At 39.8% G+C, this 72,089-nt stretch overlaps 1 protein-coding gene across 14 annotated transcripts; it reads right to left on the bottom strand.

Moving 5' to 3' along the window:
• Positions 1-35,695: 35,695 nt before the first annotated feature.
• Positions 35,696-71,230, bottom strand: NDUFAF6 (NADH:ubiquinone oxidoreductase complex assembly factor 6). 14 transcript variants are annotated; one of them, XM_070481361.1, is made up of 10 exons: positions 70,879-71,142; positions 64,975-65,078; positions 63,209-63,340; positions 52,316-52,438; positions 48,397-48,453; positions 44,633-44,735; positions 43,207-43,340; positions 42,221-42,322; positions 40,105-40,161; positions 35,696-35,839 (listed from the first exon to the last, which is right to left on the bottom strand). In XM_070481361.1, the coding sequence occupies exons 4-10, from the start codon at positions 52,400-52,402 to the stop codon at positions 35,711-35,713; spliced, it is 669 nt and encodes a 222-aa protein (XP_070337462.1). In that variant the 5' UTR covers positions 52,403-52,438; positions 63,209-63,340; positions 64,975-65,078; positions 70,879-71,142; the 3' UTR covers positions 35,696-35,710. The 14 variants fall into 14 exon arrangements, with proteins under 14 accessions (XP_070337462.1, XP_070337466.1, XP_070337464.1 ...); XM_070481365.1 differs by lacking the exon at positions 63,209-63,340 and adding an exon at positions 51,899-52,128 and having other exon boundaries at positions 64,979-65,078; positions 70,879-71,085; XM_070481363.1 differs by lacking the exon at positions 63,209-63,340 and adding an exon at positions 51,555-52,128 and having other exon boundaries at positions 64,979-65,078; positions 70,879-71,083.
• Between the last annotated feature and the right edge of the window lie 859 nt (positions 71,231-72,089).

Below are 72,089 nucleotides of genomic sequence, written 5' to 3'. Positions count from 1 at the left end.
TTTGTTTCTGACAAGCGTAGCTTCTCTACCAAAATAGAAAAATAAGAAATCATGTGACAGAATTTATCATGTTTTGTCAAACAGTTTTCAATGGCTGTTAATTTTATGGAGTCACTTAAAACACTCTACAGAATGTCCCTTACTCACAAAACTTTATGTATAAGTATGCATACGGACAATTTTAAAGTCAAAAGAGAAAAAAGGAAGAGACATTCATATAGTATAATATATTGCAAAAGGATGCTGGTAAGAATGTTTAATGATATAAGGGATATAACATTAATTAAAAAGAGCAGGACACAAAACTCTATATACAGTAAAATATCAATTTTAAATAAAAATTATATTTTCAATTAAAATCATAGAGACAGAGAGCAGAATGTTGGCTGCCAGGGGCTGAAGGAAGGGAGAATGAGGAGTCAGTGTTTAATGGGTGCAGAGTTCCATTTTGAAAGATGACAAGAGTCCTGGAGATGGATGGTGGTGATATCTGTTCAACAATGTGAATGTACTTGATGCCACTGAACTGTGCACTTAAAAAGGTTCAAATGATAAATTTTATATTATGTATATTTTACTACAATTTTTAAAAATTATATATTCAATTTTAAAAGACTAGAATACAACAAAATATCAAGATGTTACTTCAAAGTGGTGGGATTACAGATAGTTTATTTTCTTTATACTTTTTTATGTATTCAAAATTTTCTACAATAAACATTTCTTTTTTTTTTTTAAGATTTTATTTTTCCTTTTTTTCCCCAAAGCTGCCTGGTACATAGTTCTATATTCTTAGTTGTGGGTCCATCTAGTTGTGGCATGTGGGACGCCGCATCAGCATGGCTTGATGAGCTGTGTCACGTCCGCGCCCAGGATTTGAACCAGCGAAACCCTGGGCCGCCGAAGTGGAGCGCGCGAACTTAACCACTCAACCGTGGGGTCCCCTACATTTCTTAATAATAATTTTTTTTAAATTTTAAACATCTCTCTTCAAATTCCAGTTTTCTTGTATTTCTCAGATCATCGGTCTACTTTTCAACTTCCTCAAGATTTCCTAAGCACAGCTACTGGATTTTCTTCTTCTTGGGGCAAAATCTGTCTAATTTCCCATTAAGATTTCATAGAATTAGGAAACCATATATCCCAAATATTCCAAGAGAGTCCAGTTTCACTCTCATACTATAACACCAATATTTAGTTCAGAAAGTGTGGTTACTGTACCTATAAGGTTTTTCAGCTTCCCCACAGCAATTGCCCACCTAATTTTATCTGCATTTTCTTCCATCTCCTCCCTTGGTGGTGTAAGAAGCTGTGGTAACACAGTAGGTGAGGTTTTGCACCATTCACCATGATTGCGGTCAATTCGTTATTTCATTGTCCACTGCTCTACACATCTCTTCCCAATTCTGAGCACTCAAGATATACCAATGGACACAACTTTTTTTAATCTCTTAAGAAAATTCACTTTTGGGATGCAGAAGAGACTGAAGATCAAAATATCACCACTAAAGCACGAGCTGCTCTCACCTGAACCCCTTTATACAAAAGGAGCTGCAGGAAATAAGCAACCTCTCACCTTTTAATGTTGCATAGCAACTGCAGACAAAGGGATTCAGAACCAACTAGGAATCTCCTCAAACACCTGCACACCACCCTCTACTCCAATCCAGCACTTGACCTCAAAAAATGAAGCAGGCCCTGATAATGGATGGAGGCCTAGAGATCCCTACCTAGCAACAGATGAGTCAGCACTGAGGAGGCATTTCCTGTCCTTTACCGCCATCAGATCCTAGGCTCCCCAGTCCGTGCCTTCAAATTTTAGAAGCTAGTTCTTTCAGGAGCACACCAACTTCTAAAAGCTCAATTTTCAGCTCAGGAGTCAATAACATAGAGAGAAGATAGATTCTACAATATTATTTAAATGACTGCAGAGTATTCTACATCTTCTTTTGTTGAACATTTGTTTCCAATTTTTCCTTTCACCAATTATATCATTATCAATAAGGGAAGTACTTTCAATTTTTCAAACTGAGATGTCTTAATTTAACATTTTGTTATGCATTCTTAGTTTCGTTTCATTTGTAATCAAGGCATGTGGTTTACGCAATTCTCCATTTGGAGATTTGTGGCCTAGTACATTATATATTTTGGTAATTTCTCATGGATGCATGAAAAGAAGGAACATTCTAAGTTCATAATGTGCTTTCAAAAGAGGCAACACACCCAACCAGAGATAAAAATGGACAAATGAGTTTGTTCATGGACCCAGGGCTCTAGGACCTGCCGAGCTACGTGTCTCCCCACCTCCCTGTCAGGCCTCATTACGTGGGATTCCATCAGCACAGCTACTGATGAGCGGCCAGGATCCCAACAGAGCCACCAGAGGCCCATGCACCTCCAAGTTTGCAGTCTCTCTGCTTCGACTGTGCTGACCGCAGTCACAGTTCAGTGATAGCAGAACCAGCTCCTTCCTGCAGTTTTTCTTCTAACAAATTCTCAAAATTATTCTTGCCTGTTTTTGCTCCATGAAGACTCAGATAATGAGCCTGAAATGGCAGTTTTGTAAAAAGTCAGTGTGGACCAGGGGCTGAAAGGAGATGGTAACGGTAAAAATTCACAATATGATCCAATTTGGATTACATAGTTTCAATACTTTTGCAAGACATTTATAAATAGTTTTTAACAAGACATATAAATTTTAAATATTTACAGAATGAATACAGTCTCCACTACATACTAACTATGTGAGTTTGAGATGTGGTTTCCACATCCAGAAAGTGGGAAGAATAATGCTGACCTCATAGGGTTATAAGAAGGCCTAATGAGCAACGTGTGCCCAATACTGTTAATTCTCTTTGATCAGCACTTGTTTCTTGGTCTCGTAATCAATCTTTTTCATCTCTATTCATTTCGATCACTCGATCATTCATAAACTCGCAGGTGGTTCAGATCTGCTCATGTGGAATCTCTGATCAGTGACTGGCGCCAGGCATTGAGGTGATGTTGCAGGTGGCTGAAAAACAGAATTCCTCTGCCTGGCCTCCTGCAAGCTACAGTCATTTCTTCTAAGGCCTGGCTGCAGTGCCCTTCCCATAGCATGCTCCACTCTCCTGACTCTCCCCTACCCCAAGGGTCTGTGCTTATTGCCCACAGATCCCAAAGATTCACCTTCTTCGAAATAAAGAGTACTTGCCTCCTGATTTGACTAATCGTTAGCAATTTAAATATTTGCAAATTGGGCTAAATATTAAAGACCCCTTAAAAGTGATTACTAAAATCTGCTATACTTATAACAACAATTTGTAAGCTAAACTTAAAAACTTAAGGAGTAGCTAGGTTTTATAAGTTGTTACTATAACAAACAGAAGGTCCATTTTAAATTTAAAGACAAAATGGGCTTTTTGCATTGCATTGCAGTTTTGCATTTTGCACCCTGACCCTGACTAAGCAGGTTAGAGGTGGGCACAGAGCACATAAAACTTGGAAGGAAAGTAGGGGGAACTGAGGAGCAGTCAGCCCCAGGGGATTTATCTGCCTGGGGCCAGAGCCTGGGATAATCTTGGTGCACCAACCTTTCTATGGCCCCAGCACTCCACCCTGGGGCTCAGGGCCCAGCATCTTTAGATTGTCACTTTGTTAAAAGAATGAGGCCACTGGACATGAGGAGTGGCCCGGTGTTACTGACCCTGATACCATTCCCCAAGAGGATGACCAGAGTCCCACCCAACCCTGATGTCTTTCTTTCTCTGGCAGCACAAAGGTGACAATATTCCTATCAGACTCCACCCTAAGTCTCTGGGTTTGTCAAAACACCTGACTTTCTCCTCATTCAACCCCTAAGGCATATTGTGCAAATTAAACATAGATGCGTGCATGCAAGAGGGAGAGCATCCACTACAATGGTGGAGTCCTCATATTTCTCTTTTTTCTTCTCCTCTGACTTTGTCTACCTGAATGATGGTTGCCACCTCTCTGGTGCAAACAAACTTAGGAGAGGATTCACAGAAAGATGTGGAAAAGTAGGGGCAGGGTGGCCAGAAGGAAGTGGAGAAAGAAAGGGGGAAAGGAGGTATTTCTTTAAGGTTAGAGAAGGACTTGAGGAAGGGAAAATGAAAGAAAATAATAGGCTAATTAGGCGAGGGAATAACACTGGGTGACTCTTTGAAGGGAAGATGTGTGGCCAGAATAACACTAGTTAACAATTATTGAACACCTACTATGTGTTAAGAATTGTTTTAAGGACATTGTATTACCAAACCAGGTTTGTTTTGCCCCACCACAGGATTATGCCAATCACTGAAACAATGAGTTTCCCAAGAGAGAGGATGTAATCACAAGGCAGGCAAGCAAGGAGGCAGGAGAACCAGTCTCAAATCCACATCCTCAAACGATGGGGATTAGGGACATTTATGGGATAAGGGGCAGCGTGGTCTGAAATGGGAATAAATGATTGAAGGTAAGGAGGAGTAAGGTAATTGATGATCTGCATAAGTGTAGTCAAGCTTCATGGCTCTTCCTAAGATGCATGTTCACAAAATGGCAGCATTACCATGATCTGAGGGAGTTTTCAGCTCCTTGACATCAAAGGATCACCTATCTGTCACCCTCGCAGCCCCGGTTGAGGAGTTGCTGGTCTCAACTGGCCCAAACTAGACAAAGAGTCAACTCTCAGTTCCTGAAAAACTTAAGCACCCATTACCATGGTGACCCAAGCAACAGAGATGTTATCTATAGGGTGGGCTTTAGTAATGCATTATCTAACTACTTTTGCAAACAGACAACTAAGGATAGCTAAAGCAAGTTGGCCTCCAGTTTCAATTACATATATTATCTCATTTAAGCCTCCCAACAACCCCAGAATATAGGTATTATTATCCCAATTTTGCCGATAAAGAAACTGAGGCATAGGAAACAGAGGCATGATGTTCCACATCCTGTAGCTAGTATAGGGCCAAAATGCAAGCCCGCCAAGGCTGACTACAAGCCCAGCAACATCTGCTCTCCACTCCTCAACAGGCATCCTTCCCATTTGGCTGTTCCAGGGATAAGGAAAGCTACCTGGTAAAAAGCATAGTGTGGGCACCATGGTTGTGAATTTAGTTAGAACAAACTCAGTGAACTCAACATATGTTTTCTATAATTCAGATTCTTACCAGTAAATGTTCTCGTGAAATTACAGATCAGCAGAGAAAACGGATTTATTTTGGATTCTATTTCTGCATGTAAGGATGGACATAGGAGACCGTTATTTACTTTAAAAGGCTTCATGAGGTATTAAATAACCCTAGTAAAAGATGCTGACCAGTTTGGAGTTTGGCCTGGAGATGATTAGTATGGAATCAAATTATGTCAAAGGGGGACTTGGTGTTAACCACATGCTAGATAATTTCATTTAGAGACAGTAGAAGACACACACACACAGTTGTGATTCAAAAATCTGGAGTGTAATGTGAATTTGGGAACACTCGTCCAGATGTAAATGGGAAAGGTGCAGATGCGAAAGGTGACCAACATCTCCTGTTTATAGTTCACACACCATTGGGCAAATTGCCCAGGAGTGTGACATAAGGCAGAGGTGGGCAGAGTTGGGCTTACTTTAAGGGCATTCAAAAGAAAAGAAGAGGAAAATGAGTTATTTTCATTGTCTGAATGAATGCAGGGAAGAACTTTTGGGGGAAGAAGGGAGTACACAAGAGAATGGGAGGTTTTCTGGAAGAGCTTCCAGGAGAAAATAAAGAATGTAGATTTCAGCTTGTGGTGAGTGTTTGGAGAATGCAACAGATAACTTTCATAATATTAAGCAATGAACAAGAGCGGCAGCAGGAAGTAGTGAGAGAAGATGGCTCTTAAGAGGAAATGAGAGGACTATGACAACTTTGTCTCAGCCTGCAGAGGAGGAAAAGAGGGAAGGGAGACCACCCAGAGGAATTTATAAGGGAAAGGTGAGGTAGAATAAGAGTGAGGGGTTCATTGTAGGAATCTCAAGTCTCCAAGAAAAAGAGATGCTAGAGCATAGAGCTGGAGATACCAGTAGAACATGAGATAACAGGATAAGTCAAATACAAGAGCAGAAGGGAAATCTAGAGCATGACCTAAAGAGTGAAGTACGCACAATCACATAGATATTAACATTATAACACTTAGTAGCAGGTGGGGCCATGCTACTTAAGTGGGCTAGGAATGGGAAATTCTAGAGATGCAGCTTCAAGAGGGGAGAACTCTGATGTGATCCAAAGAGGGCCACCCTCACTCCCACCAATCAGAAGGGACACCTGCTGAGGCACAAGGTCCTGGAGCCCTCACGCTGGGCCAGAACACAGGAGGTGGGGCAAGGCATTCTAGGGGAAGGGCTTGGAAGAGTCTGAGGTAGGGGGACCTCGGGGTGGCAGGTATTTACCCAACCAGTAGGAAAGCACAGTAAAAACCCCACAATAATGCGATAGTGGGGTCCACTATTTAAACACAAAATACAGGCCCCACTAATGTGAAGTTAATTAAGAATAATATGTTTCAATTTGTCTGGGCTTTCACAAAAGGCATATAAGATAGGGAAGCTTATTCTGAGCCCCTCTGATCCCACACTGAACTGAGCAAGTGCAAATAATCCCCAGGCAATGAGCTCCACTAACCTCGCCCCACCCCCAAGGTAGGAACTTCAGCCTGCATGGAAGAGAGGGGCCCATTGCCAATTGTGGCACATCCCAGTTCACCTTATGGAGGATTTCAGGGAGTGAGCAGCTGGCACAGCCATACAGTAACTACCTAGAAAATTACTACTTCCAGCCACTATAAATATACTAAAGCTCTGAGGTTTAAGAGAATGGTTGGAGATATAAATTGTGGAGGGAAAAATCGTATTATGAAATGTGAAAAGTAAGAATACTGCCAGCCCTCCCCTCCCTTTTTATCCTAAATACCGTTTATACGGAATATACTTTTCTTCCATATAAAGTGATACTGGAAGGAATTTCAAAGGAATCTTTAAAACTCGATTCAGCTGAAAATAACCTAAAGCTGACTTCTGAAGCCAAAGCCTTAGGTCACTATATGAGAATACAGGTCCAAAATCACCAACGTACGTATCAAAAAGGGAAATTACAGAGAGAAGCCGCCCCTGCAGACCCATCCTGGTGCATCTACAAAGTGTGGGAAACCACCTACAAAGTAGGTGTGTTTTGTGAGTGGGAATAAATGAAGTTGGGGTAGAAGGGAGCAGAATCAGCCAGGCAATGGATAATGGAAGAATATTTAACGCTTATACAACTTGGGTTCAGTAAGGACTTTGATCCTTCCAGTTCCACTTTCCAGAGGGAATCTGGAAGGAGCCTAAAGTGGGCAAGGGGCAGCCTCACTTTAGGACCCCACCTAAGGGGCATGCCTGGCCCTCTCCAGTAGCAGATGTAAGAGAAGCAGTAGAAGCTGCTGGAGGCCGTCAACCCCAGTGGGCACCTGGGACTCTGCTGTCCTTGCAGCAATGAGGGCTGCAGATGGCAGGGGCTCAAGCACAGGCACCTGAGTGCACAATCCCTGGTGATGGTGAGCAACTGGCCCAAGGCACCAGGCCCCACGTGGCACCTGCAGGGTTAGCTATCGCACTGCCAAGGAAAGTTTATGAACATCTACCCTCCTCTCCCAGTAAGGCAGGTGGAGGCCGAGGTTTCCACAGTTAGCTAGGGGGAGGAGAGTCTTGAGAAACAGTGGGTTTTGTTGTAATCGCATGTGTGCCACTCTGGGGCTATGAATCAAATGTGCAAGAAAGACTGGAGGTTGTAAAATGCAGCTCAGAAGATGCTGCCGACGCTGCGGTTCTGTGGGAAGAGTGGAAATGAGGGTCCTAAAGCCAGCTGATGGGTCAGCTTTATCGAGCTTTCAGAAACTGTGTGTTAGAAAGAAATGAAAAGCAAAATAAAATAAAAGAACAAGGCAAGGAAATCTGGATCTCTTTTCAAGGAGGCACAGAATGGTGAGAAATGTTTTTAAAATGTTTTAAAGTACTTAAGAAAAGGAGAAAGCCAAAGATTTTAAACAGCAAATAGATCTCTGGCTGCGCAGAAGTTTAAATGGAAGGCATAATGCAAGGAAGCGAAGGTGGAGGGACGAAGCAGCAGCCAGAAAAACTCAAAGGACAACTGTCACAGCCAAGTGACTGGACGAGGAAAAGGCCCAGGGAGCTTTCCAGGAAATGGGAAAGGGAACCGAGTGTCTTAGTCCAAAAAAGAAAAAAGTACAAAGAATTGGATATGGGGATGAAGAATCTTTGGATAGCAGAAATGTGGACCCCTGTAAATCTGAAAGAAGCAGCCAGAAGTAGAAAAACACTATAGGGAGAAGGGAGAGGTTTAAGCATGAAAAGTTTTATTTAGCCCCTAGTAACTTCCATCAACTGCCACTGGTACACCTGAGGATAGCACCCCCCTCTCACCCCTCTTTCATGGCGACCACCACCTGACAGCCATAGACTTCATCTGGGGATGCTAGGATGTATTAAACTGATTGCAGTGAGGGAGGGCACTCCAGAGGAAGGAGGAAAGCATCTTTTGTCAGGTTTGCATTCCCTCTGAAGGATTCTGAGGAGAGCCTAAGGGAACAGGCCATTTCTGGATTGGAGGCGGGATTTGGAGAAGCAGGGATTAACTAGGGATCCAGTGCTGTCTGTGACTAAGCAATGGGCTATCCATGGTTATAAATGAAAATAGCAAAGTAGGTCTGGGGGTACCATTGGTACGAATCAATAATCACTCAAGAGAGGCTTATTATGGCATTTTACAACATTGAGAGAAAAAACGTTTTCTGTTAATTTTGCAGCTGGTCTTATCTGTCTCTGTCATCCCGGCATAGTTAAAGGTAGAGCTGCTTTTTCGTTTCTCAGTTTGAGCTGATTTTTACTCTTTAAGCATTCAGTCAAGTTTTTCTCTTTCAGTCCCATTTTGGCCAAGAGCGACAAGGTTAGTCCATAGGACGCTGTCCTGTCAAATCCAGATCTTCACCATAATCCCGGTCAATCCAAAGGCAGTTCAGAGAACATTGCCTATAGTCAGATGAAAGGAAGCTTCTCATTCCATCTGTTGCCAGATAAGCTGTGGCTCATCTGATAGGACAGTGGCTATGCATAGCATTTGGACTCTGGAGGTCACACATTTGGATACTCCAGCACAGACAAATACTAGCAGAATAGATTATGATAAGGGTATACAGTCATTTCTAAACCAAGAGCCAAGTTTACTCAATTATGCCGAGAGCAGATTTTATCCCCAATCTGCAGAGCCTGTAGAACCAGATACAGGGATGTTAACTAAATTACCTGCTCTCCTGATTTCCATATTTGTTTCTCAGATCTTTTCAATAATGTTAAAGAGTCTGAAGAGGTCTGTAGGATTGCAAGTACAACATTCTTTTTCTAAGATGGCATATGTTCCACCTTGAGAGGCCTGTGTAGTATCTAGAAGGTTCTATTCTCAACTACCACGTGTTCAATTTTATGAACCTCCTAGATGAGGTCTTCCATCACCTTGGTGACACTGTCTAGCTTTCTTGCTATTCTCTGAACCATGGCTGGGAGGATTTTTCTCATTCTTCAGGCCTTTTGTAAAGTGCGGAATGAAAAGGCATCGGAGAAAGCCCCAGATTCCTTTTGAGTAAAGGTTTTGAACTCAGATCAAGATCTAGTTTTTCTCATTCTTGAATAACATTATCTAAGGGAATTTTATGGGCCAAGCAGATCCTGGATGATCCTGAAGGTAGGCATTAGTTTACCAAGATAGCAGATCTCTGTCCAGGTGCACGTGATAGCCAACAGGCTTTTGTGCTGCAAATCTGATACCAGTTATTAGGGGCCATCAGAGATCTGTCTTTAGCCAAATACCCCTAAGGAGTTTTCATATGGTATTGTAATGTTTTGTACATTTATCAAGTGTGATTCAAGGCCAAGCAATGAAGTTTTTAGTACAAAAGTCATCAAGTAGATTTAAACCAAATTTACTTGGGACTGAGCCTATATACTACACCTTTTTAAAATACTATAAAAGCAAGACAGCCTCCAAGTATATTCCGTCTACTCCCCAGTTCTTCCTCAAGTTCTATTTCTGTGAAAGTTTCTTAGAAAAGCTAAGTCCCATGATAGGTATCTGAGTGTTGTTTTAGGGCAGAAGGGAACTTCCCTGTCTAGGTATGACGTGAGGGGGGGTTACATTTCTAGTTGTCTCACCTACTGAGGAGTTTGTTATCTAAAGAAGTCTCTCAGTGTTTGAGTCCAATTACCTAGAAAGTCAACTGAACTGGTACCAAGCCAAGAAATTGGTACTAAAAGAAGTTGAATGGCACCCAATGGAAAGTGAATACAAATCCACTAGTTTGAGTATATATTTTAGCCAAATCACGAGTTAACTGTGGCCAGGTGTTGGACTCAAATCAAGGTGAGACTGAGGATATAAAGAACAATATTATGGGTAATGTATGGGCTTTCTTTGAATCCTAATTTAAACAAACCATTAAATGTTTTTAAATTATGAGACAATCAGGAAGATTTAAACACAGACCAGATGTTAAGAAATCATGTGGCCGGCCCCGTGGCCAAGTGGTTAAATTCACACACTCCACTTCAGCAGCCCAGGGTTTCGCCAGTTCGAACCCTGGGCACAGACATGGCACCGCTCATCGAGCCACGCTGAGGCGGCATCCCACATAGCAAAACTAGGACCCACAACTAAAAATACACAACTGTGTACCGGGGGCTTTGGGAGAAAAGGCAAAATAAAATCTTAAAAAAAAAAACAAGAAAGAAATCGTTTATTTTTTTTAAAGATGTAATGGTATCTTTTTTTAAAGATTCTTATCTTTTAGAGGTAAATACTGAAATATTTACTGATGATAGGATGTCTGAAATTTGATTCAAAATAATCTATTCTATATGATACTAAAATTGTGGATACATGCTACTATGCATTTGTCAAAATCCGTAGAACTTTGCAGTACAAAGAATGAAATGTAATGTATTCAAATTTCTTTTATAAATCATTTAGGAGGTTGGGAGACTCCCCGGCCGAAATGTAAAATGTGACAAAAGCATCTGACTGCATTACAAATGTGAGAAACAACTTCACTGTAGGGGGTAGGAGAAAAAGGTGCTAACAATTAACTTTGGAAATGAATAGAGTCTGTAAGACTAAAGGCAAAAGTAACTGTACATAAGGACTGTGTTCTAGTTGATATAGTTGTTTCTCACAGAGGTATAAGTGGTTCTGAAACCACTATACATGTGTACCGAAATTCAGCAACTAAGTAAATGACAGCGGATAGTGGGAGCCAGGTTTCCCTCTATTGGTGTGGGAGGTTACTGCTATGTTAGGATTAGTTGGGAGACATAGTAGGAACTCATATTTATCTTAATATAGATATACAAGGTTACATGCAGAAATATTTAAATATATGTATAATATATACATGGCTTAATATACACTTATATTTTTCCTTGCTCTTTCAACTGAGAGGGCCTAGAAGCAACAACACTCCAGTAGCCATGAGTACACCTAGCACCCAGATCTTGTTTTCTATACCATTCTCTAATAAAAGAAACCAGGGCTCTTTGGAGAAATGGCTGATTCTAGGACTGAGGCAGAAAACATACAAGATGAGCCTGGAGCTTCTTGTAGTGCCAGAAAGTAAGGAAGTGCTCCAGAAAGAAAGGAAGAAAGGAGGGAGAGAGAGAGGGAGAAAGAAAACAAATGCACACACAATGAAGGGACACAGGAGCCAATTGAAAGAGTTCTCAATGGCCAAAGCTGGAAGAATTTGAGCAACAAAAATGAAATACTGTTGGATAATAATTTAAATTATAAAATAAATATCCATTAGTCCATGCTGATATAATTGAATAAATAAGAAAATGTGAGAGAATAGACAAATCTGTCATGCAGAAGGATTTCAAATCATTTATGTAGATACTTTGCCCTCAAGCAGGTGAAGCCTAACTCCCACTCCTGAAATGTGAGCTGTACACAGTGACTTCCTTCCAAAGAGTACAGTATGAAAAAAGAGGGCAAAAAGAATAACCTTACAGTGGAGAAACACTGACAAATACTACCTCAGCAAGGTGATCAAGGTCAACATCAACAGTTATAAGTCATATTGATGTACCCTTGAAATGATGTGATGAGAATGGTACTTTACTCCTGTGATCTTCCTCCCGAAAACCTACAGCCCTAATCTAATCATAAGAAAAACATCAGACAAATCTCAATTGAGAGACATCCTACAAAATACTGACCAGTACCTCTCAAAACTGTCACAGTCACCCAAAACAAGGGAAGTCTGAGAAAGTATCACAGCCAAGAGGAGCCCAAGGAGATGTGATGACTAAATGTAATGTGGTATTCTGGATGTGATCCCAGAACAATAAAAAGACATTAGGTGAAAACTAGGGAAATCTGAACCACTATGGACTTGAGACTCCAAAAAAAAAAGTCTGAAAACTGCTTTCCTTCATCTCCACAGGGGCTTTACGAGATTAGAATTTTCTCTTGATTAAGTTCAACTTAGAGCATTTTCTTCTAGGGTTTATACGATTAAACCGTCAAAGATTTATGTTGTCATTAGTTAAAAATGAAGTGCTGCATTTGCAGTGAATTGGCGTCTCCACTTTCATCTGTCAATTAATCAATCATAATGCATTCTATTCTCTTGAGAAAGGGCCTATAGTGGGGCAGTGGTGGGGGAGGGGGTTGGTGGTGGGGAGTACGTTTGCCTAAGTGTTGGGTAAGTAGCACTCATCTGGCTTTCCCAGTTGTCGCTTGTTAGATGTGTGGCTTTGAGCAGATTGCCTAACCTTCCTTTACATGCATGATCAGAATCTAGTCCTTCACTCAGTCAATATGTACGGAGAACCTACTGTTTACCAGGCACCAGGCTAAGTCCTGGAGATGCAAAGTGCAGAAGTAGACTCTGTCCTCCACAGAGCTTATGGTCTATAATAATTAATACTAATTACTAATAATTATTCAATATATCTCAAACAAAAGCAAAATAATCACAACTGTGACACACACTACCAGGGTACACGGGAAGGTACGTGTGCCCTGAGGTCTGGGAAGATTACCTGGGGGGAGTGATGCTCCGGAGAGATCCAAAGGGTGGGAGGGAGAGGAAAGGCCTGCCAGGCAGAGGGAAGGCAGAGGCCCTGTGCCCGGGGAGCATGGTGAGCAAGATGCACTGGCCTCTGCCTCCCTCCGGTTCCCAGTCATCTAACTAGTTCCTCCAATGTGCTGAATCCAGGAAGAAGGACATGAAAAGGGACAAATGTCTCAAAGTTAATTAGCCACACTTGAAGTCCTCTCCCTTCAATTCCTGTGGAAAGAAGTGAAGAGCCAGAGCCTTCCTCATGGGAATTGGTCCCAGCAGGAAGCCTTACGGTGCTCTCCACTGCAGCAGCCCCACCTCCACCTCTGATTCTCTCCACTGGCTCATTCCGCCCCTACCCCCCTACCGACTGCTGATTCTGACCTCTCCTGTGCTTCAGGGCTTTAGTGCAGGAGTGGCCTCTGCCATCTCATGGCTGCTGCTCGCTGCCTTCTTTCAGGAGTGCTCAGCTTCTTCCTCCCCTGCTGGCTCCACCTGCCAAGGGAGATGTGCTTGACTCAGGTGATCACTCTCCATAAGCTCCTCTCCCCAGGTTAGGCACACATCTGAGACTGGTTTGCAGGCCAGTGGGCTGGCTATAGGCTACCTTTGGCTCTTATGGAAGTGGGAAAGTGAAATACACAGGCAAGGCCACTGTCCCTAAGGGCCTGCCTCTGAGCATCTTCTTCTCAAGATCTTTACAACCTAGAATACCTTCCCCCTAGAAAACATCCCTAACACTCCCCCTCATGTCCCACACTTGGGGTAGATGCTCCTGTCATAGCACTTACAAGGCTCTATTGTATTTGCTTCTTTTTTCCGTTTGTCTCCCTCCCTAGATTGTAAGCCCCTTGTCTTAGTGTGCTGGGGCTGCCATAACAAAGTACCACAGACTGAGGGGCTTAAACAACACAAATTTATTTTCTCACAATTCTGGAGGCTAGGTGTCAGCAGGGTTGGTTCACCTCTGAGGCCTCTCTCCTTGGCTTGTAGATGGCCATCTTCCTCAGGTGTCTGCGCATGGTCTTCCCTCTGTGGTGTGTCCGTGTCCTAATGTCTTCTTTTAAGAACACAGTCATATTGGATTAGGGCCCACCCACATGACCTCATTGTACCTCTCTCCACATACAGACACATTCTGAGGGGCTGGGGGTTAGGACTTCGATGTGTGAGTTTGTGGGGGACACGACTCAGCCCATCACAAAGCCAATGACAAAAGCATGTGCTATGAGTCATTTTATACTCAGCACTCAGGACCGTACCTGGTACACAGTGAGCATTCAATTTTTTTGAAAGAAGGAAAAGAGAGAAAGATGAAGAGAACACGTTAGGAGGGATGATTCAGAGTTAGTGGCTGAAACAGAGGTTGGAAAGGGAGTGAGCATGGCCAGTGTGAAGGAATACAGAGCGGCAGGACCCAGGCAAGACATTCATTCTGTTGAGCTGTGGGAAATGAAGTTGAAGGTCAGGACCAATTCTTGAAGCCCTGAGTGCCGAGTTGAGGTATTTGAAATTCACCCTGCAAGCAACACAGCTCCCCTGAGAGGTCATGCGCAGAGGAAGAAATTGAGGGAAATGGCAATTTAATGTTAGTGCAAAATCTGGAATTGGAGAGCTTCTGCCTAGAGATACACAACTTTTATTAAGAATTCAAGAAAATCAGGAATTGTGTGGAAAAAACCCTGCCTCTTTCTAGTCAAAGTTTGAATCATCTCTTGATGTAACATTAGGTAACAGGACCACTAAGACTGCATTTAAAAATTGACCCCTTTTATAATGTAACCAGATGAATTTCTAGGAGACTTGAGTCATTACCTTTCTTTAGAGCTTTTAAAGAGTTGGGGTCATTCCACTTGTCCTCTGGGAGACCCCAGCAAGCGGCTCCCTCTCTCTTTCTTTTAAATTATTATTTTTTTTAAAAAAAAATTTTTTGGAAGATTAGCCCTGAGCTAACATCTGCCGCCAATCCTCCTCCTTTTACTGAGGAAGACTGACCCTGAGCTAACATCCGTGCCCATCTTCCTCTACTTTATATGTGGGACACCTGACAAGCAGTGCCTAGGTCCGCACCCAGGATCCAAAACCGCGAACCCGAGGCTGCCAAAGCAGAATGTGTGAACTTAACCGTTGCGCCACCAGGCTGGCCCCTTTTTAAATTATTTTAGTGAGGCCACATTGGTTTATAACATTGTGGCAATTTCAGGTGTACATCATTATATTTTGGCTTCTGTATAGACTACATCAGATGGAAACTATAGTCTAGTTTCCATCTGTCACAGTACACACGTGCCTCTTTACCCCTTCCACCCTCCCCTCACCCCTTCCCCTTTAACGACCAATATGTTCTCCATATCTATGTGTTTCTTTGTTTATCTTACACATATGAGTGAAATCACACAGTATTCGTCTTTCTCTGTCTGACAGCATATTTCACTTAGCATAATACCCCCAAGGTCTTTCCCTTGAAATGGCATGATTTCATCTTTTTTATGGCTGAGTAGTATTCTGTTGTGTATATATACCATATCTTCTTTATCCATTCATCCATTGATGGGCATTTAGTTTGCTTCAAGTCTTGGCTATTGTGAATAATGCTGCAATGAACATAGGGGTGCATATATCTTCTTGAATTAGTGTTTTCATGTTCTTTGGATAAATATCCAGTAGTAGAATAGCTGTATCATATGGTGTTTCTATTTTTAATGTTTTGAGAAATCTCCATACTGTTTTCCATAGTGGCTGCACCAGTTTGCATTCCCACCAGCAGTGTATGAGGGTTCCCTTTTCTCCACATCCTCTCCATCATTTATTTCTTGTCTTCTTAATAATAGCCATTCTGACGGGTTTGAGGTGATATCTCGTTGTAGTTTTGATTTGCTTTTCCCTAATAATTAGTGATGTTGAACATCTTTTCATGTGCCTGTTGGCCATCTGTATATCTACTTTGGAAAAATGTCTGTTCATATCTTCTGCCCATTTTTTGATTGGGCTGTCCATTTTTTTGTTGTTGAGTTGTATGAGTTCTTTACATATTTTGGAAATTAACCCCTTGTTGGATATATGATTTGCAAATATTTTATCCCAGTTGGTGGGTTGTCATTTCATTTTGTTGATGGTTTCCTTTGCCACAAAGAAGCTATTTAGCTTGACGTAGTCCCATTTGTTTATTTTTTCTTTTGTTTCCCTTGCCTGAGGAGACATGGTATTCAAAAAATACTGCTAAGATCAATGTCAAAGAGTATACTGCCTATATTTTCTTCTAGGATTTTTACGGTTTCATGTCTTACATTCAAGTCTTTAATCCATTTTGAGTTAATTTTTGTGTATGGTGTAAGATAATGGTCTACTTTTATTCTTTTCCATGTGGCCGTCCAGTTTTCCCAACAGCGTTTATTGAAGAGACTTTCCTTTCTCCCACTGTATGCTCTTGGTTCCTTTGTCGAAAATTAGCTGTCCATAGAATAACAAAAGACCCTGAATAGCCAAAGCAATCCTCAGAAAAAAGAAGAAAGCTGGAGGCATCACAATCCCTGACTTCAAAGTAGACTACAAAGCCATAGTAATCCAAACAGCATGGAACTGGTAGAAGAGACACACATGTCATTAGAACAGAATTGAGAGCCCAGAAATAAAACCACACATCTATGGGCTCTCTCTTCCTTAATTGCATGGATTTCTTGTGGTTACCTTGCTCTGCTCATGCTACCACTGATCTGTTTGTCAAAGATTCTCTTATGGTAATTGACAAAAACCCCTAGAGCTAGTAAGCAAAAAGGTTTCTACGCTCAAGTGACTAGAGAGGTAGGAGTGCAGTTCGCCTCAGGTGTGCCTGGAATCATGGTCTCCAGTCCTTCAAATCTCCCTATGTTGGCTTCATTCTTTCAGGCTGGCTGCCTGGCTGGCTATATAAGACTCACATCCTAAATGGCTATATCCTTAACCTCCTCCAAAGAGGAAAGAGGACCCCTCCTTACCAGAACTAAGTAGAAAACTCTAGGAAAACCCTAATTGGGTCATTTACCTGCCCCTGCCCCCAAGAGATGTTTATGGTTGACTTGGGGAAGAGAAAAATCCCTCATAAAAAAAAGGGGTGCTAATCTAGGCTGATAAAATAATAAATGTGTGTTGTGGGGCTGCAAAAAAATTATTTTTATTTCAAAGCATTTTGAGGCTGTGTGTTTGGTCATGATGACCTGATAGCCCAAATTTTCCTGGATGGTCTCAATTTTATTTCATGTAATTTTTCCTCAATAAAGTTTTTTTTTGTTGTTTGTTTGTTTTTTGTTTTTGCTGAGGAAGATTCACCCTGAGCTAACATCTGTTGCCACTCTTCCTCCTTTTGTTTGAGGAAGATTTGCCCTGAGTTAACACATCTGTGTCAATCTTCCTCTATTGTGTATGTGGGTCACTGCCACAGCATAGCTGCCAATGAGTGATGTAGGTCCACACATGGGAACTGAACCTGGACCACTAAAGTGGAGCATGCCCAACTTAACCAGTAGGCCACAGGGCTGGCCCTAATAAAGATGATTTTAAGCGTAAAACTAAAAATGATTTATTTTTGTACACCTTTGAACAACTTCATATGAATGAATGAATGAACAAATCCGAAAGTCATTTGTCAAATTTTGCATCCTCGGTTTAGGAAATCTGATTATTATTGCTCTACTAGAGAAATTAGCCGAAATCTCTGGATCTTCCTTCTTCTGTCATTTGAGCTCTTTACTTTGTCTATTGACCCACTTGAATGGGATCCTTTCGACCTTGAATTCTGCCTGTTGATCATCCAGGTCTGGTGTGTTGTTGATCTACCAACAACTGGTTAAGGATGCATTTGCTTAACAATTGAGAACTAGTATTTCCCATGTTAAACTCTATTTGAGGTGTGGGGCCCTTTTTGCTGGCTGCCTGAGAATGATCATTCCAATTTTCTTCGAACGAGACTCCTTTGAGATTGTGAGGGAAGGAATTTGGGGTTTGCAGAGTCTAAATCATGATCACCCCTCTTTCGACTTCATACTAATGAGGACCTTGATCTAAAGGCACTCTCTAATGGTCAGGGGCAGGTAGGATGGCTGGAAGGAGGACACTAAGGGCAGGAAACTGGTAAAGAAGTAAATGTATACAGGAGAAAATCCACACCTGGGATTAGCTATGAGGGTGGAAAAGAAGAGGTAAGTCTGAAAAACATTGTGCAAGAAGAATCCATAGAACCTGCTGACTAAATGGATGTACAGAGAGAAGAGGAGAGGGGAGTCAAAGAAGGCTAAATGGCTTCTAGTCTGTGACAGAGGTGGAGGAAATGCTCAACCATTAATAGAAATGGGGGATTTGGAGAGAGAGCACGGAGCTGTACAGTTTTAGATATATCGAGATTGGAGGAGGTAGAAAACCGCCTTCAGGTGGTTGGAAACTCAGGACCACTTTTTGTTGATGTTCAGGAGGGGAAGTGCAGAGAGCTAGAAACCCCAGTCCTAGGTAAAGACCAATCCAGTCAGGGGTCAGAGGCCACCAGAGGAGCCACACAGTCATATGCAGCCCTGACAATGTTGAGACTAATCAGCTGGAATATATTCATTTATTCTTTCCTTTTATTTCTCTTCCTTTTATTTTTTTAAACTTCTTATTATAGAGAATTAAAACAAAAAAGGTAGAAAGAGTATAATGAACCCCGATGTTCCCATCACCCAGCCTCAACAATGATCAAATCACAGCCAATCCTGCTTCATCCCAACCCACACCCAGTTCTCCCTGTTATTATTTTGAAGTGAATTCCAGACATCATATCCTTCACAGTACTCAATATTTCAGTATGAATTTCAAAACATAAGGACTCTTTTTAACATAAGCACAGCACCATTATCATGCCTGAAAAGTTAACAATGATATATTATTAATACTGTCAGGTTCAAATTTCCATTTTTAAAAATCACGTTATTTGAATCAGGATTCAAATTAGACCACAGACTAGCATTGGTTGATAGGCTCTGAAGTCTCTTTTCCTTTGTGGATTCTCCCCACCCCCTTGTGGTTTACTTTTGAAGAAACGACGTTGTTTGAGCACAGTCTCCGCCGCTTTGGATTCTGCTGGTTGTGCTCCCTTGGTGCACCTTCATATGTTCCTCTGTCCTCTGTGTGTCCTGTCAATTGGAAGCCTTGACCAGATTCAGACCCATTTTTATTTTAAATATTATGCAAAAAGATGCCCAGTGAGGATGTTAGAGGGAGCCATGGTAGTGGATCGGATGGCAGGAAAGAGCGAGAGGAGTCTGAAGACGGATCACCCCTGGGAGAGGACCACACTTAAGGGGCAGGCAAAGAAAGAAGCACCTGGGAGGGAGAGGCGGAGGAGGAGCCAGCGAGGAGGCTGAGGCGGGATTGCTGGGCTGGGACGGGACCCGGGCATGCTCTGGGGAGTGCGCCGCTATCTCCACCTCAGTTCCTCCCCAGTCCATGCAGGGGCGGGGGTGGAGGCAGAAGCAGAGGTAGAACTAGCCACTTCGGCCACCTGTGTCCCAGCAACGCCTATCTAGCTGCATTGCCCAGCCTTTCTGCAGAGCCAGGAGCAACAAATCCTCTGCCTTGGAAAATTCTGGAAAGAGGCTGGGCCCGTCACAAAGGTCTCTCCAAAAGGAAATGCTGGTCAGAGTTTTTGAGTGCTGATAGGAGACCTGTGAGCTGAGCCGCACAGTCAATTCAGCTCCCCTTCTCTAACTGCCAGATATCTAGGAATCTCAGCATCAGTGGTGGCTTTGCTTTGGCGTCTGAGGCCTCTGTCACAGGGTTAACTTGGTACCAACAGGTGCCCAATGCTACTCATTAACTGCAAAATGTAGATTTGTATAAAGGATACTATAGCCTCAACCATGAAAATTAAGTCTTTCAGGAAATGGAACAAAAGATAGTTAGATTCTGATGGGGGCCGAGAGGGTTCTGGTGTGAGGAGCAGCCCTGGGCAGGTCTAGGTGGGGCTGCAAAGTGGGATACCCCAACATGAAGGCCCTGGGGCTTGGTAAATGGCCAGGGTCGGAGAAGACAGGAGATATGGAAGGAAAGGAAACCATCCTTGAGCATCGGGACAGGCGTTGTGCTGGTGCAGAGATACATGCAAACATTAACTTCTGGGGATGGGGAGTTAAAAATTGAGGTGGAAACTGGCATCTTTTGTTGCTCTTTCCCTCGAAGACAAAATTAATCCGCAGAATAAAAGGCGGCTTGCAAGGCGTGGATGCGAGCAGCAGGCAAACCCCCTCTGCCTGGCACCAAACCCTCTGCCAATGCAGCTGATTTCTTCACCAAAAGCTCCCTTAATAGGCTCTCAGCCTCAAACGTGGTTCAGGGTGTAGGGCCACCACTGTTGACGCAGCTGGTTCTGAGATGCCCTGGGGCATTGCTGGAGCTAAGCCCAGCACGGGGAATGACTCCAGCCTGCTGCCCTCAGGATTCCCACAGGCCACTCAGCCACCACCTTTTAAGGTAGGAGGGACATGTCTCCACCACCATCCAAACTCATCTGTAGAGGAATTCTGCTGGGAACTACTTACTGCCAAATGGGGCCAGGCTGGCTATTTCCAGACATGAGCCATTTTCCCTGTGCCCACTGAACCAGATGCAGGTCCTGTGATGCCCTCGCAGAGAAGCTGAAGAGGTCCATGGGTCAGCCCTGGTGAATGGTCAACCTCTTAAATCCCCCTGCAGGCCCAGGAGCCCCCAGGACAGCCGTTGGTGGTATGCGGCTCTGCCAAGGTGGCTGGCTGAGGGGGCGCTGTGCTCGGGAATCTGCCTTAGGCTTTCAAAGAACCACATGGCAGTAACAGAGGCAAAGCTAGCTGGTTTCACCCAGCAAGGAGGGTGGATTTAACTTCTGAGTGATCTGGATTATCACCAATGTTGTTTCCCTATTGGAGAAATTGTTTTTCCCTGCTTATTGTTTTTTGAAAATTATTTTCTCCCTCTGACTTAAACAAATAATATAGGGAAGGTGATTAGAGGGAAAAAGTCCATGGGAGATATGCTTCAAAACCACAAACCTAGGGACCGGCCTGGTGGCGTAGTGGTTAAGTTCGCAGGCTCCCTTTAGCGGCCCAGGGTTCACAAGTTTGGATCCTGGGCACGGACCTAGCAGGGCTTGTCAAGCCAGCTGTAGCAGCATCCCACATAAAACAGAGGGAGATTGGCACAGATGTTAGCTCAGGGACAATCTTCCTCACAAATAAAAAAAAAACCCACAAACGTGAGAAAAGGGGTAGTGTGGGAGAGAGGATTTTCTGTTTTTAATTGCAGTTGAAATGCACAGCAAAGTGCTATAGAAGTGAATTATGACACTAGAAATTCTCTGCCCAACTTCTGGTTGTTGATACATTTTAATCCTTTGTGTGACATTAACAGTTTTAGTGTATATTAATTATCCGTCACCTGGACTATTTATTTTAAATATAACTTCTGAACTAACAGATTTTATGTTCTTTTTGTTTTGTATATATTATATATATTTCATAATCTAGAGTAGAGAGAAACTCAGCACTCACTTTTAGAAGCTCATTCTCTGAAGCTGAAAGAGGTAAAAATGCATTTCTTCTCTTTATTTGTTTGATAACAAAGTCATTAAAGCATCCAAGACGTAGAAGTCCAAACTTAAACCTTAACATCAGTAAGATTTCAACAGATAATATCTAATGACCTCATATTCTCTGAAAGATAGAGTGTGTACATAAATAGATTAAAATAGCAAACATACATGGAATACTTACTAAATGCCAGGCACTAAGCACTTTACAGGTATTAACTCATTTAATTTCATTTAATCAAAAAAGAGGCCCTCCCCTTAAGATACAGAGGTCCCTCAAGGTGCATGCCTTGAGCTGAGTCCTTGTCTGGGTATGAGGTTCATGAGTGAAAGAGACGAGAATAACGAAGGTACAGAGAGGTTGAGTAACTTGCCCCAGACTGCACAGCTGGTATGTGGCTGGGCAGGTTTCAAAGTCATTGTGTAACATCAAGAACACATTAAACTGCTGTGAGATATTTATAAATTAAGTTCTTAAAAAAATTAATATTTAATCATTCAACAGATTTTTTAAATCACCAACTATGTGAAAGCACATCTTTAAAGTAAACCATCATACAAATAAGTACAAAGTGATAGCGTAAGTCTTATGGAAACAACAAAATTCTTACCCTCAGTAATTTTAGAATCTAATAGATAATTGAGATTATGCTTACAAAAGCTTACAAGTTTGATTAATATTGTCAAAATGCTATATGGCTCTGTAACTAACTGATTTGTTGTTTTTGTTTGGTTACTGTCTTCCACTAGAATATAAACTCCCTAAAAAGAGCCATCTTGTTTACCTTGTGCCCTGCTATGGAGCAATGCCTGGTACACAGCTGGTATTCAGTAAATGAACACTGAATGAATGAATGAATGAATGAGTGTATTTACCAGCCTTGTTGAGGCTGTGAGCTTAGACAAGCTCTCTGAGAATGAGACTGGACAATGAAGAGAAAAGAAAAATTGAGGAATTCTGTCATTGGAAGGATGGGAGTAAAAAGAGGAGAGAGAAAGCAATCAATGGGATGGAGAGCAAATCAAGAAAGTGGAGGGTCATGAAAGTCAAGAGTAAGGAGAAGTTTGGGAAGTGGTGAATAACATTAGGAAACACTGCAGAAAATTTTAAATGGATGAGAATTGGGAAGACACTATTGCATTTGGTCTTTGGGGATGGAAAAAAGGTAGCTGCAGAACAGAAAGTGGAGCGGAACCCCCTTTGCATAGGAATTTGGGAAGTAGTTAAGACACTAGGCAGGAAGTTGGGCAGTGAATGGAAGGAGAGATGACAGCATTGGGCATTTGCTTGCAGAATAAAAGGACATTGTTAATTCAGTAGAAAAGTGTTATGTTGTCACTTTGTCACTGTCTCAAGTGGGGGCTCCCTCTCACTCATCCTTTGTCATCAGAGAACAACAGGGGCCTTGAATTTCACAAGTGCCCTGGTGATGCTTCTGAGAATCTGAGCTTTGGACTCAGACTGCCCAAGTTTGAATCCCAGTTCTTCCCATTACGAACTATGTGACTTAGGAGAAATTACTTAATTCCCTAAATTTTACGATTGGTAAAGTGGGGATTCACTGACTCACTGAATCCCTACCATGTGCCAGACATTATTCTAGTGGCGGATTTTCCATACTGGTGGTAAATAGATTTCTATGCAATTCCAAAAATGTGAAGTCATCTAATATTTTAAAATTATATCTTGACTTGTGCTTCCAGGAAAATGGAGTAGATATACTTTTCCCTATTGCTCCCACTAAGTACAACTAAAAAGCCTGGACATTATATATAGGACGTGAGAAAGCAGATAGGCTAGGGACTTTCAGATCCAAGGTACAACCTGGTGATGAGTTCCCTGGGTTTTCTTTTAGCCTTATATATCCAATACTTGGAGCTGAAGAAGCTGCCAACCTAGAAATGCCAATAGGAGCAAACAAAAAAAATTCCCAGCAAAAGCCTGTTTTCTCTAGGCAAAAGACCAGGAGAGGGGCAGCCTAATAAGACTTAAAACTTTTAGACAGTTACAACTTACTCCAGCTAAAAACCGCAGGAAAAACAGTAGCCCCACTTCTGCCCACACCAGCAAAGGGGGAGTGGGAGCCCAGACTTCCTGCCTCACCAGGCTATAATTGCTCCTTCACCCCCACCCCAGTCACACACACACACTGAGGTACTATCAGAGAAGGCCATAGGGAACTGGGACTTTCATCCCCACCTGACAATAACGAGGCCTCTACCCACTTGGTGTCAGCGGAGACCACATAGGGAGTCTGAACTTTCACCCATACTCAGCAGTAACAAGGCACCCCTCCCTATCCCTGTTGGGTGGTGACAGAGGAGGCCTAGTAGAGTCAAGACTCACCAGTGCCCAGAGGTAATGGGGCCACCTTCCTGTGGTGTCAATAGGGGCCACATGAGGAACAGTAATAAGGCATTCCAACCCCTCCCAACCAGGGTGGTATTAGTCAATGCCTAGTGGGATCCAGAACTCCCATCCCTGCTCAGTAGTAACTAGGGGCCCGTTCCCACTCCAGGATCAGCAGAGGCCAAGCAGTGACTCTGGACTTCTCCCACCACCTGGCAGTAACAAGGTAGTGTTCCTCCCTTCCCTTACCTGATTAGTCTCAGACAAGCCAGTTAAAACAAAAGGTTTAAGATCCAGAGTCTCATAATATCCAAAATGTCCAGGTTTCAACTGAAAGTCATTCATTACACCAAGAATTAGGAAAAGTGCAACTTGAAAGAAAAAAGATCAATAGATACCAACACTAAAATGAGAGAGATATTAGAATTATCTAACAAAGATTCTAAAGCAGCCATCTTAAAAATGCTTCAACAAGCAATTAGGAACATGCTTGAAAAAAGAAAAAATTGAAAGTCTCAGCAAAGAAACAGAAGATATAAAGGAGAACCAAATGGACATTTAAAATGAAAATTAACTAAAGTTTAAAACTCAGTGGATGGGTTCAACAGCGGAATAGAGGGATTAGAAGAAAGAAATCTGTGGATTGGAATATAGAGCAATAGAAATTGCCCAATCTGAGCAACAGAAAGAAAACACACTGAAAAAAAAAATGAACAGAGCCTCAGGGACCTATAGGCCCATAACAAAAAAATCTAACGTTCAAGTCATCTGAATCCCAGTAGGAAAGGAAAAAGACAATGAGACTGAAAAAACACTTGAAGAAATAATGGCTAAAAGCTTCCAAATCTGGCTAAAGACATAAACCTACAGATTCAAGAAGTAAGTAAATCACAAACAGGATTAAGAAATCCCTATCAAGTCAAACTTCTCAAAACTAAAGAATTTTTTCTTATATTTATTTAAATGTAAATTTATGCCTACTTAATATAATAAAATTTGGACCTATAACAGAAAGTAAAAAAAAACAACTAATGACAAAAAATCTTGAAAACAGAGAGAAACAACATCTTACATATACAAGAAAACCAACTTGAATGATAGCAGATTTCCCATCAGAAACCATGGAGGCCAGAAGGAAGTGGCACAAACATTTTTCAAATGCTGAAATAAAAACTGTCAACCCAGGGGCTGGCTCCGTGGCCAAGTGGTTAAGTTCGTGTGCTCCACTGCGGCGGCCCAGGGTTTGGATCCTGGGCGCGGACATGGCACTGCTCATCAGGCCATGTTGAGGTGGCATCCCACATCCCACAACTAGAAGGACCTGCAACTAAGATATACAACTATGTACGAGGGGTTTGAGAAAACAAAGCAGGAAAAAAAAAAAAGATTGGCAACAGTTGTTAGCTCAGGTGCCAATCTTTAAAAAAAAAAAAAAAAAACCTGTCAACCCAGAATTTTACATCCACGAAAATATCCTTCAAGAATGAAGGAAAAATTGGGGCTGGCCCCGTGGCCAAGTGGCTAAGTTCGTGAGCTCTGCTGCAGGCGGCCCAGTGTTTCGTCGGCTCGAATCCTGGGTGTGGACATGGCACCATTCATCAAGCTACGCTGAGGCGGTGTCCCACATGCCACAACTAGAAGGACCCACAACTAAGAATATACAACTATGAATCAGGGGGCTTTGGGGAGAAAAAGGAAAAAATAAAATCTTAAAAAAAAAAGAAGAATGAAGGAGAAACCAAGACTATCAGCTGATGAAAAACAAAGAATTTGTCATCAGCAGATTTATCTTAAGAGAATGGCTAAAGAAGTTCTCTAAACAGAAAGGAAATGAAAAAGGAAGGAATCTTGGAATATCAAGAAGGAAGAAAGAACAAGAAAAAGAGTAAAAATTATGAGTAAATACATTTCCCTTCTCTTAAGTTTTCTAAATTATGTTTGACGGTTGAAGCAAAAATTATAAGCCTGCCTGATGTGATTTTAAATGTATGTAGAGAAAATATTTAAAATAATTATATTATAAGCAGAGGAGAGCAAAGGGATGTAAAGGGAGGTAAGGTTTCTACACTTGATTTGAACAACACCATTAGACTGTAATAAGTTTTGCATATATAAAGTAATACCTGGAGCAACCACTAAAAAAGCTACAAAGAGATACACTCAAAAACACTACAGCCATAGGAGAATGTACAGAATAGTATAATTATAGAATAAAAGTTAAAGTAAAAAAACACACTTTAGATAAAAATAGAATCCAAAAAAAATGTTCAAGTAATCCACAAAAAGCAAGAAAAATAAAACAGAACAAGAAATAGAACAAACAGAAAACAAAAAATAAAATGGCAGATTTAAGTCTTAACACCAATAATTACATTAAATGTAAATGATCTAAATGCACCAATTGAAAGACAGAGATTGGCAGATTGGATTAGAATATGACCCAGCTGAATGCTGTCTACAAGAAACTCACTTAAATATAACTATGTAAGTAGGCTGGAAGTAAAAAGATAGAAAAAGACAAGTCATACATACTTTAATAAAAAGAAAGCAGGAGTGGCTATCATATCAATAAAGTATACTTCAAACCAAAGAAATTCACCAGCAACAGAGAGAGACATTATGTGATGACAAAAGGATTAATCCACCAAGAAGACATAGCAATCTTAAATATGATAGAGGCACCAAACAGTAGAACTACAAAATATGTGAAGCAAATCTGAGATAGAATTAAAGGAAGAAATAGACAAATCCACAATTAGAGATGGAGAATTCAAGATCCCTCTCTCAACAACTGATAGAACAACTAGACATAAAACCACAAGGACATAGAACATCAACAAGCAACAGGATTTAATCAACATTTATAGAACACTTCACCCAACAACAGCAGAATACATATTCTTTTCAATTGTCCATGGAACAGATGCCAAGAGTTATAAGCAAATTTTACGACAAAGAAAAGTCCACTAATCAGACCCAAGGACATTTTAAATAGTTAGATATAAATATGGATTTTATTGGAGTTAGTTTATCAAAAGCAAAGATTTCAAATGAAATTTATTTTACTTTCATTGGGATTGATGTTGCCTGTATCTTATCTGCCATGACTGATAATTCCTTTCTTCTTTTTCAGGTAGGGGCAGCAACCCAAGACAGGGGAGGCATTCACTTTTTAAGCAAACCAAAGTTACGAATATCTGGATTTACAAAGATGTTTTCACATTCACAGATGTTTTCACAAAAGACTGGCCAACATATTGCTCTACTGGAAGCTCCTCAATGTAAGCCTAAATTCTTTTTCCTAACTGAATAATACTATTTACATTCCACTTCTAAGGGCAATTTCTTACTTTAACTAAAGCACACATACAGTGGGAGAAAATTTACCAATGACAGGAAAATGCCCTTTGCCTCAGATAACAAAGTCTCCAAATCCTGGGCACTCTGGGTAACTGCAGAACCAAGCTCAGGCCTCTTGGTGCCCTGTGGATGGCTCCGTGGATAGGACAGGAGAGCGGCCTTTCAGCAAAGCAGTCATCCCTCAGAGCCACGCCTGACCCAGTTTCCTTTTCCTCTCCCCTCCTGCTGCTTCTAAGTGTATTTCCTAGGAACAGTCCACGAGCCAGGACCGGTGCACCTGCACTGGGGATTAGTTGAAATCGTGACTCTTCCTCTGGTGGGAGAAAAATATGCACCTATCTTTGACCTCTGGTTTCTCACCAGGACCCAGCTGGGTGGGTCTTTCAGAGTCCATACACCCTGAAGCACACACTGACTTAATTTTGATTCTGACATTCAGGCAACACAACATAAATTTCATCTAATCATCCATTCTGTCTCTCTCATGCACACACGCACGCACATGAAAAAGTCACAGAGAATAAGAATTAGCTCCCCCAGAGCTAGTTTAAGAAGTGAGCAGAGCAGCTGTGTGGGGCGTCAGTCCGTACAGGACACTGAACATCACAGAAATCTGTTTCCATTAACTCAGGTCCGACAAGCAACTCCTCACATAACTATTAAATGTGAATTGGTCCCACTTCCACAGAAGACAGTGCCTTGAGTGGGGAAAACAGTCCTCAATGGTACCAGCTCCATCCACATGACATGAATCTTGAAAATGTACTTAAATGAATATTAGTTTGGATGGAGCTCAATTATTAGCCTGCCTCATATTCCTAGGTCGAGCTCAGGGCCCAGGATGCCACTTCTCTTGTTTATTATGGTTCACATCTGAGCTAACCCTTCAGGAAACAAAATGAAAATCCTATTTTATTTTGTTCCTGTCCAAAACCAAGAGAAAAAAAGAAAACAGATAGTCAAGATGATTTAGAACTGTGTACTGTGTCAAGTTTTTGCTCAGAGGCACGCTAACTTGCAGTGTGGTTTACAGGCTTCAGGTTTATCCTCTTCCTCTCTTCTGTTACCTTTTCACTGTTTGAGGAAGCAAAGAGAGAGGGAGAGAGAAGAAAGAGGAAACCAAGAAGGAAAAAATGTCTTTCTTAAAAGTTTTCTAGTGAGACAGTGAAACAGAAAGCTGACCAGATTGACTAAAATTTGATTGATGCTCCAGAATATGCCACTCTGGACAAGCAGTAATTTTTTAAATTTATTTTTAAAGATTGGCACCTGAGCTAACATCTGTTGCCAATCTTTTTTTTTTCTCCTTCTTCTTCTCCCCATACCCTCCCTACTACATAGCTGTATATTCTAGTTGTAGGTCCTTCTGGTTGTGCTATGTGGGACACCGCCTCAGCATGGCCTGACAAGCAGTGCTGGGTCTGCGCCCAGGATCCAAACCAGTGAAACTCTGGGCTGCCAAAGCAGAGCACGCAAACTTAACCACTCAGCCATGGGGCCGGCCCCAAGCAGTAATTTTTCAAAAAAAAGATTTATGAAGAATGATCAACTGGAGAGTGATTATCCACTTCTTGAAGAGTCTTTTATTTTTTAATAAAAAGGAGTTATGAGAACATTTCCTTAAAAAGTGACCTCCTCTAATTTATTTAAAATACACTTTGGATTCAAATATATATGGAAATTGAGTATATACTCAAGATGGCTGAGGGAACTGGTTCAACTGGGCAACCATCTGCAGATCCACCTCACATCTTGCTTCAAATTCATTCCATGTGGATCCAAATGTAAGAAATCAAAACACAAAATACTAAAATAAATCATGGCAGAAACGTTTTTTATAATCTTCAAGTGGGCAAAGAATATTAAAAAATTAAATCAAAGGATAAACAAATGGCTTTTAAATATATAGATGATGTTTAAATTCATCCATAAGATAAAGGCAAATGAAACTATACTGAGAAGTGATAGAAATACATAAATCCTAAGGTTCCATTCCACCCTGGAAATCCTTACAAATATTGGCAAAGGTTATTATGCAGGCTTTTCACAGAATATTACATGGGATGGTGGCCTGAACAACTTGATTCGGCTATTAAAGGAAAGGCTGACTTCAGAAGGCTGGAGGCCATAGGTACATTTGGATTATAATTACAAAATGAGATACCATCCCACTAAATTACGTTCTGTTGAGTAAAAATTATTACGAATATTTTCCTATGACCTGTTTTTTTACTAATGTTTTAGTAATATGATGTTTGTATTACTAAGCTAAAATGTGGACTAAAAAATCATATACAGAATATATCAATTTTCTATATTATATGTATGCCAAGGAAAAAGATTGGAAGGATACAGACCAAAATGCTAATGGTGGTTATCTCTTACCTGGTAAAACTATGGTTGATTTAAAAAATATTTTTCCGGGCCGACCTGGTGGCACAGGGGTTAAGTGTGCATGTTCCACTTCTGTGGCCTGGGGTTCACCAGTTCAGATCCCGGGTGCAGACACGGCACCACTTGACAAGCCATGCTGTGGTAGGCGTCCCACATATAAAGTGGAGGAGGATGGGTACGTTAGCTCAGGGCCAGTCTTCCTTGGAAAAAAGAGGAGGATTGGCAGCAGACGTTAGCTCAGGGCTAATCTTCCTCAAAAAAATAAACAATAAAAAATATTTTTCCTTTATAGTTTTGTATTTATTTTCCCCCCAAGATTTCTGCAATGAGCACATGTAAGTTGCTTGTGTAAAAAGAAAATAAACACATTAATTTTTTTGAAATGATCTCTCAGGAAAGAGTATACATTCACCTAAACCAAGAGTCAAACAAATCTGTTTCTAACAACTACATGGAACAGCTTACAAGAACCGGGTGGAGGAAGTGTCTTTACGTTGATTAAGTGAGAACTTTCTCAACTTATTAGTCAACTTAGAAGATTAGCATAGGATAAAACCACTGCAACAAGAAATGAATAGAAGATGTAGTGAAATAGCTTCTCAAATCATTAATGTTGAGTTCCTAAAGAATCTTTGTAGCGGGGCCGGCCTGGTGGCGCAGCGGTAAAGTGCGCACGTTTCGCTTCTCGGCAGCCTGGGGTTTGCCGGTTTGGATCCCAGGTGCGGACATGGCACTGCTTGGCAAGCCATGCTGTGGTGGGCATCCCACATGTAAAGTGAAGGAAGATGGGCATGGATGTTAGCTCAGGGCCAGTCTTCCTCAGCAAAAAGAGGAGGATTGGCAGCAGTAGTTAGCTCAGGGCTAATAGTCCTCCAAAAAAAAAAAAGAATCTTTGTAGCACCCATAAACGAGATCTTGTCGTTTTAAAAAGCTCTTGAACTTGTTCTCGGAGAAATTCAATCTGTAGGCCTGTGTTTAAACACACAGGATATTATTATATAACTAAGCAGCTGGAAAAATTGTGATTAAAAATAAAAGGGAAAACACACAGTGCACCAAGGCAGGACTGTTTAATGAGAAAAGGGTGACTCAAAGGAAAACAGTATTTGTACAGGGTAATAAAAAGTCAACCCACAGACTTATCAAATAGGGATAAAGACATTCTATCTCATATCTGATTCCAAAGGTACTGCTTATCTAAAGACATGATCACACTAGGAAAAAATGCCAATAATATCCATAAGCATGTACACAAAATATGTTATGGAACATTTATGAGATACTTATTATCAAATTTCATGCCATTCTTAACATCCAAACACCTTAATGTGTCTACAATTTATCTTTCCAGCATCACTTTTTCTTCCTCACACCCTGCTTTCCAATCACACCTGACAGCCTAGTTTCTTTTTTTCCTTTCGGTTTTATTGATATAATTGACAGACGGCACTATATAAGTTTAAAGTGCACAGCATGTCTTGGCTTACATATATTGTGAAATGATCACCACAATAAGTTTAGTTAACATCCATCGCCTAATATAGATACAAAAAAAGAAAAAAGAAAGTGTTTTTTTCCTGTGGACAACTAGTTTCTTAAATGCCGTATGCACTGCCAAAGTCACATCTTTGACACACACTTCCAGTTCATCCTTCACATGTCAGCCCCAACCCAGTAACATTCCCTGAGAGGCTACCATCCCACCTAATACTACAACTTGTTCATTCAGACCACAAAGATTTATGGAGCAGCATCAGGATCTACGGCAGGTTCAGAGGATACAAAGAATAATAAAACATTGTCTTGCACTCAGAGAACTTGGCTAAGCGAGGGACAGACGAGTGAACAATGGTTAAAATGCAGTCAGCTTTTGGGGAGAAAGCAGGGCTACGCTTTGCAGAACCAGCCTTGAGCTGGCAATCACTTGTTATTAATCCACCATCCACAAATTCTAATAAACCACTAGTCACAAACTGAAGTGCTTATAGACTAAGCAGGTAACATGAACGTATGAATCAGGCTGGGTGTGGGATGGTAGCTCATGCTGGGACCTGTGGCCAAGTGGAGAGTACACTTCTGTCTAAAGGCATTCAATTTCTCATTCTTTTTCAAATGCTATACCTGCGAAACAAAATATGCCTGCAAGCCTAATTTGGGTCAGGATGCCAGTTTGCATAATAACATTAACACTATTTATCGTTTACTACAAGTAGGTCACTGTTCCAGGCACTTTACATATATTAACTCATTTACCCCTCACAACCAGTGAGGTTGATATTAAGATTTTGCCTATTTTACAAATGGAGAAACTGAGGCATGGGAGAGTTCACATAACTTGCTGAAGTAACCCAGCTATTAGGTGGTGGAACTGGAATTTGCACCCCGGCAGCCAGGATCCCCCAGAGCCCACACTCTTAAGTGCTTCATAGCACTATATTCTACTGCTCTGTATATAAACTTTTAAAATTGCTTTATTCAGCTTATACTACAGAATGAGTTACATAATCATTTGTGCCAAATATTATTGCTTTTGGTCATTGAACAAACTCAACTAATATATATAGATTTGATAGAAAAATTCACATCCATCCACCTATTCATTGTCCCACAAATTTAATCACAGTCCCTGTCTACCACTCTCTCTCATTCAAAGGGTCTTAATTTTTAAGAAGTAGCTTTGCAGTTACCCAAGAAATACATGTTCATTATAGAAAAATGCAGGTAGAGTGAAGGGTCCAAGTTATTTAATATATTCTCACAGTCACTCTCCCAACTCCTCTGCTCCACCTCTGATATCCTTCTCAATTCTAGGTGTATGTGGTTTCTTGCTTAGTCCTCCTTACAGGTAACAAACAGTGTTACAATGTTTATTCTCCAAAATAAGGATAACTTTTTTATGTTTTCAATAACCATCTGCATAATGTTTACAACTCTGTAGATCTTTCTGGACCAGGCAACTGATTAGGCCAGAGTCTTCAGAGAAGTACTATTTATATGAGCTAAAACCACCCAAGGGCATCTAGGGATTTGCTAAAATGGCAAAATATAAACTCCCAAGTCTTTGATCTTAATTCAAAATGTTTCACTAGACCAGGGGATGTGGCCACTTTTTATTCACAAACTTTCCTAAGAACTCTGGACATTACATTCTGTTCTTTCTACTAAGTTAAAAACCAAAAAATTAAGCATTTTGACATAGGCTATCCATTCTGTCTCCTGGCCTTTGTTCACACTACTTCCTCAGCCAGGATCTCCCCACAACATCTACACCCCCATCCCACACCCTGGCTCCTATCCAACCTTCCTGGCACTCCTCACAGGCCACCTCCTCTGGGAAACCTTCTTTGACCTCAAAAGTGGTGACGTGCCCTTCCTGAATATACCCAGTGACCAGCACTTAATATCTATTTCAGTTGCCTATTTCTCTCTCACCTAATTTGTAGCTGGAATTTATATAGTAACTACTTTTTTACCCAATTTGCACCTAAACTTTATGCAGTAATACTTACTTCTGAAAAAAGTTGTGCCCTTGAGCTTTTAAACTTGGCAGTTTATTTTACAATCTCAAGAATGGCAAAAATACATGGGTTGTGGGCATTGGCATTGAACTAACAGGGGTTTGGCATCCAGCTCTAGTTCTAATGGCTGTGTGACCTTGAACTTAACATCTCTGAGGCAGTTTTTTCATTTGGAAAATGAAGACCTACTTTCTCTGTAAAGATTACTGTCCAGAGCACACCACCTGTCCCAGTTCACGCTCAGTAAGTGTTAGCTGCTGTTGTATTTCTCAAGAGTAATTTAACTTCATCAAAAGGAAAGCTTTAACCAAAAGGAGAGAAAGAATATTGTCAGTTGATTGGGAACTATCCAAAACATTTTATAATGGTATGCAACTTTACCTACATTGAGATTAATTTGTAATTTATTACTTAATTAATAAGTAATAGTAATAATAAGTAAATAGTAAGTGATAGTAAGTAAAATATTACTTAACATTTGTTATCTGTTACTCTCCACCAATTCATATTAAAATACACCTTAAATGGTTTGAAAATATATCTGACTCCTTTAAAATGCTCTAATAAAAAAACAGATTTGAAAAATGAAAAAGAATGTTGCACCATATAAGGGAGTATCTTTCATGCCAGGAAATACTATAGTAACTGTCTCTGAACTAAACTTCAGCTTATATCTGGGACGCTGGAAACTTCAGTTCTTCCAAATCTCTAAGCATCAAATTTAAAACAGCTTAGAAAATATTTTGAAATTATTTACTTAATAGTAAATTGGCTTCTGAGCCAGGAAAGAATCCAGTAATCCAGTTGAGTGTTTAAACTCTTTTTTTTAAAGACCCTTAGATAGCAACCAAGATGCTTAGCAGCTAACTGCTGCCAAATTTAACCTGGGAGGACCCACAGACAATGCTTACTACTAACAAAGACTATCTCTAATGAACTCTTCAACCCTGGATCATTCAGAATCCCAAGAGGAAATGTGTCCCATTTCCTTGTACTTGCCTTTTCCAGATAAGCTAAAAGGCTTTCTAAAGCCACAGAATTAAACAAGAGGATATTCTTTCAGCATCACCATCAACCACATTTCACACTCATTCAATTATACATCTATTAATCTCTCACTTGTTAATCTCTACTTTCTCTAAATCAGAAACCATTCTAAGTACTGGGGGATCCCTAGATGAATAAAACAACGTGTTCTTGTCCTCAGTTTAAGTTCTATTTGCAAAAATGAAATATTTTAAGCCATCACTAAGTCACAATTGAACTAGGTGCTAATTCATAGCTGAAACCAAACGCTTAAGAGAAATGGGATAGAGGAACAGTCCCCAGAGGTGTGAGTGGGCCAGAGGCAAGACTACTGAAAAGGCAGGAAAAGGAAACTGTAGCATAATCCTGGTCTTGGGAGGCAGAGACCCATTCAGAGTCCACATCTGCCAATTAGCAGCAATGCAAACAATTTTGGGGTTTTTTGTAATTAGCATGTATTTTACAATTTAAATTTTTTAATTACCAAAAACATTCCTTATTTCATAGAGTTTTAAAGACAAAATGAGAACATTGGTAAAAGTATACAGCACAGAGCTTATAACCAGGAAGCTCAACTAGTATACTAGTTTTTAAAAATGTACTATCCCATTAATGAATATTCAATACAATTTTGTTAATATAATTTACATTAATACACACTTTGTTAATATAATTTTGTTCAATACCATTTTGTTCATGATCACGATAATACTGGATGACAGACAGGAAAGCAGTGGGGTTAACAAAAAAGTAAAAGCTTTCGTATCAGCCAAACTTAAAAGTCAAACTAGGATTCCAGCTCTTGCCAGCCAACTGTCTTACTTTAAAGCAATTAGCATCATGGATACATTTCCATAGAGCTGTAAAGATTAAATGTTAGGAATATAAAGCCCTCAACATAGTGACTGACATTCTTCAAATATTAACTTCATTCTTTGTGACCCAGCTGTAAAGCACACCTGAGTTCTGGCTGCTCAGCGTGCAAACCCAGCACTACTTGAGCCCTTTCCCCCTTTTCCAAGGGCAAGGAATGGAGGAGACATTCCTTCTCTCTGCCCTCTGGTGGCTGAAGCATGGCCTGCAGCCTAAGCACAGCTAAACCAATGCTCCCTCCTGGGGCTCGGACTTCACAGAGATGGTATAGCAGACACTGTCTGGGCTGGTGGTGACAATGAGGGTGTCTGAGGCAGAATATCAGCAGTATCTTGGCACCCTATCCCCACAGCAACTTCTCATCAATTCTGTAAGCTACAGACATCCACTGAATAAATTCGTTTCTCCTTAAGTAGAGAGTCAGTTCCTACTGTTTGCAAAACAAGAATACTAACTAGTATACTTTTGTAAAATGAATAAAAGTAAAATTAATACAAATATTATAAAATTATTTTAATATCTTTTTCTCCATGACCGAATATACAAAGATAATGGAAGTAATGTATTCTTCTGCTGTAAAGATGGGTGGAATATATCAAAATCCACTTGTTGAATTTTCTTTAAATAGTCCTCCAGAGCAACCTGGAAAAAGAGAATAATGGTCACTGGGTCATAGAATGGTTACGTCTTTAAAAGAAACTATAGAAAAGTTACAAGTATTAAGGCTATCTTAGTTTTCCTGAGATGGTCTTCCACACGCTAAGAATTTAAATGAGAATTTTAAAAGGAAGAGGGAAAATAAAGACATCTACGAAGTTTCTCTTAGATCAGTAAAACAGGGTCATAGAGCTAGTACTAGAACTCTCAAGCCAACTCTCATCAAAAGTTATTGTGTTCTGGTCAAAATGTAAAAGGTCAGAGAAATTAGTTTGCCAAGTCTTATTACTAGATTCTGCAGAATACAAAAGGGATGTTTCAACCAAGGAAAAGAGACACCACCACCACTCCCTGCCCGAAGAAACGCATTGTGCCACGAGGGGAAGCTCAAGTTGTTTGTTTAAAAAATTATTTTGTGCACAAAGTTTATGGGTCTCCAGGTTCTTGCTAGAAAAGATTTTACAACCATGGAAAACAATCATAGGTCCCTATAAATGTCACCCCATGCTTCCCCCATCACACAAAACTTGATAAAGCTTTCATTGGGATGTGGGCAGGATGGGAAACATTGACGATGGGCAGTGCTCTTTATTTTATGGTTTTCAGTTATTTTTATTAATTTATAAATTATTTTATTTCAGTAACTTTTTTATTAAACAGAGAAGCCGCTTGGTTTTGCACCGCACAGTTGTAAGAGGCACCACTCCCTTCTCAGTCCACGTGCACAGCTCCCCCCAGAGTTCTGCAGCACAACCTGTGACTCCAACAGAGATCATGCCTGTGGATTCTCTAGAGTATACAGATGAGCAAAAAGAAAACAAAAAGGATTATATTTTCTCCCAGACTTTTTTTTCTATATGCTTATAAACAGATGAGTGTACATACAAAAAAATACCCACTTTTTAAACCCTGAACTTATAAATATGTACAACAGGAGATATGTGCATGAATGTGAACAGCTGCCTTGTGTTATATTAGCAAAAAACCTGGAAACAACCCAGAAGTTTTCTTTGACAAAAAAAAGATAAACTGTTCACACAATGAAATATTATGCTGCAGTGAAATGAATGTGCTATAGCTAGAAGCAATAATAAGGATAAATCGTAGAAACGTGTGTCTGTGTGTAACCTAGAAGACAGAAACAGAAATTGGTCCATTTTTATAAAGCTCAAAACCAAAACTAAGCAATGTATTGTTTAGGAATGCATAAAATGGGGGAAAGCTTTTTTCGAATAAAAGCAAGAGAATAATAAATACAAAATTCAGGATAGCTTCTTGGAGGAGCAAGGCAAGAGGCAAGGGGATGAGATGGGGAACACACATGAGTGCAATTTAATAGTGATATTCTAGTTCCTGGATTGAGAGGGAGTTCATGGGTTTTCATTATGTTATGCTTTATAATACATGCATACATAAATATATCATATTCATTTGTAGATACCAAATATTAAACATTTTATAAGAATAAAAAACTGAAGATATTTTAGTGTACTTTCTTTCACATGTTCTTTCTTTGTGGAAAAAAAGAGCTTGTGTTATTCATCATGTTCTGTAACCTGCTTTTCTATCACTTAATATATTGTGATCAACTTTCCATCTTTACAAATTCTATTATGTGCATTTTAACAGTTTTATACTACCCAATTTTAAGGAAGCTAATGAAATCAAGGTACAGGGACATGATACAATACTATACAGCCATTAAATACTGTATTTATAGATATTTTTAATGATGTGGTTAAATGCTTGATAAATAGAACACTGACATATAAAGTGTTATTTCAACTATACACAAAAATTCATTAAAAAAACAGAATAAATAGCATTTATCTCTGGGTTCTGGAATTACAGGTGATTGCTATTTTCTTCTAATATTCTTTTTAGATTGTCCAAATCTCTATCATGAGAACGTATTCCTTTTATAATCAGGAGAAGATTCCCTTAAAATACAGATGAAATGTGACCTCAAAATTAGAGTTCAAATGGACATTCACAAATTTGGTTCTAAGGAAAGTTTGTCTACTGGTAAATAAACTGTTCAAGGTAACAAATTCATTGGGAAATTCTCAGACATCACAATTTCTGAATATGGCTTAAAACCTCATCTATGGAGAACATACTAGACCCTAGACTAGTCACTTTCAAATAGTTTTTTAAACAGTAAAACCTTTTCTTTGAACAACATAATTAACAGATGCCCCCCACACAAAACAAGAAGAGATGTGCCCCAGCTGGAATGAAGATGTAGGATAGAAGCAGTCCCTCCGGAACCACCATGTAGTCCCTTCAGTTTCTCGTGGCACAGAATGGAAACTGAGAGGTGGGCTCCAGCCTCAAGCGTTTCTGATTCAGTAGGGCTGCAGTGGGGCCCAAGACCTGCATTTCTAACAAGTTCCAAGGTGAGGCAGTTATTGCTGGTCCAGGGACCACATCATGTGAACCACTAGTCCAAGTCAGTGGTTCTCAAGCCTAGCTGCACTTCACAATTACTGGGGGAGTTTTTAAAAAGTATCAATGCCTGGATCCAACCTCTTAGATACTGTGATTTAACTGGTTTGGGGAGGGACCCAACATTGTTTTAGATTTTTTCTGGAAGCTCCCCAAGTGATTTTAATGGGCATCCAGAGTTGAGAAAAACCATTTTCACAGAAGTGAACAAACGAAAGTCCTTAACCTTCATGGAGCTTAACTTAGACAGAAAGTTAAAACAGGTGATGGCACATCACCAAATAACCATGAAGACCAAATAACCATCAAAAACAGTGATATAGAACAATTTTCATTGACACATAAAGAGATGCTTGACACCCCATTTATACAAAAAACATACATGTAATTACATGAACTTTTTAAAAGGTCCAGAAAGATGAACAGACATTATCTCTGGAAAGGATGGAACTGTGAGAGGATTCTGAGTTCTTCTTCTGCCTCCTCTTATATTAAGTGAACATCTAAAACATTAATATATTACTTCTATAATAAGCAAACCCAGTAAAGAAACAAAATGATTTCAAATAGTCAGATCTGAGACTCAGGACAGAAGATGTGAAGGGACAGAAATGAATCTTTAAATATATTTTAGGGAAAAAGGTAGAAGATATGTTTGGTATTGTACAAAGTGCATGAAATTGCAATTTTCAAAGATCGCAAATCTTTTAACCTTGGTTTCTATGTATAAAATGAAGTAAACCGTGCCTAGGATGTCTAGGAATAATGTAAAAAATGACCTAGCTCAGAGCCTGTCCATAATAGATGCTAAATAATTGGAAGCTATTCTCATTTCTTTATGTATCTTACAACAATGGTGCCCAAACCTGGCTGCACATCAGAATCATCTGGGGAAGTTTTTATTTTTATTTTATTTTTTATATTTTTTTATTTTTTAAAGATTGGCACCTGAGCTAACAACTGTGGGCAAGCTTTTTTCTTTTTCTTAAAGATTGGCACCTGAGCTAACAACTGTTGCCAATCTTTTTTTTTCTTTTTTTCCTGCTTTATCTCCCCAAATCCCCCCTGGTACATAGTTGTATATCTTAGTTGCAAGTCCTTCTAGTTGTGGCACGTGGGATGCCACCTCAACGTGGCCTGACGAGCGGTGCCATGTCCGTGCCCAGGATCCAAACCAGCAAAACCCTGGGCCACCACAGTGGAGCGCACAAACTTAACCACTCGGCCACAGGACCGGCCACTGGAGAAGTTTTTAAAATCGCAGATTCTCCTAGGAATACCCCGCTCCTCAATCCCAAGAGTCTTATTTAATAAGAATCTCTATTTTTTAAAAGCTTTCCAGGTTATTCCATTGGTCTGTGAACGACTATTCAGGAACCAGTGCTACAATACGGTCACTATGAGAAAAAAATTAATAGAATAAGTAATACTTAGATAGCTGTAAGTAGCCTAATAATCCTATAAGGTAGTTTCTCCTATGATTTCTATTTTATCTGAGGAAATTGAGGAACACAGTGGTTAAGGAACTTAAGGTTCCATGGCTAGTAAGTGGCAAAACAGATGCAAACCGATGCAGTCTGGCTGTAGTCAGCACTAATGATGACTCCACTCACCTGCCTCTGGGAAATAAGGCATGACCATCACCAAAAGCAGAAGGCAACTAACAAAACCCACAGTAAGGGAGGGAAACAAAAACAAAGACTCGAAAGTAAAGAACTGCATTGGGAACCTTATAAAAGAGAAAAAGATATCACACGCATCTGCTTCATTAATTAAACAGTCTTCTCTGTTAATCCACTTACCGTCTGAAGAAAGGCAGGAAATGCTTTCACAGGAACACTTTTGTGAAAGGACCTCGCCTAAAAAGGAAGACAAAAGGAAACTGGTTTGAAACATAAATATTTCTGGAAACAAACCTGTTCCCTCTGAAAGTGAACATGAAACAACACTAGCAGTTTAACAACAGGGCTAGTGCCTCTCTCAAAAGTAAAAAACAGCTCTCATCTCCTGCCGATTAAGATTAACTTTCTAAGCCTAAAGGACTCAGGAAAAAGTTCTACATGAGGAATTCCATTCTTTTTACAGATTGGCTTTGGCCTTTTCTACCTTATAACATAACTGCGACCCTCTAGCTCTGTGCTAAGCGGTAAATGAAGAAATAACTTGCGTTAAGTCCCAGCACTTCCCCAGCTGAAATCATCATTCTCTCCTGTTTACACGAACCTAAGATCCTCCTGGCTGATCTTCCTGCTTCTGTGTTCCCCAACCTTTAATTCATTCCATACAGCCAGCCAAATTAATGTCCTTCAGTCATTGTTTTATTTTTACTTTAACCTAACTCCCTGATAGATCAAGTCTCAACTATTCACCTTGGAATTCAAAGGTCCCCACATCTTGACTCTAACCTCATCTATCCAAGCCAACTCCTGACCACTCTGGACTGTGAAGCCCTACCCTAATTCCCCTCAGGCCGATGCCCATCATCCAACACTCACCAAGCCCACTCCTGTCTCCAGGTCTTCATTTATATTGTCAGATGCCGCCCCTACTTACTGACTCACTTCTTAACCCGCTACACTCTAGTTTTACCCCTGTCCATTAAAATAGCTCTCTTCAAGACCATCTACGATTTACTAATAACCATACCCATCTTTTCTCTTCAATCTCTATGTAGCATGCAAAACTTTAACATTCCCCTTTCTTGGAATTTGCTCCTCCCTTGGTTTCCAAGACACTGACTCAGTTCTCCCACTTCTTTGCTCATTCTTTCCTTCTTCTTAATAAATAGCCCTTTCCTCTTCTACCTGAGAAATGGAGGAGGGCCCACAGGTTCTGCCCTTCATCCATCCTCTTGTCTAGATGCACATTCTCCTTGGGCAACACCATCCAAACTTAAGAGCTTTAACCATAAGCCTTCTATGTGGATGAGTCCTAAATCTCTATCTCCAGTTCTGACCTTCCAAAGTCACAATCCTGCATTCTTCAATAGCCTATCTTCCTAAATGTCCTCTAATCCCTTTAAATTCAATGAGGTCCAGCAGCTAGTCCAAAGTCTACTGATCAGCATCTTGTATAGCACCGCTTTTTCACTGTGGTCTCTGAATGGCACCATCACCATCTATACTTGAGCTCTGTGCAGGCTTCAACTTTCCTTCTTCCTGATCCTGCTACAATCCAGTTATCATGTTTGGTTGATGCTACCTCTGTTGTGTGTGGGTGTGTGTGCGTGGATGTGGACATGGACGTATACACATACACACATATATAAACATCTACTCTTTGTAAATCAGACATTCATTAAATGCGGCAATAAGGAGATTATTACTAGTGAAGGCAGGATGGAAGCTAAATAATAGCACAATGAAAAGTGCCAGAGTGGTGAGGGCCTTGAGGTAACAATGAATGCAAACCAATTATTCAAAAAGAGGTTAATTGGGAGGGAAAAATAAGAAAAAGAAGGGTTCACAGGCTGCCTGTAACTTCAGAAGGCAGTAGCAACAAACCAGAAGATAAAAGGGGCAAGTTATCAGAGAGGCCAGCTGAAAACACCATCTGGGAACTGCCGAGGATGCAAGGTCCTGGAGGAGGTAGCAGAGGCACTGCCCTAGGCAAGGCAGAGAGACACGCTGTTCCCTGAGAGACAGAGAAATGGTGAGCAGATGGATCAGAGGGAGCCCAGCTGAGGAAGCTCAGGCTTGACTGACTCAGTAAAGGGTATATGCATCCGCTGAAAAGGAGAAAGGGTGATTTTTAAAAACTGGAGAAAGTTTACAGTAGTCCCTGAGATAAATCTACCAGGATTTCAGTGAGAGACAGAATACAGACCACCAAGTAGAGAATACTACAACGATGCTCTAAGGATAGCCATACCTAGAAATGATAGTTTCCTAAACAATTTGGCAAAAAGAGGCTACTTACATGCTTTAGGTGTAAGTGGGCCTGGCTGGCAATGTCATATATCACATCTCTCACATTTTTATCTCGGTTCTTTCGTAGAAAATCCTCTTGTGAAACACCATGCTGTGTGGGAAAATATACATTATATTAGGAATGCAAAAGCAAAGTTAAAACTAACTTAGCTTGGGGCCAGGCCCATGGCCAAGGGGTTGGGTTCGCGCACTCCGCTTCAGCTGCCCAGGGTTCGGATCCTGGGTGCGGACCTAGCACTGCTCATCAGGCCATGCTGAGGCAGCATCCCACATGCCACAACTAGGACCCACAACTAAAAAATGTATACAACTATGTACTGGGGAGCTCTAGGGAGAAGGAAAAACAAAATCTTAAAAAAACAAAACAAACAAGAAAAACTAACTTAGCTCAAGAAAACAGATGATAGAACAGTATGTACAGTATAATGCCTATTTTATTTTAAAAATATACATATGTGTATAAATATGTGTGTGTGAACACAGAGATACACATACATACACACACACTCCTGGAAGAATACGCAACAGGATGTTAATTAACAACAGTTGTAGGTAGAACAAAAATATACAAGAAAACACATAATAAGTTTAAAAGAACAGACAATAATGAATCTCATACAGAAAACAAAAGTTCTCATAAACAATACCCTTTTTTAATGGATTACTTCCTCCTTTAAAATAAAATAAAGAACGGGTTAAGGTGAACACTAGGAATGATTACTGGAATTGCCTGGAAGGGAGTAAAGCATCAACATGAAGCTACACCAAGTGAGGTTCTCTGGAACTCCTTACTCATAGCTCTACCACAGACCTCAAATGCCTGACTGATACCATTCTGACTTGATAACTCTGGAGCAAAAAAAGCACTAACATTCGTTTCAAAGCAGTTACTTGAACAGACTAAGCAAAGAACCAAGAGATGACATCCCCACATTCCCGAGGTAAATTATTAGAGGGTACAAGTAACAGCCTTACCAGCATACAAATATCCATGGGAAGGAACACCCTTCTTCTGCTACCATGATAGGGCATTGCTCTCAAGCAAGTGACAATGCCTTGTGCTTTTCCAATGTGACTTGCAGCATGATCTGCATGAAGATCCTTTATACCTATGATTTCAGAAATTAAACAACAGGACTGCTCTTTTCTCTTTAAATGCATAACAAATCAATGAAAGCAGTTTAGAGAAATCACCTACACATGTAAAAGCAGTTGTTTATCCTACGTTTTATATCTCAAAAATGGGATTTATGAGAGCAAAACTGGGCAGAAAGACAAATTGACCGTTTACCACTAACAGGTTTCTGAACCTCAACTTTTAATTGAGTTTTCCTCAGACTACAACACATCAAGAACACATTTAGAATTTTAATCAGCTATCATGGAAAAATATTACAAGTCTTTCATTTCTTCTCCTCAATGCAATTCCCATATGACCTCATTCTAAGTATGTGCTTAACAAACATTCTGCTCTTTGTGCCCTCCTTTCATTGTGCTGGCAAACATGTCACCAAATGTGCAGGCTGAACAGAACTGGGAAATTCAATAGGGACTGGTGTTATTCCTTTAGGGTGACATAAAGATATATTACCTTCTTCAAAAGAGATGGTATTGTTGTTGGCCCAAATAATTTCCTCATTACAATAAGATCTCACCAACGTAGAACGAAGTCAGATTAGGAAAAATACCATCTAAATTACTTATTTTTTAAAAAAAAGGAAAGAAAAAGAAAAACCTCATAAAAACTTTTAGAAATGCAGTTTTATTTCTTCCACTTTTTTCCTTTTTTTTACATGGGGAAGTACTATTGACAGGGAAGGAAGAGTCAGGCCACAGCCCTTCCAAACCGTACGAAATGCTCTTATAAAAAAGCAGAATCAAGGGGCCGGCCCAGTGGCACAGCAGTTAAGTTCACACATTCCACTTCAGCGGCCCAGGGTTTGCTGGTTCGGATCAGGGGTGCAGACATGGCACTGCTCAGCAAGCCATGCTGTGGCAGGCATCCCACATATAAAGTAGAGGAAGATGGGCACAGATGTTAGCTCAGGGCCAGTCTTTCTCAGCAAAAAGAGGAGGACTGACAGCAAATGTTAGCTCAGGGCTAATCTTCCTCAAAAAACAAAGCAGAATCACCTGTAATTCCCAGATCATTAATTACAGTATTCCCATGAGGTAGCTCAAGTACTTTTCTGAGAGTCTGAGTATTCGGATTAGCCTGTACTCCAAAGAAAGATATATATTCCCTTTCTTGCTCAAAATAAAAATTGCTGTTCCTCTATAGACAGTGCAAAGAAAAACTTCAGTGTTAAACTGGTTAGATTGTCAAATTATGAAAGAGTGAAGTCTGAAAGGTGTTTTCTTTGAAAAAGAGGAGTATAAAATAGAAAAAAAAAAAACTTACCCAATATTTCAAGTGTTAAATAAAGAAGAGAGCTCTGTGTGTTTTCAGCATAACTTTCCAGTTCCTGGATATTACGATACGCTTTGTCATCCAAATTCTTTTCCTACAGTCAAACAAAATGCAAATAAAGTTTGCTGACTGTCAATATTTTATAAAGAAAAGGCACTATTTTTTGCCCTAAAGAACTGAATAATAGAGAATTAAAATATTAGTATATATTTAGCACAAAATAAGATTAAAATACAGATAAAATATTAAAGTCTTACACATTCAATACCTACAAATCACTCCTCAAAATAATACCTCAGGAATAATCTCAATGAACAAAACATCATGGACATTGTGTTGTCTTAATTTTTAATTCCTTCTAAAGTTCAAAGTATCATGAGAAACTGACTTAACTGAGCTCTTACTCAAGCACTTCAGACATTGTCTTCTTAATCCTAACAACTCCCTCCAAAGATAAGGAATGAATACTTTTTCTATTTTACAGATGAAGAAACTGAGTCCTAGACACATTAAATAATATGCCCAAGGGCATATAGCTAATAAATGGTGGGGATAGGATTCAAATCCATACATTTTGACTGTTAAGCCCATTCTATAAATAAAGAAAAGGTGCTTAGAAAAAGAAATGAGATCATCCAGACTCCGTATCCAAAAAGAAACCATGCTCAATAAAGTAACAAGGTTGATTACCTGAACACACTATATTCCAGAAACAGAAAAATGTAAATCATACAGCAAGAACATCCAGCCATTTTTATAATAATACATCTACAAAGACTCTATTGCCAATGCAACCTGCTCCTTCCTCCATTTTTTAAATCAGGAGAAAATGGCACTAGCAATGATCCCAGAAAAAAAAATACGTCCAAATGTTTTACATTTTTAAAAATTGAGACATAATTCACATACTATAAAATTTACCCTTTTAAAATATACAATTCGGTGTCTTTTAATATATTCACAAAGTTGTGCAACTATCACCACTATCTAATTACAGAACATTTTTATCGCCTCAAAAAGAAACCTCATATCCATTAAGCAGTCACTTCTCATTTCCCCCTCCCCACATGCTCTGGCAAATCACTACTCTACTTTCCGTCTCCACGGAGTTGTCTGTTCTGGACATTTTATAAAAATGCAATGATACAGTATGTGGCTTTTGGTACCTGGCTTCTTTCAATTAGCAGGTTTTCAAGGTTCATCCATGTTGGAGCATCTATCAGTACCTTATTCTTTTTAATTGAAGAAATTATTAATATTCCAATATATGGATATACATTAGTTTATTCACTCATTGACAGGCCATGAGTTGTTCCCACTTTTGGACTATTATGACTAATGCTGCTAGGAACATTTGTGGTAAAAGTTTTGTTTGGACATATAAGTTTTCATTTCTCTTGGGTATAAACATAGGAGTGAAATTGCTGGCTCTATGATAACCATGTTTAACCTTCTAAAGAACTGCCAAACTATTTTTCCAAAGTGGCTGCATCACTTTACATTCCTATCAGCAATGTATGAAGCTCTCCAATTTCTCCACATCCTCACAAACGTTTTATTGTCTGTCTTTTTTATTATAGCCATCCTAAGGGGTATGAAGTGGTAGCTCATTGTGGTTTTGATTTGCATTTCTCTAATGAAAATATGTTGAGTATCTTGTTAGGGGGTTAATGGTCATTTGTTGATCTTCCTTGGAGAAATCTTTACTCAAATCCTTCTCCCATTTTTAAATTGGGTTATTTGTCTTTTTATTGTTGAGCTGCAAGACTTCTTTACGTATTCTACATACTAGTAGACCCTTAGCAAATATATAACTGGCAAACATCTTCTCCCATTCTATAGATTGTTTTTTCACTTTCTTGAAGTTTTTAATTTTGAAGAAGTCCAACTACCTCTTTTTTTCTTTTTGCTGAGGGAGATTCACTCTGAGCTAACATCTGTGCCAATCTGCCTCTATTTTGTATGTGGGCTGCCGCCAAAGTATGGCTGACAAGTGATGTAGGTCTGCGCCCAGGATCCAAACCTGCGAACCTGGACTGCCGAAGCAGAGCGCATTGCACTTTAACCACTACACCAGAGGGCCAGTCCCTATCTATTTTTTTTCCTAATTGCTTATGCTTTTGGTATCATATTTAAGAAATCACTGCCTAACCTAAAGACACAAAGATTTATACCTACATTTTCTCCTAAGAGTTGTACAGTTTTAACTCTTACATTTAGGTCTTTGATCCATTTTGAGTTAGTTTTTGTATATGGTGTGAGGTAGGAGTCCAAATTTGTTCTTTTGCTTGTGGGTATCCAGCTGTCCCAGTATTATTTATTGAAAAGGCTATTCTTTCCCCATTGAATTATCTTCACACCCTTGTCAAAAATCAACTGAATATAAATATATGGTTTTATTTCTGGACTCTCAATTCTATTCCATTGATCTATATGTCTATGCTATGCTAATACCACACAATTTGATTACTGTAACTTTGCAGTTAAGCTTTGAAATCAGGAAATGAGAGTCTTCCAAGTTTGTTCTTTTTCAAGACTGTTTTGGTGATTCTGGGTACCCTGCATTTCATTATGAATTTTAGGATCAGCTTTTCAATTTCTGCAGAAAAAGGCCGCTGGAAGTTGTATAGGGAGTGCAATGAATCTACAGATCAATGCGGGGAGACTGAGCCCAGTCCTTTACTGTTAAACACCTCTCTCTACAAATGCCAAATGTTATTTTCCCTTAAACAAAAAAGTTATCTCTGTCTTGAGTGCTCTAATTTTCTTTACCTCATAAAAACAGAAGACACCTGAAAAAACAGATCTTCTTAATGCTAATTAACTCTATAGGCCAACTAAGCAATTTTTTTAAATATTGAAATCATTCTCTCTCATTTTGGCTTGTATTATTATAACTATAGCCTATAGTTATTAATAGATTGTATCCAAATAAACTAACTAAACTTATACTTTCATGACACAGTAGGTGATCAATATCAGGCCAATGAGGACACTGAGCCAACAACGTGTCAGAAAGATGATACAAGTTAGCCCAGGCCACAGAGCAATTTGCATGCTTGGTTGGAACTAGAACTCAGTTCCAAGAACCTGGTTTAGGTTTCCTCACTAGAACCATCAGATTTTCTTTGTTCCCTCTACTATTGGGACAGAGATCTAAGTATTGGGTATACATAAGGGTACGTGTATACCTACTCAAGTTCTGATGATATTAAGGAATTACCTGTAATTTTTTAAGGTATGATAATTGTATTGTAGTTATGTTTTTAAAAGTTTTTATGTTTTGAAGATACATATATATTTGCAGATCAAATGATACTATGTGTGGGGTTTAATTTAAAATAATCCAATGGGGCTCGGTGAGGGGAGTTGGTAGAATATTTAGGAAACAAGATTAGATATGTTTATCACTGTTAAAGTTGGGTGACAGGTACATCAAAGTACATTACACTTTCTCTCTACTTCTGAATAAGTCTGAAAACTTCCATTTAAAAAAACCAAAACAGTAGAGTATGGGTGTGCATACACCTGCCTCTGCCTGGGTGCCTGTCTCTGCCTTATCTGTCTCAAGGTGCAGGGGCAGGTGGCTAAGGTGGGTAGCACACAGTGATAGAGAATGGATAAAATGGCACAGTTCTCTAAAACTTTCCTTCCTCCAAAATATAATTCATAGATTAAAACACTTCCTCCCTGGAGAATTAGCTTAAGGACTAAAAAGGAAGAAAAAATTTAAGACTTGAGCAATTTCAACTTACTCTTTCATCAACGATTTTCATAAGCCATCTTTTAGTCAGATTATGTTTTTTGACAGCCTAAAAAAACAAGAGTGTTGTAAGTTTTTAGCAAGTACTAGAAATGACTTCTGGAGAACTGAATAAAATAAACAAACCAATGCAAAACTAAGTAAGGGAACATTTGTAATAACTCATCACCAGATGGACAGTTGTGTTAAAGAAATATCAGGGAAAAAGAAAACGTCCCTACAAAACATTTCAAAACATTTCCAAGTAAAGATAATATATCCAAAACTTTTCCACTAAGCTTTTCTTCTTATACTATTAGTAATTCAATGATTCCACTTTCAATCAAGAATTAAATACCGAGCTTCTGTTAGGTGATGCATTCTGACTTCTATGCGTATGACACACAAACTTTTTTCCATAGGATAAAGATTCTATTTAGCAAAAATAACCACTTCTCCAAAAATGAAAAGAGTAACTAAAAGTCCAAAGAAAATAATCTGCAGAGTGCAGCGTTCTCTTAACAAGTAAGACGCTCCAGTAGGAAAGAGCACATCTAGTGCCCAGATCTTGGTCTCTAACACCATTCTCCCCAAAGCAAACAGGGCGCTAGAGAAAATGGGTGATTCCAGAGATGGGGCAGGGGAGAGTCAAGATGATACTAGAATATTTCACTATCCCAGAAAATAGAAAGTGCTCAAAAGAATGACAGGGGTGCATGGCTTAAGGACACAGGAGCCAGTTTGAAGGGGCTCCCACTGTCCAAATCTGGGACAATCTGAAGCCAAAATAATTAAGTATAGTAACAAACTACAAACTACTAGAAAAAACAGGAATTCATGAGTCCACACCAATAATTAACAAACAAATAAATACAGGAGATTAAGAGCTCTTGCTCATAGCAGAATGTCAAGAACCAACTGGTAATGTGGACAGAGTGCTAGAGTTGGGAAATTATCATTTTACAGTCATAATAGTAAAGACTGAATCAGATAAGAACCATCAATGACTGCTAAGTTTAGGGAGATACTGAAGAGGAGCATGATATGTGCATAGTCTTAAAGTTGATTAGTTGCAAGGGGAATTCTAATTCTACAGTGGGAAAACCAGGCAACATCTTGACTGGGTGATGAAAATTAACAATGCCAAGAAAGGACAGATGGACAAAGTGTGCCTCCAGGTGTGATACCCTGAGAAGAACATATCACCTATGTGGTATTCTGGCCAAGATTGCATAAACTGAATCTAACCATAAGAAAACATCAGACAAATCCAAAATGAGGACTGTTCTAAAAGAAAAAGTGAGGGTCTATACTTTTCAAAACTATCAATGTTATAGAAGACAAAGAGAAGCTACAGAAATGTTTCAAGTTAAAGTAGGCCAAAGAGACATGACAATTAAACACCTGACCCGAGATTGGATCCTATACCAGACATAAAAATACTATAGTGGACATTATTGGGTCAACTGACAAAATTAGAATATAAATGGAAAACTAGATAAAAGTGTCCTATCAAAGTTAAATTTACAAAAGTCAATTTCTGTTCTGGTTATATAAGAGAACATCAGGAAATACTAAAGTATTTAGGAATAAAGGGCCATGATGTATGTGACTTATACTCAAATTATTCAGGAGAAAAATTATGAGTGTGAAAATACACACACACACAGAGCACATATGCACATGTGAGTGAACACTGCACAAATGATTAACTAATAGGATAAAATGTTAACAGTAGGTGAATCTGGATAAACGGTAAAGAAGTGTACTGTTTTAAATTTTGTAACCTTTCTGAAAGTCTGAAATTATTTCCAAGTAAGTTTTAAAAACAGTTTTCTTGCCAACACTAAGAATATTCTCACAGTAAATAAATATGGTAGTGAAACAAAGTCTTAGGAATATCCTATACTTTAAGACTCTAAGATGTGATTGATAATAAAATGTAAAGTCTAGCATGCTCATCAACGCACATTTATGCAACAAAGGGTGGAAGCATGGAGAGCGGAGCCCACTTTGCCTGGGAGAAATCTAACAGAAGCTAAAAGGGCAGTGTGGAATTGGTTCTGAGGTGCTCCCAGCACTATGACTATTACATAGCAGGACTCCCCACAGGCTCCTCTCCCCAGTCCCAGGAACCAGCCTGAGATTCCTCAGTCATTACACAGTTCTGATCATGTTTTATTTTTTACGTGTCTGAGTGGCGAGGAGCACATTTGATCTTTGTAACCACACATCAAGCACCATTCCTGGAACATAAAAGTACTTAAAAAATACTTAATCATTAAAAAGTCAGATTCCTATTTACTCAAGGCTGAGGCTATAATGGCTGCAGTTCCTTGGTCACAAAATGTAGTTCTTCTGTCTGATTCTGAAGGAAATCAGAGATCAAGGAAAAAATAAACATATATAAGCAGCTGCAAACCTGCTGAATAAAACATCAAGAACTCTGAAAACAGAAGTCAAATAGAATAAAAACCTTGGCTATAAACATATATTCAAACTGCATCTAATATTAATACATAGAGAAATGGAGAAGCCCATATGATAGGTATAAGAAATTACAGATATTCAACTATTTTTTACCAAAAAGCACCAATGAAACAAGGTGGCAGGAAAGTGCCCTCTGGACAACACATTGTCACTGGTTCCCTATTTAATCCTCTTAAGAACCTGACAGCCTTCAAAGAACCAGTGGAAAGTTTTAGTGGACAGTGGCACAAGAGCATATGCTCCAGCAGAACAGAGAACAGGCAATAGGGACAACTGCTCTGAACACCACCTGCTTCTTTCAAATATTCATATTAACCTTCAACACCAGTCATATCAGAAAGCTGGAAAACATCAAAATCAAAATTTAAGTAGCTATTAAAATTGGAAAAACTGGCATATATCTAAACATTCTGTAATTCAGATATGTCATCTTGTTTTTTTAAGAGAAGCCAAGGCAAGATAAATCTGTGTCAAAGGAATCTCAGATCTTCCATGATATTTCCTGACAAAGGCCAAAACCTTCAATGCAAGTCTTAACACAAACCTCTACTGCAGCCAAGTTTGTGTATAAAAAAATAAACAGGTTTCTGGATTTCAGAGAAACTTTCTCTAAACTGAGTCACCTAGGTCAAGGTTCTTGAAGTAGGATGAATGGAGGTAAACAACTAATCTAATACTCACAGCTTCCCATCCACTTTTTCTTCTCAGTCCCCAGTGGGGGTCGCGGGGGAGCCTGGCTTCCCATCCTTACTGGGGCTCTGTGAAGTCAATCTGGGGCCCAGAAACAGGGCCTGCCTCTGCTGGTATGCAGAACTGAGAAGAGGTGTACCACTGTCAAGACTGTCAGTGGCTCCTGTTACAGAAACTGTCTTCTGGCACTCAACATATTACAATGGGGACAGAGATCAGAGACTAACAGCACCTAATTCCCTTCCTCCTTTCATAGTTTTAGCATATTTCTAAACTCTGCATGGCTGTTTATGAATGAGAGATCCATACAACTGCTTTAATGTAAAACTATTTACAGGGGCCAGCCCAGTGGCACAGTGGTTAAGTTTGCATGTTCCACTTTGGTGGCCCAGGGTTCACCGGTTCGGATCCCGGGTCCGGACGTGGCACTGCTTGGCAAGCAATGTTGTGGTAGGCGTCCCACATATAAAGTGGAGGAAGATGAGCACGGATGTGAGCTCAGGGCCAGTCTTTCTCAGCAAAGAGAGGAGAATTGGTGGCAGATGTTAGCTCAGGGCTACTCTTCCTCAAAAAAAAAAAAATAAATAAATAATATAAATAAATAAAATTTAAAAAACTAACATAGATCTGAACATTACACAAGCCTAAGAATATTCTCAGGATAGCTCCCCCATCACCACTATCCAAATTGCATCAAAACTATGCTCAAATAACAGTCTTACAAATTAAAAGTAGCATTTTTTATTTTTTACCTTCCATAGTTCAATGGCCACAGGTTGGTGTGGTGGATTGTCACAGTATATATCATCCACAGTTTTCTTCCAAAACTGCATTCGCATCAGTCCAATTGTTTTCTCAGAGACCAAGTCCTTAACCTGTAAATAGGGTTTAAAAACTTTCATAAGGGGCTGGCCCAGTGGTGCAGCAGTTAAGTTCACATATTCCGCTTCAGTGGCCCAGGGTTTGCTGGTTTGGATCCCAGGTGAGGACCTACACACCACTTGGCCAGCCATGCTGTGGTAGGTGTCCCACATATAAAGCAGAGAACAATGGGCATGGATGTTAGCTCAGGGCCAATATTCCTCAGCAAAAAGAGGAAGATCGGCAGCAGATGTTAGCTCAGGGCTAATCTTCCTCAAAAAAGAAAAAAAGATAAATAAAAACAAAAAAAACCTTTAAAACAAAAAACTTCAATAAATGCTGTTTACGGTCTCAAAAAATCAGTATTTGTGACTTCATAATCACATAATTCAGTCAAAAACAAAGCTTAATTCTATACATGTATTTTAATTTTTCCTTGAAGGTATACATCAGTTAAATCACTGGCACTATGAATTTCCTAAGTAAAAGCTGCAAATTATTTGGTGCTTATTCAAAAATTTTTGCAAGGTCTGCATTCAAAAATAGGAGATATTCTTCTAGAAATAAACTGCAAGAAAACAAAACAAAGAGAGGGAGAGAGAATATTCAGATTAAAAGAAATTTAAGAGAGAGATCAACCAGGTGCAACATGTGGACCTTATTCTGAATCCTGATTTGGAGAGAGATACAAGTTGGAAAATGTGAACAATGGATGTTTAATGATATTAAGGAACTACTGTTAAATTTTTAATCTATGATAATGGTATTGTGGTTATTTTTTTAAAGTGAGTTATCTTCTAGAGATAAATACTGAAATATTCACAAATGGAAAGAGTTATGAGACTTGTTTCAAAATAACTTGGAAGTGGGGATGGGGTGGGTGGGGATAGAGATGGAAAAACAAGATTGGCCATGAGTCAGGAACAGTTGGAGCTGGGTGATGGCTCATATGGCGGTTCATATACTACTCTCTCTAATTCTATATATGTTTGAAATTTTCCGTAATAAAAAGCTTTTTAAAAATAAGTAGAAGAGAAGAAAAACAATCCTTAATAGGTTAGTAATAGTAAAAATATTTTCAAGTCTGAAGATAACCTAGGAAATAGAACCAGCAGATTTGAGAGGAAGCAGGTAAGGAACCAACATTTATCAAATTTATCAAATGTCTGCCAGGCCCTGTGCTAGGTACTGCCCCAGAGATTATCTGATCACAATCCTCACGAACTCACGGGGTCATTACACCAATACACCCATTTTACAAATATAGAAATTATGGCTCAAAAAGGCAGTAGTTTATCCCATGCTCTGCATACTCACAGCCCTTATAATGTAACCAGAAGAATATGCAAAAGATTACAGGGGAGGGGAGGAGTTGACTACAAAGGGGTACACGAGGGAATTTTTTGGGTTGATGAAATTGTTCTGTGGCCTATGTTGGTGAATACATAACCATGCATTTTTCAAAACCTATAGAACAGTACTCCACAAAAAGTGAATTTTACTATATGTACCTTTAAATAAATTTATTCATTCATTCACTAAGTAATTATTAAAAAGATTATTACACTGTCTCCCTCCCTCACTACTGATTATGAATGGTGTTGTCAGGTTCAGGCAAGAATCACCAATGTGTGCTAAATCTCAGAGGTAAAATTTTTTTTTTTTGAGGAAGATTAGCCCTGAACTAACATTGCTGCCAATCCTCCTCTTTTTGCTGAGGAAGACTGGCCCTGAGCGCACATCTGTGCCCATCTTCCTCCACTTCATATGTGGGACACCTACCACAGCATGGCTTGCCAAGCAGTGCCATATCCACACCTGGGATCTGAACTGGCGAACCCTGGGCTGTGGAAGCAGAACATGCAAACTTAACCACTGTGCAACCAGGCCAGCCCCCTCAGAGGTAAAATTTTTTTTAACTGGGATATAATATATATATAATGAAATGATCACCACAATAAGTCTAGCTAACATCATCACCACACATTGTTACAAAATTCTTCTGGTGATGAAACTTTTAAGATCTACTCTCTGAGCAACTTTCAAATACAGTATTATTAACTATAGTCACCATGCTATACTAACTACATCTCTAGGACCCATTTATTTTATAACTGGAAGTGTGTACCTTTTAACCACCTTCACCCATTTCACCTACCCTCTAATCCCCACCTCTGGCAACCACCAATCTGTTCTCTGTTATCTAAGAGCTCAGGAGTTTGTTTGTTTGAGATTTCACATATAAGTGAGATCATAAGGTATTTGTCTTTCTGTCTGACTTATTTCACTTAGCATAATGCCCTCAAGGTCAATTGATGTTGTTGCAAATGACAGGATTTCCTTTTTTATGGCTGAATAATATTCCACTGTTATCTATACCTCACATTTTTTTTAATCCATTCACCTCTTGATGGACACTTAGGTTGTTTCCATGTCTTGGCTCTTGTAAATAATGCTGCAAGGAACATGGGGGTGCAGATATCTTTTTGAGTTAGTGTTTTCATTTCCTTCAGGTAAACATCCAGAAGTGGAATTGCTGGATCATATGGAAATTCTATTGTTAATTTTTGAGGAACCTCCATAATATTTTCCATAGTGGCTACACCAATTTACATTCCCATCAACAGTGCACAAGGGTTCCCTTTTCTCCACATCCTCACCAACACCTGCTATTTCTTGTCTTTTTGATAAGTTATACTAACAGGTGTGAGGTGGTGTGTCATTGTGGTTTTGATTTGCATTTCCCTGATGAGTAGTGATATTCAACACCTTTTCATGTACTTCTTGGACATCTAGGAGGTAAATTTTGATGGAGACTATGGCCTTAAAATGTCTCCTCAGACTGCTTATTAGTAGCAAGGAAAAAAATATCATCTTGACTGGTGACCAAAATTAGTATCACCAATAAGAGGCAGATGGACATTTCATGCCTCCTTACGATCACCTGAAAAGGACATACCCCACTTAGGCAGTAAACATTAGGCTAGGAATGCATAATACAATCATGAGAAAAAATAACTCCAAATGAGAAGCATTCTATTTTTAAAAAGGAACAGTATTGTTTTAAAAAATTGTGACTGTCAAAAAGACAAAGAAAGGCTGTGGACACGTTCCAGATTAAAGGAAACTAATGAAAACGAAATGCAATACATAATGCTATATTGGATCCTGTACAGAAGAGGAGAAAATGCCATAGAAGACATCATTCGGGGGCCGGCCCCGTGGCGAGTGGTTAAGTGCGCGTGCTCCGCTTCAGTGGCCCAGGGTTTCAGTGGTTCAGATTCTGGGTATGGACACGGCACCACTCATCAAGCCATGCTGAGGCGGCATCCCACATGCCACAACTAGAAGGAAGCACAACTAAAAAAATATATACACAACTATGTACTGGGGGGCTTTGGGGAGAAAAAGGAAAAAAAAATCTTAAAAAAAAAAGACATTATTCGGTCATTTGACAAAACTAGAAAGCAGATGGTAGATTGAAGCATTCTAACAAAGTCAAATTTACTCAAATTGCTAACTGTACTATGGTTATAAGAGAATATTATTCTTCTTAGGAAATACACACTCAAGTTCATAGGGATAAGGGCCATAGTATAATCAAGTTATTCTGAAATGACTCATAAAAAGAAAAATGTGTGTGTGTATATATATATATATATATATATATACATACATACGTATAGAGAGACAAATGATAAAGCAAATGGGGCACAACATTAACAAAAGGGTATATGAGTATTCTTTGTACTATTCTTTTGTGTGTGAAATTATTTCCAAATAAAAAGTTTTTTTTTTATCGGTCTTGGTGCTGGGTGGGTCTCTTAGCAATGTTTAGTATTCAGATCCCAGTGGCATATGGTCTATTCTTTTTTTTTTTTAATTGAGTTAATGATAGGTTACAATCTTGTGAAATTTCAGTTGTACATTAATGTTTGTCAGGCATGTTGTAGGTGCACCACTTCACCCCCTGTGCCCACCCCCACCACCCCACCTCTCCCCTGGTATCCACTAAACTGTTCTTAGTCCATAATTTTAAAATCCTCATTTGAGTGGAGTCACACACAGATTATCCTTCTCTAGCTGGCTTATTTCACTTAACATAATTCCCTCAAGGTCCATCCATGTTATTGCAAATGGAATGATTTTGTTCTGTTTTGCAGCTGAGTAGTGTTCCATTGTATATATGTACCACATCTTCTTTATCCATTCATCTGTTGCTGGACACTTAGGTTGCTTCCACCTCTTGGCTATTGTAAACAGTGCTGCAATAAACATTGGGGTGCATAAGACTTTTGGGATTGCTGACTTCAAGCTCTTTGGATAAATACCCAGTAGTGGGATGGCTGGATCATATGGTAGTTCTATTTTTAATTTTTTGAGGAATCTCCATACTGTTTTCCATAGTGGCTGCACCAGTTTGCATTCCCACCAGCAGTGTATGAGGGTTCCTTTTTCTCTGCAACCTCTCCAACATTTGTTGCTATTAGTTTTAGATATTTTTGTCATTCTAACGGGTGTAAGGTGATATCTTAGTGTAGTTTTGATTTGCATTTCCCTGATGATCAGCGATGATGAGCATCTTTTCATGTGCCTATTGGCCATCAGTATATCTTCTTTGGAGAAACGTCTGTTCATGTCTCCAGCCCATTTTTTGATTGGGTTGTTTGATGTTTTGTTGTTGAGTTGCGAGAGTTCTTTATATATTATGGATATTAAGCCTTTGTCAGATATATGACTTGCAAATTTTTCCCAGTTAGTGGGTTGTTTTTCTGTTTCAATCCTGTTTTCATTTGCCTTGAAGAAGCTCTTTAATCTGATGAAGTCCCATTTATTTATTCTTTCTATTGTTTCTCTTCTCTGAGAAGGCATGGTGTCGGAAAAGATCCTTTTAATACTGATGTCAAAGAGTGTACTGCCTACGTTTTCTTCCAGAAGCCTTATGGTTTCTGATCTCACCTTTAGGTCTTTGATCCATTTTGAGTTTATTTTGGTGAATGGTGAAAAAGAATGGTCAATTTTCATTCTTTTACATGTGGCTTTCCAGTTTTCCCAACACCATTTGTTGAAAAGACTTTCTTTTCTCCATTGTATGCCCTCAGCTACTTTGTCAAAGATAAGCTGTCCATAGATGTGTGGTTTTATTTCTGGGCTTTCAATTCTGTTCCATTTATATGTGCACCTGTTTTTGTACCAGTACCATGCTGTTTTGATTACTGTAGCTTTGTAGTATGTTTTGAACTCAGGGATTGTGATGCCTCCCATTTTGTTCTTTTTTCTCAGGATTGCTTTAGAAATTCAGGGTCTTTTGTTGCCCCATATGAATTTTAGGATTCTTTGTTCTAATTCTGTAAAGAATGTCATTGGGATTTTGATTGGCATGGTGTTGAATCTGTAGATTGCTTTAGGTAGAATGGACATTTTAACTATGTTTATTCTTCCAATCCATGTACATGGAATGTCTCTCCATCTCCTTATGTCGTCATCCAATTCTCTCAGAAAGGCCTTGTAATTTTCATTGTATAGGTCCTTCACTTCCTTAGTTAAATTTACCCCAAGGTATTTTACTCTTTTTGTTGCAATTGTGAATGGCATTGTATTCTTGAGTTCTTTTTCTCTTGGTTCATTACTGGAGTATAGAAATGCTACTGATTTATGCAAATTGATTTTATATCCTGCAACTCTGCTGTAGTTGTTGATTACTTCTAACAGTTTTCCAATGGATTCTTTGGGGTTTTCTATATATAAGATCATGTCATCTGCAAAGAGCGAGAGTTTCACTTCTTCCCTCCCTATTTGGATTCCTTTTATTCCTTTTTCTTGCCTGATTGCTCTGGCCAGGACCTCCAGTACTATGTTAAATAAGAGTGGTGATAGAGGGCATCCTTGTCTCAATTCCTGTTTTCAGGGGGATGGTGTTCAGTTTTTGCCCATTGAGTATGATGTTGGCTGTGGGTTTGTCGTATATGGCCTTTATTATGTTGACGTAATTTCCTTCTATGCCCATTTTGTTCAGAGTTTTTATCATAAATGGCTGTTGGATCTTTTCAAATGCTTTCTCTGCATCTATTGAGATGATCATGTGGTTTTTATTCCTCAGTTTGTTGATGTGGTGTACCACATTGATTGATTTGCAGATGTTGAACCATCCCTGTGTCCCTGGTATGAATCCCACTTGATCATGATGTATGATTCTTTTGATGAATTGCTGAATTCTGGTTGCCAAAATTTTGTTTAGAATTTTTGCATCTATGTTCATCAGTGATATTGGCCTGTAGTTCTCTTTTTTTCATGGTGTCCTTGTCAGGTTTTGGTATCAGCGTGATGTTGGCCTCATAGAATGTGTTAGGAAGTGTTCCATCTTCCCTAATTTTTTGGAATAGCTTGAAAAGGATAGGTATTAAATCCTCTCTGAAAGTTTGGTAGAATTCCCCAGGAAAGCCATCTGGTCCTGGGGTTTTATTCTTTGGGATGTTTTTGATTGCTGTTTCAATCTCTTTCCTTGTGATTGGTCTGTTCAAACTGTCTGCCTCTTCTTGAGTGAGCTTTGGGAGCTTGTAGGAGTCCAAGAATTTATCCATTTCCTCTAGGTTATCCATTCTGTTGGCATATAGTTTTTTGTAGCATTCTCTTATAATCTGTTGTATTTCTGCAGAGTCTGTTGTTATTTCTCCTCTTTCATTTCTGATTTTGTTTATTTGAGCTTTCTCCCTTTTTTTCTTTGTAAGTCTGGCTAGTGGTTTGTCAATTTTATTTATCTTCTCAAAAAACCAGCTCTTTGTCTCATTGATCCTTTCTACTGCCTTTTTCGTTTCAATAGTATTTATTTCTGCTCTGATTTTTACTATTTCTCTCCTTCTGCTGACTTTGGGCTTCATTTGTTCTTTTTTCTCTAGTTCAGTTAGGTGTGCTTTAAGGTTGCTTATTTGGGATTTTTCTTGTTTGTTAAGATGTGCCTGTATTGCGATGAATTTTCCTCTTAATACAGCTTTTGCTGTATCCCATATGAGTTGGTATGGCATGCTATCATTTTCATTTGTTTCCAGGTATTTTTTTATTTCTTCTTTAATTTCTTCAATGATCCACTGCTTGTTCAGTAGTGTGTTGTTTAGTCTCCACATCTTTGTGCCTTTCTCAGCTTTTTTCTTGGAATTAATTTCTAGCCTTATAGCACTATGATCTGAGAAGATGCTTGTTATTATTCCAATTTTTTTAAATTTGTAGAGGCTTGCCTTGCTTCCCAATATATGGTCTATTCTTGAGAATGTTCCACGTGCACTTGAGAAGAATGTGTATTCAGCTCTTTCAGGGTGAAGTGATCTATATATGTCTATTAAGTCCAATTGTTTTAGTTTTTCATTTAGCTCCACTATTTCCTTGTTGATTTTCTGCCTGGATGATCTGTCAATTGATGTGAGTGGGGTGTTGAGGTCCCCTACTATTATTGTGTTGTTTTTAACATCTTCCTTTAGGTCTGTTAATAGTTGCTTTATGAATCTTGGTGCTCCTGTGTTGGGTGCATAGATATTTATAAGCATTATTTCTTCTTGATGAAGTGTCCCTTTGATCATTATATATTGTCCCTCTGTCTCTCTTTACCTGTCTTATTTTGAAATCCACTTGGTCTGATAATGAGAAATTGCAACACCTGCCTTTTTTTCCTTGCTATTTGCTTGAAGTATTGTCCTCCACCCCTTCACCCTGAGTCTGTGTTTGTCCTTGGGGCTGAGGTGTGTTTCCTGGAGGCAACAAATTGTTGGATCTTGTTCTTTAATCCATTTTGCCACTCTGTGTCTTTTTATTGGTGAGTTCAATCCATTCACATTGAGAGTGATTACTGATGCATGTGGACTTAATGCTGTTAATCTGTCGCTCATTATCTTGTTTTCCTGCATTTCTTTTCCTGTTTGCTTTAGACTACCCATTTAATACTGCAATTTCTTATGCTGGGTTTCTTAGATTTTTCCTTATTTATGATTTGTGACTCTGTTCTGTACTTTATTTTAGTGTCTACCTTGAAGTTTGTATTTAGAATCTCGTGTATAATATAGTCTATTCTCTGGTGGTCTCTTACTTACTTGACCAATACTGATTTAGACCCTTTGCTCTTCCCCTCCTAAATAATTATTTTCATTTTTTATTCCAACTCGTCTTATTAATTGGTAGTTAGAGTGCTAAGATCATCCTTGTTTTGGTAGTTTCATTATCTTTACCCTAATGCTATAATTGAATATTTGCTATCCTGTTCTGGTTCTATCCATCGGTCTCCCTAGTCTGTGGATTGTGTCCCCTTTCTCCCTTTTTTCTTTTTTCAAGTATGAGAGCCTTCTTGAGGATTTCTTGTAATGGAAGGCTTTTAGTTACAAATTCCCTTAACTTTTGTTTGTCTGGAAAAGATTTAATTTCTCCCTCATATCTGAAGGAAATTCTTGCTGAATAGAGTATCCTTGACTGAAGGTTTTTATCCTTTAAAGCTTTGAATATATCACTCCATTCTCTTCTAGCTTGTAGGGTTTCTGTAGAGAAATCCACTGACAGTCTGATAGGGGCTCCTTTATAGGTTATTCTCTTTTTTTCCTTACTTCCCTGAGTATTCTCTCCTTATCATTCCTATTTGCCAACTTTACTACTATGTGCCTTGCAGTAGGTCTTTTTACATTGACAAATCTAGGAGATCTAAAACCCTCTTCTACACACATTTCTCCGTTGATCCCTAGATTTGGGAAGTTCTCTTCAATAATTTCGTTAAGCACACTTTCTGCTCCATTTTCCTTTTCCATATTCTCGGGAATTCCTATGATCCTTATGTTCTTACTGCTCATTGAATCCATTATCTCTTGGAGATTTTCCTCATTTTTTTTAATTCTTAGTTCTCTTTCTTCCTCTGTCTGGCGCCATTCAGCCTGTCTATCTTCGATTATGCTAATTTTCTCCTCTATGTTGTCTACACGGGCATTCAGGGAATCCGTATTCTGTTTTATCTGGTCCATTGTGTTTTTCATCTCAAGTAATTCTGTTTTATTCTTCTTTATGATTTCAATCTTTTTTGTGAAGTAACTCCAGAACTCGGCTTGTTTCTCTTTCTCTCTACCTCATTGAGTTTTTTGATTATAGCTGCTCTGAACTCCTTATCACTTAGTTTACCTAATTCCAAGTCCTCAGGACTTAATTCTATGTTTTTATTGTTTTCCTTCTGGTCTGGGGCTTTTATAAATTGCTGGATGGTAGAGGAGCGGTTTTTTCTCATGGTGGGAGAATTCAGTTGCAGTTACAGCCTGTTGCCTCTAGATGGGGGTCAAGAGCCGCGCGTTATGAGCTTTCCACCTTGGGGCAAGATGGCTGCGCCAGTGGGTGTGCTGGAAGGGGCTGTTACTCACACGCGCTGGTCAGGGTTCAGATCAGTTCTGTTCTCTGGTCTCCCAAGGCCCTTGATTTATGGGGTCCCTGTGGACAGAAGCTTCCCCCCGTCAGCAGGTCTCCATTGAATCAGCGGCAGGAGTCCTGGATGATCCCCTGGTCGCGCGGCCCCTCCCCCGCTCCTTCCCAACCAGCGCCACAGCGATCGCAGACTCTAGGGGAGGGAGCAATGTTCTCTCCTACCCATTCCAGAGCCTCTGAGGCTGTAAGCAAGGTTTATGATCTCCGCCTTCTTGGTATTGTAGGTCTCTAACGAGCTGGCATTATGTTTATTCTCTGAAATTCAGTTCTTCCAATCTTTTGTTGTATTTTGGAGGGGAGAGAATCCCGGGTCAGCTCACCCTGCCATTTTGCTCCCATATGGTCTATTCTTAGTAAAGCATCAAGAGTAATCCTTTTTTGGGGTTGGCCCCATGGCAGAGTGGTTAAGTTCGCACGCTGTGCTTCAGCAGCCCAGGGTTTCAAAGGTTCAGATCCTGGACGCAGACATGGTACCGCTCATCAGGCCATGCTGAGGCGGCGTCCCACATGCCACAACTAGAAGGACCCACAACTAAAAATAGACAACTATGTACCAGGGAGCTCTGGGGAGAAATAGGAAAAATAAAATAAAATAAAAATCTAAAAAAAAGAGTAATCCTTTTAAAACATGGCCAAGAGATAATGCCTTTCTCTGTTCAGAACCCTGCAATGGTCTCCCATCTCAGAGTAAAAGCCAAGGGATTGCAATGATCTCCAAGACCTTACCTTTCTGGCCCAGGTAACTCCACCTAATCTCCTCCTACACACCCTACTTCCCCCGTTCTGCTGTACCACTGGCCTTTTCTTTGATCAGACACACTTGCACCTCAGAGCCTTTGCATTTGCTGTTACTTCTGTCTAGAATACTCTTTGCCCACATATCTCACCCCCTTGCCTTCTTCAAATCTTTGTTCAGATACCACCTTCTCAGTGAGGATTTTCCCGACCACCCTACATAAGATAGGAACCCCTGCTACACCCAGCCTTCCCTATCCCTTCAGCTTTTCTCCACAGGACTCGTTTCCACCTGAAACATTACACAGTACTTGTTTGTTCCTTGATTGCAGGGACTTGGATGCATTATCCAATGCTACACCCAGTACCTAAGACAATGCTTGGCACATTTTAGACAATGGTCATTGAGTGAAGGAACAAGTAAGACTGTGTGCATAAAAAACCAACAAGATACTCCTACAAAGTGAGAGAATTCAGGAAGAACCCTAAGGCTTTATTTATTAAAAATGGAATTTTAGGGGCCAGCCCAGTGGTGCAGCAGTTAAGTTCGCACATTCCACTTCAGTGGCCCAGGGTTCACAGGTTTGGATCCTGGGTGCAAACCTACATACCACTTGTCAAGCCATGCTGTGGCAGGTGTCCCGCATACAAAGTAGAGGAAGATGGGCATGGATGTTAGCTCACGGCCTGTCTTCCTCAGCAAAAAGAGGAGAATTGGCAGCAGATGTTAGCTCAGGGCTAATCTTCCTCAAAAAAAAAAAAAAAACCAGGAATTTTAATCATTTTAAAATTACAATGGAAGATCACAATGGGGACTCTTTACTGCTAAATTGGGATTAACCTAACATGCTGACGTGTAGTTTATATCTGAAAAAAGACGAGGTAAAAAAGTATGGACCCATGACTTCCAGAAGCACACCAAGGAAAAATAGCCAGAGTCTATTAGACTCTGCAGATTATTCATAGTCTAACTGCAGCTGTGCCTCAGTGCTATCCTCAGATCTGTTTTTTTATCCCTAGTTCACTTCCTATCATATTCACCACAGAAGCCATGCCAAAACTTGCAACCCTCTTCAAGACTCCAAACCCTCCTCTGCCACCTCACTGTCGATAACTGACCCCTCCTGAGAAAATCAAGGCCACTCTACTTCAACTCTCTCATGTCCATCCTCCATTTCAATTTGTGTTGTATCAGCACACATTCTTTCCATACTAAGAAAAAGAAGAGTCTCTCCTTCTTTTAATTCTTCAGACAAAAGTGAGTATGATCTAAGATCTAGGTTTGCTATATAATTGCTTCCATTCCCCATTTCACATTAAAGCTAAAAACTCAATTTAAAAAGTGCTTTGAACAACTGCTATATACATGTAAATTATGTGAATGTTGGAGAGGATAAGCAATAAAACTGATTAACTTATTCAATTAACAGATAAATGGACAATGTTAATTGCATAGTTTTATAATATCCTTAGAAAAAGAAATAAGCCCGGAGGCTAAGCCAGTGCCATGCCCACCACACTCCAAGGCCAGCATCACCAAGCAAGGAGACACCAATCGTGGCGCGCGTTCGAGGCTTGGTAACACCAGCCTAGTTCTCTGAACATGGACACTGGTGCCCCATCTGCTGGAGAAGTGAAAAAAAACCCCACCTTGGACTCTTGTGGAAGCTTCACTGGCCAAGTCGAACAGTGAACAATGGAACAATCGTTCAAAGAGATGGGGGCATTGAGAGCTAATGGCTGTAATATCTGAGTGACAGACCCAGTGTGTTTTTTTTTTCAATTCTCTCGTAAAAGTTGGAGGAGGCCCTAATGGAGGTGTTAGCTGATAGATTGTTGAAAATATTTTTAATTGTAAATTACTAAACAAGTTTTGGCACATAACCCAAAAGCAATTCAAGGAGTTGAGTGACATTGTTATAACAAGATTTAAATGCCTCTCTCCTTTTTCATACAGACAAGGTTTCTCGAGAGTTCAATCTGCTTTTTTTTAAAAAAAGAAAAATAGCAGTAAAATTGATGGTATTCTACTTCATTACAGCAAAAAGTAATATCTATACACAAATACATGGGCATAATTGGGAGAAAAAGCTTCATTCCTCTCATTAAGCAAATGCATTTTCAATAAAAGCGTATTTTTCTTTAAAAAAAAGAAGAAGAAATAAAAAATTCCAGAATGATATTTCCAGAAACATTAAGTTCATTAGCTAATTTTATTTTTGGAATTGAATTGTTAAGCCTAAAAAGTAGAAAGAAATCATCAGCAGAGACCTTAAACACATCTAACATACAAATTACAACTATATGTCTTCATTGTTCAGCATTAAACACATTATATCACCATTTCTGCAAACAATTGTTTAAGGTATTTTAATACCAGCCTGAGCCAGTTCCACATTGAAGGCTCTCAGAGCAAAAGCAGAGCTTCTGGATTCTGCAGGGAGCAGCAGGGAGCATAAATAGCTTTCATAATCTCGTTTCCTATAACAAATAGGCAAAAAAAGATAGTTACTTTTTACTTTCCAAACTGCACACAAAAAAATACTGACCAAAATGAACTACAAACAACAAGGCTTCAAATCAAAATAGCCCGAAATTTCTTATATTTTATACCTGTTTTTCTACAATTATAAAAAACATTATCTGCCCCCAATCCCAGATCAGTTAAAAAGAAGAAATAATCAATCTCTATTAATTTATTTTGACTTATAAAGTACTTATAGTTTTCATTGTTTCAGGATCTCTTTGGTTTTAATAAGAACTCAAATGATGGGCTGGCCCTGTGACCAAGTGGTTAAGTTTGCACTCTCAGCTTCAGTGGCCCAGGGTTTCGCCAGTTCGAATCCTAGGTGTGGACATGGCAACACTCGTCAAGCCATGCTGAGGGGACATCCCACACAGCAGAGCCAGAAGGACCTACAACTAGAATATACAACTACGCACTGGGGGGCTTTGGGGAGAAGAGGAAGGAAAAAAGAATTCAAATGAGCTACAGAAGTAGAAATCAAGAAAATAGTTCCAGCAAGTACTGGTATGAACTCACAGTTTTTAATACACAGATAAATACATATATAAGACATAAAGAGAAAAAACAATACAGGGGGTGTGTGGGGTGGTGTGCTGGTGTGAATGTGCACACACTTGCACAGATGTTTCCTCACAGCATCTGCTGAGAGAGCCTAGAAGCAATGATACTCCCCTAAAACCCCAGAATCAGTGAACACACCTAATACCTAGATTTCGGTTTCTAAACACCATTCTCCTCTGAAAGAAGGACTCCTTGGAGGAAAGACTGACTCCAGGACTGGGGCAGAGACAATACAAGATAAGTCTGAAACATCTTCTTTAGCAGCAAGTAAAGAAACAAAGAATGGAGGGACTTATCAAAAGAACAAAGAAATTGCCTTGACAAAGTTCTCAGTGGCCAAGTCTGGGACAATTTGAGCATCAAAAAAACGATAGTACCAGCCTATAGCAGGACTCCATAAGCCCATACCAATATAAATTAATGAATAAATAAATAGGAAGAAAAGGAAAAACTTGAGAACCAGTACAATGCCAACTGATAAATCTAGAAGATATGATGGAATTGTTTTTAAAAAATTATCATTTTATACCTATAACTGATTCAGGCAAAAATCATCAATAAAAGTCTGAAAACATTAAATGAGTAAAAGTTTGATAGGAACAGGATATTTACACAGTATTGAAGTATCCCCTCACAAAATATGCATTACTAACTAATGAAAATTGTTATTAATTAAATTTAGAGGGGAGAAACTCGAAGGACACCTTCTCAACCAAGTAATAAAAAGTTCACAGCACACTAATAGTATAAATCAACATCATGTGCTTCCTGATATGATACTGATAAAAGCACATCACTTCTGTAAATATTCCTGCCAAAAACGTGTAAATCATGAGGAAACATTAAATAAACCCAAATTGAGAGAGATTCTACAAAGTAACTGACCTCTTCTCTTCAAAAAACATCAAGCTCATGAAAGATAAGGAAAGACTAAGAAACTGTTTCAGACTGGAGAGAACTAAAGAGTTAGGACAATTAGGGCCGGCGCAGTGGTTAAGTGCACACGTTCAGCTTCGGTGGCCTGGGGTTCGCCAGTTCGGATCCCAGGGGCGGACATGGCACCTCTTAGCAAGCCATGCAGTGGTAGGCGTCCCACATATAAAATCAACGAAGATGGGCACGGATGTTAGCTCGGGGCCAGTCTTCCTCAGCAAAAAGAGGAGGACTGGCAGCAGATTTTAGCTCAGGGCCAATCTTCCTCCAAAAGAAAAAAGTTATGACAATTAAATGCACCACAAAATCCCAGATAATATGAAAGACATAATAGAATAAACAGCAAAATTTGAATGGAGTCTCTGGATGAGATATAATACTGACTCAATTTTAATATCTTGATTTTCTTGGTTGTACTATGGTTACATGAGAGAGAATCCTTGTGTATTAAGGAATACACACCAAAATATTAAGGGAGGTAATAGTGCATCATGTCTACATCTTATTCTCAAATGGTTCAGAATGTTAACAATGAGGGAATTTGGATGAAGAGTGTATTCGAGCTCTGTGCACTATTTCTGTAATTTTCATGTAAATTTGCAATTACTTCAAAATACAAAGTTAAAAAAATATACAATCTTTACTATATACATTCTAGAATGACTTAAATATAAGGTACTTAACAAACTGCCTAACGACAAGAGTACTTTCATTGTAATATACTGGAACTTTATAACGTTATTTCCTATAAAAGAGTATTCAATATAAAATGGGTCCAATCTCATTCCATGGAGTTTAGGTACTGAAATTCAGACTACTCCCACTTTTCAAGTGGTTCACATTTTGTCATGTGCCTAACAAACAACTTAAAGCCCTTCTAGCTACTCCCTTCACAATTTCTCCCAACTTCCACACAAACAAAAGGAAGAGATCATGAAAAGTAACCCTGCTATCACAAGACAGCTCTACTAAAAAAATCTCACCTTTAGCGGTTTCAGCTACAAAATGGACAGTGCAGGCCAAACAGCTCTAGAGTTTATACTTTTAATATATAGAGAGAGAAAAATATTTTTAAATTTTATATTACTATAAAAAGTCTCAACTTCAAAAGTGTTTAAAACATTTAAAAGTTAACATGAGGGGGCTGGCCCGGTGGCACAGTGGTTAAGTGCGCACATTCCACTTCGGCTGCGCAAGGTTTGCCAGTTCAGATCCTCAGTGCCGACATGGCACCGCTTGGCAAGCCATGCTGTGGTAGGGGTCCCACGTATAAAGTAGAGGAAGACGGGCACAGATGTGAGCTCAGCACCAGTCTTCCTCAGCAAAAAGAGGAGGATTGGCAGCAGATGTTAGCTCAGGGCTAATCTTCCTCAAAAAAAAAAAAGTTAATATGAAACAGTGAGAAAACACTGAATAGGAATCAAAACTACAATCTTCATTTCCATCATTCCACTAGTTATTGACAGAAATGATACCAGCCAAGTCTATTTCCTAATTTGCAAAATTAGGCTTGATAAGCTACCTGTTTCATATCTCCTAAAAATAACCAAGATGTGAAGTAGTTCGAGTTTCTTGCATGGAAATGAAAATGAAATGAAGACATAATAGAACTGTAACAACTCTGGGGAAATAAGATATTCTATACAGCTAAGAGTTGTCCTGTGAACAATTTTTAAAAATTTTTGGTTGGAAATTTTTCTCAACAATATTACCCATTTCTTTACATTAAATGGGATATACTGATCATTTAACCATTTCTTCATCACTCAGGATCACTGTGTATTGGTATACAAGGATATGTAAGTGGCTAACCAAGGTCCAGTTACCTGAGAACTGCTCCAGATAGTAAGAAATGCCATATTATGATGACTTTATATAGCAATGGGGCCAGTAACCTTCATTCATTAATTCTAACATTTATTCAGTGCCTACTATGTGCCAGGCACTGTGCTAGACACTGAAGATAGGTATAGACTTCAGTCTAGTAGGGAGAGACAGACATGAGAAATAAGCATATTTGGTGTTAGAATTGTGCTAGTTCCACAGACCTGTGGCATCAAGGCGCAAAGAAACAAGTGGTTCCCCAGTGGAGCTGGAGGAAGATGGAAAACAACTGCACTTCCAGATATGACCACCAGCATCTCCTCACCTCCTTATTATAGCACTAATACCAAAGCCTGAGGCAGTGTTCCTGAAAACCAAACTCCAACAAGCCTATGTGAGAGATTACGTGTGAGATTTTCCCAGGAACCTAGATTCCTAGGATAGCTCTGGCTGGCTAACCTGAAGTTATGGCCTGGTATCTTTGCTGATATTTGGAGGCTTTGTGTAATATGTCCAAAACAATTCTGCACAAATGATTTCAGAGGCCAAAGCGTGCAAAGATCAATGGACAGTTAGAAGCTAAAAGTTTTAATCTTCCTTTCAAATTTCATTTTGTTTTTATTTTAAAACTACTCACTGAGCAATTGTTATGTGCCAGCATTTTCATATACACCATCGCACATTTAATCCTGACAACTAGGCTATAAAGCAGTAGAAATTCACAAATGAGGAAACAGCCAAATCTTAAAGTAAGTAACTCTTCCAAGTGACAGAGCTGGGAGGAAAAACTCAGATCAAGTCTGCCTGCAAAATCCAGGCTTTTTAATAAACCTCTAAAATCAATAGCTTCCACTCCACTCAAATACCAACATGGACAGATTAAGTATCTGGCCATGAGGCCAGCCAGTGGCACAGTGGTTAAGTTTGCGTTCCTCTTCGGTGGCTGGGGGTTCACCGGTTCAGATCCCGGGTGCGGACATGGCACCACTTGGCAAAAGCCATGCAGTGGTAGGCGTCCCACATATAAAGTAGAGGAAGATGGGCATGGATGTTAGCTCAGGGCCAGTCTTCCTCAGCAAAAAGAGGAGGATAAGCAGCAGTTAGCTCAGGGCTAATCTTCCTCAAAAAACAAACAAACAAAAAGTATCTGGCCATGTGTGAATACATATATTTGATAAAAGTTGTCATGTGATATCCATACAATAGTAGTGGAGGAATACATAAGAAATTTATAAGAGTGATTATTCTGATTATTCACCTCTGGATAGGAAAGTCAGGATACTACTGGTGTCAGAGAAAAATTGCTCTCGAAAAGTGGGTATGAGTGGTATACATTTTGGTAACTTCAATTTTTTATCATAAAAAAACTTTAAAATATATAAAAATGACTACAACCTTTTAGCAGTTTGGGCTTTTACAATTCTTAATGCCCTGATTTCTACTACTGCTATAATCAAAAACAAGGTGGGGGAGGAACACCATGAAAGAGAGATTAAAAACAAAACAAAACACTGAAATGCATGGGAATTTTACATTGTTATGCTACAATGGAATTCATTGGATTTACTAGCCCAATCAAATCCAAGGTACTTTATTCTAGCACTTCTCCGAAGTCCTGGAGACCGAGTACTTGGAGCCTTTCTACCACAGTTATGAAGCAAGGGCAGCAAAAGGGCAGCGAGGGCTGAGTCATGTCTCCGCAGTCAGGCCTGGATTCCAAGGCAGGCCCCTGCCCAGATGTGCCGGGGGACTGGATCCATCCAACTCGACTCCACAAACGATTAACAGCGACTCCCATGTGCCAGGCCTTTCCAGTGTCACCAGGGCGAACAAAACCGTCCTCAAGCCCCTGACTTTATGAGGCTATTCCACTGAACCTCAGGCAAATTCCCTGATCTCTCTAAACTTCCATTTCCTCGTTTATTAAATGAGATACTGTGGCTTATACTGTACTCACTGTGCCCTTGCTTTGTGCCACACATGGTTCTAAATGCTTTAATCCACGTGACTCTAAATCGCAAGTCTACCTTTGCCCATTACAATTGGCAAGGAAGATTAAGCAAATGACTTGTAAACTACTTTGTATAATGCCTGACAAACAGGAAGGACTCAAAGTGACCTACTGTTGTAATTAAAACTAATTACTACTCGTCTTTCAAATTTAAAAAAGCTATGCATGCAAAACGTTTAATTAGGTAAAAATTAAGGTTCAGGCAAGGTGACAGTCAAGGATTCTTACCACTATTTTGTGACCCGTGTGAAAGTTCCTGCTGCCTCACTGCCCCCCGCCCGGAGCCCACCTGAGTGCACACGCAGAGGGCTGCCAGCAAGGCGCCGGTCCGCTCGCCCCGGCCGGCCGCGAGCCCCGCCGCGCCCACGCGGGCCCCTTCCGGCTGCTCCCCGACCTCCCGTCGGGAGCAGGCCCGGCTCGCTCACCGCAGCAGCTCCATGCAGTAGGCGTCAGTGCCCGAGGCGCCCAGTCCGCTGGCTGCCGCCACGTTCCGTCCAGGGCCCGCGAGACCTGGGACCCGCCGCCCGCGCGCCCACAGGCCCGGAACGCCGAGCCGCAGGGGGCCACACGCCGAACCCGGAGCGGAGACCGCCATGACACGGACGCCGCATGCCCTCCGACCCCGCGCCTGCGGTGCGCAAGCACGCCTCGCCACGCCCCCGGCAGGTCCCGCCGCGCGCTTCTCGGCTGCGGGAGGCAGGCTCCGGACGCCGCTTGGAGAAGAAGCAGGTGTCGCTGTGGCCCTGTGCGTCTGGGCCGCCGCCGTGCTTTTCCCCCTCGGTTCCAGGAAAGCCCCGCCTAAATTCAGTCGATCCCGCCAGGCTCTCCCCCTCCCTTCCAGATCCTTATGAAGATGTATTTATCAAGGTAGGAGGGTAAATTTTGACAGTTTACTAGATTGATTTATAACTTTTAAATATTTGTTCTCACAGTATGTGAGCCTCTTTTAGTACTCTTACCCTCAGACCCGTCAAATATTAGAGTTGGGTCTTGTTGCCACCACCTGGTCTAAGCCAACAGCTGCCTATATCTGGATCCCAGTGACACTTCCTGCCCAGATTTGCCCAAAATGTTCATGCTGCAGCCAGACTGGGTTCTTTCGAAAATGTACATCTGATCATGACCCTTTCCTGCTTTGACAACTTTTCCTGCGCAGTATTGGATAATGCTTCTCCCTGATAATGGCCTCTATTTACTTTTCAGCCTCAACTCTGGCCATTTGCATTTGTGACTCCAGTTTAATGTTTCTCCTTAACCCAAGGGAGAGTGCCCTGTTGTCTGGACTAAAGAACTGTAGCCGATTCACCCTGCTTTGGTTTTCCTCCCTGAGACTGCCTCTCTTTGGCCTATGCAGTAGCAGGACCTCAGTCCCACCTGCATAATATCCTCTCTTTCCTGTGGGCTTCTATCCTTCAGCTATGACAGACACACACTGGTGTTTTCGATACCACAGTTTAAACCTGATGTGTTAAAAAAAAAAAAAAAAAAGGAAAAAGAAATCACTCATCTACATCTCCGGTTCTGATCTCCTGCACAGCTGGACTTTTCCATGTAGACATCTTGCCACTACTTCAAAGTCCACATGTCTAAAAACCAAACCAAACTAGCTCCTCTTCTTAGTCTCTTTATTTATCTG

Source organism: Equus asinus, chromosome 12 (genome assembly GCF_041296235.1).
Source record: "Equus asinus isolate D_3611 breed Donkey chromosome 12, EquAss-T2T_v2, whole genome shotgun sequence".
Classification (NCBI taxonomy): domain Eukaryota; kingdom Metazoa; phylum Chordata; class Mammalia; order Perissodactyla; family Equidae; genus Equus; species Equus asinus.
The sequence above is the reverse complement of the archived record's forward strand: the minus strand, read 5'-3'. Positions and strand labels throughout refer to the sequence as shown.

Excerpts from the sequence above, each read along its gene's own strand:
- NDUFAF6 (XM_014841692.3), bottom strand. The coding sequence starts at position 71,048 with ATGGCGGTCTCCGCTCCGGGTTCGGCGTGTGGCCCCCTGCGGCTCGGC. Across the intron at positions 44,736-48,396 it reads TGAAAATCGTTGATGAAAGA|GAAAAGAATTTGGATGACAA; the intron begins GTAAGTTGAAAT and ends GTTTGACTGTAG. Across the intron at positions 42,323-43,206 it reads CCATGGATATTTGTATGCTG|CATGGTGTTTCACAAGAGGA; the intron begins GTAAGGCTGTTA and ends TTTCCCACACAG.